The 63767-nt window shown below is 62.9% G+C and overlaps 7 protein-coding genes across 11 annotated transcripts in view; 3 read left to right on the top strand and 4 right to left on the bottom strand.

Annotated features, from left to right (window-relative positions):
* LIX1L (limb and CNS expressed 1 like) overlaps positions 1 to 8674 on the top strand; it is a 12227-nt gene extending 3553 nt beyond the window's left edge. For all 3 annotated transcript variants that reach the window (XM_086478480.1, XM_086478481.1, XM_086478478.1), the window contains 5 exons: positions 3085 to 3248; positions 4252 to 4392; positions 5087 to 5182; positions 6829 to 6906; positions 8417 to 8674. In XM_086478480.1, the coding sequence (XP_086334606.1) occupies positions 3085 to 3248; positions 4252 to 4392; positions 5087 to 5182; positions 6829 to 6906; positions 8417 to 8659 (722 nt within the window). In that variant the 3' untranslated portion in view covers positions 8660 to 8674. The remainder of the gene's footprint in view (positions 1 to 3084; positions 3249 to 4251; positions 4393 to 5086; positions 5183 to 6828; positions 6907 to 8416) is intronic.
* A 3890-nt stretch (positions 8675 to 12564) lies between these two features.
* Positions 12565 to 17182, top strand: RBM8A (RNA binding motif protein 8A). Of its 2 annotated transcripts, XM_086478460.1 has the most exons (7): positions 12565 to 12648; positions 13526 to 13585; positions 13827 to 13904; positions 14811 to 14947; positions 15858 to 15994; positions 16624 to 16688; positions 16869 to 17182. In XM_086478460.1, exons 1-6 carry the CDS (start codon positions 12582 to 12584, stop codon positions 16667 to 16669), a joined length of 525 nt encoding a protein of 174 aa, XP_086334586.1. In that variant the 5' UTR covers positions 12565 to 12581; the 3' UTR covers positions 16670 to 16688; positions 16869 to 17182. The 2 variants fall into 2 exon arrangements, with proteins under 2 accessions (XP_086334586.1, XP_086334587.1); XM_086478461.1 differs by lacking the exon at positions 13827 to 13904.
* Positions 17183 to 17752: 570 nt separating this feature from the next.
* LOC147413588 (gonadotropin-releasing hormone II receptor-like) lies at positions 17753 to 19236 on the bottom strand. Its single transcript, XM_086478234.1, has 3 exons — positions 18754 to 19236; positions 18403 to 18607; positions 17753 to 18249 (listed from the first exon to the last, which is right to left on the bottom strand). The coding sequence occupies exons 1-3, from the start codon at positions 19234 to 19236 to the stop codon at positions 17753 to 17755; spliced, it is 1185 nt and encodes a 394-aa protein (XP_086334360.1).
* Positions 19237 to 22171: 2935 nt separating this feature from the next.
* Positions 22172 to 23527, bottom strand: ANKRD34A (ankyrin repeat domain 34A). The gene has a single exon (XM_086478498.1). The coding sequence runs from the start codon at positions 23525 to 23527 to the stop codon at positions 22172 to 22174; it is 1356 nt and encodes a 451-aa protein (XP_086334624.1).
* Positions 23528 to 25560: 2033 nt separating this feature from the next.
* Positions 25561 to 27753, top strand: POLR3GL (RNA polymerase III subunit GL). 2 transcript variants are annotated; one of them, XM_086478483.1, is made up of 7 exons: positions 25561 to 25680; positions 25870 to 25999; positions 26790 to 26858; positions 26977 to 27033; positions 27127 to 27200; positions 27323 to 27436; positions 27534 to 27753. In XM_086478483.1, the coding sequence occupies exons 1-7, from the start codon at positions 25561 to 25563 to the stop codon at positions 27618 to 27620; spliced, it is 651 nt and encodes a 216-aa protein (XP_086334609.1). In that variant the 3' UTR covers positions 27621 to 27753. The 2 variants fall into 2 exon arrangements, with proteins under 2 accessions (XP_086334609.1, XP_086334610.1); XM_086478484.1 differs by lacking the exon at positions 26790 to 26858.
* Positions 27754 to 32078: 4325 nt separating this feature from the next.
* Positions 32079 to 35346, bottom strand: TXNIP (thioredoxin interacting protein). Its single transcript, XM_086478269.1, has 8 exons — positions 34922 to 35346; positions 33863 to 33935; positions 33615 to 33762; positions 33159 to 33261; positions 32771 to 33027; positions 32518 to 32674; positions 32269 to 32417; positions 32079 to 32151 (listed from the first exon to the last, which is right to left on the bottom strand). Exons 1-8 carry the CDS (start codon positions 35169 to 35171, stop codon positions 32116 to 32118), a joined length of 1173 nt encoding a protein of 390 aa, XP_086334395.1. The 5' UTR covers positions 35172 to 35346; the 3' UTR covers positions 32079 to 32115.
* A 9619-nt stretch (positions 35347 to 44965) lies between these two features.
* HJV (hemojuvelin BMP co-receptor) lies at positions 44966 to 50215 on the bottom strand. The gene is made up of 4 exons (XM_009949181.2): positions 49847 to 50215; positions 47705 to 47866; positions 46132 to 46634; positions 44966 to 45592 (listed from the first exon to the last, which is right to left on the bottom strand). The coding sequence occupies exons 2-4, from the start codon at positions 47796 to 47798 to the stop codon at positions 44966 to 44968; spliced, it is 1224 nt and encodes a 407-aa protein (XP_009947483.2). The 5' UTR covers positions 47799 to 47866; positions 49847 to 50215.
* Positions 50216 to 63767: the final 13552 nt, after the last annotated feature.

The raw sequence follows: 63767 nt of genomic DNA, 5'->3' as shown, positions 1-63767 counted from the left end.
GTTTCTTGTGTGGTCACTGCTGCGAAGTCTGTGGTTGCCCCGGGCCAAACGGTCCCTGAAGCCGCGGCTGAACCGGGCGTTGTCTCCCCAAATCCGTCGGGGATTCCGTGCGTGGCTTACGCTGGCCCCGGGAAGGGAATCTGCCTGGATGGGTGGGAACTCTGGGTGTTGGTGCGCTGGAGAGCTGGCAGGGAGCTGTGGATTGTTTGGACGCCTTTTTGTTAAGGCGTCAGTGGAAAATTGCCCCCGTCTTGCATGTTTCATGGAAAAAAACCCCCAAACCTCAACCCGAACCCTGAATTAAACCTGAAAACGATCCAAAGCGCCGGCTTTCTGAACAAATGCCCCGAAAAAGCCTGTGGGGGGGAAGAGGAGGGAAATGCTCAGCGAGGGGCTACTGTGCTGGTGACTCCTGGCCTGGCTTCGTCTTGCAGGAAAGCACTAAAACAAAGCAAAAGGCTCGAGCTCGCCGGGCTGAAGACCTAAAAAGGGGCGACCGAGAAGCCGAGCCAGGGTGGCTCGCCGGGGCCTCGGCACCTCCCGTTCGCGCGGGGCCTCAGCTTCACCCCCTTTTCTCTCTTTCCCCGGGAGACTTTGAGAACAGCAGCCTCGGTGCTCTGCCTCGTTGCACGCCCAGGAGCGCTGGCGTGGGGATTCTGGGGGTTCTTTGGGGGTCTTTTCTCGTTTTAACGAGCGAGCGAACTCGGGGGTCGGGTCCTTTTGACGGCCTCGCGTTAGGGAGGAGTCGCTGCGATCTGTTTTGCAGGTCGCCTCGCTTCGGAGGTGGAAAAGCCGGAGAGGAGGAGCGCTGAGGAAGAGCCGAGGGCAGGCTTTTCCTACGGCTGCCTGTCAGACTCTTCAGCCCCGGGCAAATTCGATGGGACTTCGAGCGTTAGACGCTACAAGGGTCATTTTTCTTGCCCAAAAGTCAAGGCAGGAACGCTTAGAACAGCTCGAAGGAGGTCCTCGCCGCGCTGGGGGTTCGACAGTTGTGAGAAGGGCGGGACGGCTGGCTCGGCGGGACGGCAAACACCTCTGGTTCTTGTGGGCGTCTTCAAAGGAGGAGCGTTGAGTCGGCCTGTTGGGGCTCCAGGCCGATTGCTGCGAGGGCTGCGCGCTTCGGGGCGCGGGCTCAACCCCCCTGTAGCAAATTTGGCGCTCCGGGGCCTGCTTCAGAAGCCACTCCTGAAAAGGTGAGGGTTCCCGGAGTCGACACGGGCTGACGCTGAAGGCTCTGGTTTCCCCCCCTTGGGTGCTGGACCGGAACAAAGCGAATCCTGGTTTTATCCTGGGGTTCGCCGTTTGGTTCCCCGCCTTTGCGTGCCGAAGGGCACAAAGGAGGCTCTGCGGTGAGCCGGCCCCGTTCTCCTCGGTGCCGCCCCGCGCTCTCGGCGCGGCCGTTAAACGCTCCCGCCCAAATCGCGGGGAGCTCTGGGGAGCCCTCGGGTCGCCCCTCGCGTCTCCGCCGCGTTGGCTGAGGCAGGGACGTGATGGGCGGCGTCAAGGCGGGTGTCTCGGCGGGGCCGGCGGCTTTGTTTTTGTCTTGGGTGCGAGGAGGTCAGTGGTTTGGGGCGGGCGAGCCGACCTGCCGAGCCCCGTGCCTGCCCTCCCACGGGGGAAGGACGCCTCGCTGCCCCGCAGCCTTTCCCCAGGCCCCTGCGGGAAGCTTGTCCCTGCGTTCCTGGGAAGGAGAAGAGCTTTGCTGTTCCGCGACGCGGGGGTTCTCCTCGCTGGGAGAGGAGGGTGGGTGTTGGCCTCGCGCACCCGCAGCTTCCCCTGGAGCTGACGGTTTAATGTGAGACGTAACTGTGATGGGTTGACCCTGGCCAAAATGCCAGGTGCCCACCAAAGCCGCTCTATCGCTCCCCCTCCTTAACTGGACAGGGGAGAGGAAAATAAAATACCAACGGGCTTGTGGGGCTGGGATCAGGACAGGGAGATCACTCGGCATTTACAGTCATGAGCAAAACAGACTCAACTAAAGGAAAATGTAATTTATTGCCAATTAACTCAGAGAGGAGTAATGAGAAATAAACCCAAATCTTAAAACACCTTCCCCCCACCCCTCCCTTCTTTCCCGGGGTTAACTATGATCCCGGTTTCTCTCCCTCCTCCCCCGCCAGTGGCACAAGGGGGGAAACAGGGAATGGGGGTTGGGGTCAGTCCATCACACTGTCGTTTTCTGCCGCTCCTTCCTCCTCAGGGGGAGGCTCCTCACACGTTTCCCCTGCTCCAATGTGGGGTCCCCCTCATGGGAGAAAGTCCTCCATGACTTCTCCAGTGTGAGTCCTTCCCACGGGTTCAGTTCTCCATGAACTGCCCCAACGTGGGTCTCCTCCGTGGGGTGCCGTCCTTTGGGAACCGACTGCTCCAGCGTGAGCCCCCTCCCGGGGTCCCCAGCAGCAAACCTGCTCCAGCGGGGGCTGCTCTCTCTCCCCACGGGCCACAGGTCCTGCCAGGAGCCTGCTCCGGTGCAGGCTTCCCACGGCGTCACAGCCTCCTTCAGGCACCCACCTCCTCCGGCGTGGGGTCCTCCCCGGGGTGCAGGCAGTCCTCTGCTCCCCCGCCCACGGGCTGCAGGGGCACAGCCTGCCTCACCGGGGTCTTCACCACAGGCCGCAGGGGAATCGCTGCTCCGGCGCCTGCAGCACCTCCTGCCCCTCCTTCTGCCCTGCCCGGAGTGCCTGCAGGGTGTTTCTCTCCCACATTCTCCCTCCTCTCACTCGCTGCAATTCCTGCTGCCCCACAACTGTTTCACTCTCTTACATACGTTATCCCAGAGGCGAAAAACGCTGTCGCTGATGGGCTCGGCCTTGGCCGGCGGCGGGTCCGTCTCAAAGCCGGCCGGCATGGGCTGTATCGGACGTGGGGGAAACTTCGTACAGGAGCCACCCCTGTAACCCCCCCTGCTGCCAAACCCTTGCCCCGCAGCCCCGTTACAGTAACCGCGCTCCCCGGGCAGGGCCCCGCTGGCGGCGGTGGGAACACCCCAACGTTGACGCCGTGCGGGCGAGGCCCGAGGAGAGCGGCTTCCCGGGCTCTTGCGGTCGGGGTCTGAACTCGATTCTCTTTCTGTCCCCTCAGTGAACGTCGTGGAGGCCCTTCAGGAGTTCTGGCAGATGAAGCAGTCGCGGGGAGCCGATCTGAAGAACGGAGCCCTGGTGGTGTACGAGATGGTCCCTTCCAACAGCCCCCCTTACGTCTGCTACGTCACCTTGCCGGGCGGGAGCTGCTTTGGCAGCTTCCAGGTACGGGCGCGCGGGCGGGGGAGGCTGTCCCTGCGCTCCGGAGCAGCCTTGCTTGGGAGCCCTGAGGAGCTTTCCCCACCAGAACTAGGGCTCAGGTACCTTTCTGCGCTGGGCCCAGCGTTAACGCTTTCCTGCTGATCCGAAGCGTGAGGATGACGTCGGTCTGGCTGTAACACACCCCCCCCCGGCCCCTGTAATTTGGCTGTAAAACCCACCCGACTTCAGGCCGGGAAGGTTTGGCTGGAAATTTGACTTTGCTGTATGTACTGTGCTCCCTGTCCTTAGCAGAGCTGAGGTAAGAGAGGGTTCTGTGATACCTGCTTTCAGAGACAACTCCTGGGTTGGCCCGTCTTGGCGCTTCGTTCTCCTTCCCAGCATTAAGCCGTGGGATGTATTTACAAACCAGCAGAGTAATATTTCCTTGCGAGGGCTCTGGATTCGACCCAGAACCTCTTCTCAAGGTGCCCAAAGACTCTAGAAATCAAACCCTGACGTTGGATCAATAGTTTCTCCCCTCTTTCTCTTCAAAACGTCCCACCCAAATACCTCACCCGAAAGATTAAGGTCCAAAAATCGCAACGGGTCCTGGCTGCGTTTCGGCTTCCTGTGCCGCGGTGGCTTTGGGCGGTTCAGGCTCTGGTTTTGGTTTGATGAACGTGTCCGAAAGCAGCAGCTCCAGCAGGGACGCGGCCTGAAGAGCGGTCCTTGGGCTCGAGAGTCGTCGGGTTACGCTCTGCTTCCGAGCTAATGAATTTTGTGGACGCTCTGACGGGCGGCGCTGCCTGACGGGCTGAGTTCAGCCGCCTGCCTGCGTGCCTTCGGCGGGGCTGGGATCGCTGTGGTTTCCAACGAGCTCCTAATGATTCCAGGGTGTCTGCGAGCACAGCTTCCCGGAGCTGCCCAACACCCGTTTGGTGGGGCGGGAGCTGGGAGCGTGGGGCCGGAGGGAGCTGGGGGTCACCGCGCCGTCTTGCGGTCCTGACGGGTGTCCGTCTCTCCTCAGTTCTGTCCCACCAAGGCCGAAGCCCGCAGGAGCGCCGCGAAGATCGCGCTGATGAACTCGGTCTTTAACGAGCACCCCTCGCGGAGGATCACGGACGAGTTCATTGAGAAGAGCGTTTCGGAGGCGCTGGCATCTTTCAACGTAAGGCTTCGCCTTGGTGGGGACGGATTGACGGGGGGGGAAAAACCCCTCAAATCGTGGGAAGAGCAGGGTGGGGGTATTTTTTTTCCATCTGGAACTCTTTACGGCAGGTCTCTGTCAGTGACTTCTGAGTATTAAAACTTTAATTGTGGCTCTAATTTTCATTCTGCTTCCCCTCCCACACATTCTCACACTCCTCTCGTGCCTCGGATCAGGCAGGGTAGGGTACGAAGACTGAGACGTTGATTCGCGTGGCCCTTCTGTGCCCAGACCGTCACGGGGGCTGGCTTGCTCTAAACCAAATGTTCTCCAGAAACTTCTGCTTCTAGCGGGAGAGCTTTGCATTCTTCTTTTACTGCTCTAATTGTACCTTACCCCGGAGGGAGCCCGTGCTGCGCCGTCACGCGGCGCCCGACATTACCCAGAGCGTTGTAAGAACTTTGAAATCGCCGTAACGGGCTGCAGAGAAAAACCCCCTGTCGAGTGGCGTTGCCAAAGGCGGCTCCGCTGCTCCGCGAGGGCTGTGGAGAACGCGACGAGCCTTGGAGGCTGGATGAGACCCGTGAGGTGCGTCTGTCCTGGCCGTCCTCCTGCAGCTGACCCGGCATCGCCGCAGCGGGGAGGATGGGGCAGGAACCGGGCGAGCCGCGGCGGCGTGGGGATCGCAGCTCTGGTGTGACGTGTCTCTTTGCAGGGCAATCGGGAGGAGGCCGATAACCCCAACACCGGGATCGGTGCGTTTCGCTTCATGCTGGAATCCAACAAGGGAAAATCGATGCTGGAGTTCCAGGTACCGCTCGTCACCGCGTGGCACGGGGCGGGGGGGTTGGTTGGGTCTGTGGCTGTGTCTGTGGTGCTTTACGTTCGGAAGAGAAGCGGGGCTTTCCTCTTGGGGCACAGCGCGGGGTTTGTGGCGCTTCCAGGGGCTGGTGCAGCAGCAGAGCCCTTGGAATTTGGCTTCTCTCTGTAAATGCTCCTTGGGGTTCGCGAGGCTCCGTGTGGAGCGTTCTTCTGATCCAGCGTTTTCGGGGAGCTGGTGCTGGAGGGCCCCGGTGGTGCCTCCAGGTACCTCGACCCGTGGCGTTCAGCCGGCCGCTTCGTTGGTGGGTTTTATCCTCTCCCTGTAAAACGGGGGAGGTCTCGCTCCGCGTTGGAAAGCCGGCGAAGGTCTTTTCATCCAAAGACATGGTGACTGTGGAATTGGGAGTCTTGATGGTCCGTGCCCTCACGCCAGAGCACTGTCTGAGCAGTCTGCGTGCCCTCCTGCCGCGGGCTCGGCCTGTCTCTCGTGAGGACAAAGCAGCCGTGAAATGAAAAAGTCCAAAGTGCCGAGGGAAACTGCTGTAACGCTTATCAGCTCTGGTGAACGGAGCAGGGGGAGTCCGTGCCGAACAGAGGACTGAGAGCCGAGATTCTTCGGGGCCTTATTCCAGCCTTTCCGAGGGAACTGCTCCTGCAGAGCAGAGCAGAGCCGAGCAGCCAGGTGAATTAAGAGAGTTTAGAGCACCCTGAAGTCGTGACTCGATAGCCTTTGGGCGCCCTCCTTGTCAGGCAGGACGCCTGGCCCCGCACGTACGCGTCGTTACGACAGCGCTCGGAGATTTGTGAATCCTTTCAAGTTAAACTCGGGCTTCCGCAGTAACTCCAAACAATTCTGGTGCAGCCTGTAAGTGCACCCACTGGAATGGGAGGAGAAATTAGACCGTAGCTCTGCTGCAGAGGCAGCGAAGCAGGGCTTGGATGCCTCTCAGGGTAGGCGCCTCAAGTCTGCGGTGCCGCTGTATTTGGGGGTCCTTTGCTGCAGGCCGCCAGCTTTTCCCGAAGCTGACTTCTTGCCTGGCTCGTTTCCCTTGAATGGAAATACTCCGGAGGCGGCAGACAGAAGTGTTTATAGTACTGGGCCTGTGTACATGGGGTGGCTCCGTTGTGTGTATTCCTTAGGCTGGGTTTGTGTTTGGGAAGCTGAGCTAAGTCCCTGCCAGTTTCTGAAGGGAAATTTGTGTGGCCTGGAGAGAGAAATGTTTCCTTGGGAAACGTTGTCACGGTTCAGCCTGGGGGGCTGCGAGACGACGGGGTCTGGCGTGCGGAGTCCTGGGATCCCTGGGGCAGAGCGAAGCGCCAGCGGCTTGGTCTCCTCGGTGATCCCCTCATGGGGTCGGGTGGGGTGAGCCGGGCTCTGCCCTTTGCCATGCTGGCTCCCAGGACGCTGGGGGTGCCTTCCACCTCCCCTCCTTCTTGTCTTTTTGATAAATCTTAGCTCCACAACTCTGGAAGCCCTTTGCTTATGGACTCGGGAGTTGCGAACATTCCCTGTGATCCTCGCGGTGGCGAAGGACGGGGCAAAGCTCCGTGGTCCTGCGGCCAGAAACTGGCTCGGCTGCTGGTAAGGCCGGTCCCCACCTCGGCGCTCGGCCTGAGCCCCTCTTGCCCTTGCAGGAGCTGATGACCGTCTTCCAGCTGCTGCACTGGAACGGCAGCCTCAAGGCCATGCGGGAGAGGCAGTGCTCGCGGCAGGTGAGTCCGGGCGCCTCGAGCCGGCGCTCTCTGGGTGCGGTGGGGTGCGACACCCTGCCCTCGAGCTCCCTTGGGCTGCCCTCGAGCTCCCTTGGGCTACCCTCGAGCTCCCTTGGGCTGCCCTCGAGCTCCCTTGGGCTCCCCTCGAGCTCCCTTGGGCTACCCTCGAGCTCCTTTGGGCTGCCCTCCAGCTCCCTTGGGCTGCCCTCGAGCTCCCTTGGGCTACCCTCGAGCTCCCTTGGGCTACCCTCCAGCTCCCTTGGGCTACCCTCGAGCTCCCTTGGGCTACCCTCGAGCTCCCTTGGGCTACCCTCCAGCTCCCTTGGGCTGCCCTCCAGCTCCCTTGGGCTGCCCTCCAGCTCCCTTGGGCTGCCCTCCAGCTCCCTTGGGCTACCCTCGAGCTCCTTTGGGCTGCCCTCGAGCTCCCTTGGGCTCCCCTTGAGCCCCCTTGGGCTGCCCTCCAGCTCCCTTGGGCTGCCCTCGAGCTCCCTTGGGCTGCCCTCGAGCTCCCTTGGGCTACCCTCGAGCTCCCTTGGGCTACCCTCGAGCTCTCTTGGGCTGCCCTCCAGCTCCCTTGGGCTACCCTCGAGCTCCCTTGGGCTACCCTCGAGCTCCCTTGGGCTACCCTCGAGCTCTCTTGGGCTGCCCTCCAGCTCCCTTGGGCTACCCTCGAGCTCCCTTGGGCTACCCTCGAGCTCCCTTGGGCTACCCTCCAGCTCCCTTGGGCTACCCTCAAGCTCCCTTGGGCTACCCTCGAGCTCCCTTGGGCTGCCCTCGAGCCCCCTTGGGCTCCCCTTGAGCCCCCTTTGGGCTGCCCTCGAGCTCCCTTGGGCTGCCCTCGAGCTCCCTTGGGCTACCCTCGAGCTCCCTTGGGCTGCCCTCGAGCTCCTTTGGGCTACCCTCGAGCCCCCTTGGGCTGCCCTCGAGCTCCCTTGGGCTCCCCTCGAGCTCCTTTGGGCTCCCCTCGAGCTCCCTTGGGCTCCCCTCGAGCTCCTTTGGGCTACCTTCGAGCTCCCTTGGGCTACCCTCGAGCCCCCTTGGGCTACCCTCGAGCTCCCTTGGGCTGCCCTCCAGCTCCTTTGGGCTGCCCTCGAGCCCCCTTGGGCTGCCCTCCAGCTCCTTTGGGCTCCCCTCGAGCTCCCTTGGGCTGCCCTCCAGCTCCCTTGGGCTCCCCTCGAGCTCCTTTGGGCTACCTTCGAGCTCCCTTGGGCTACCCTCGAGCCCCCTTGGGCTACCCTCGAGCTCCCTTGGGCTGCCCTCCAGCTCCTTTGGGCTGCCCTCGAGCCCCCTTGGGCTGCCCTCCAGCTCCTTTGGGCTCCCCTCGAGCTCCCTTGGGCTGCCCTCGAGCTCCCTTGGGCTGCCCTCGAGCTCCCTTGGGCTACCCTCCAGCCCCCTTGGGCTACCCTCGAGCCCCCTTAGCTGCCGAGGAAGCCCGAGGCCGCGAAGCGCCGCGCAGCCCCCGTCGGGCCTTGCCTTTCCGAAGCTCCCCTGCCTGTCTCCGTTCCCCCAGGAGGTCCTGGCTCACTACTCCCACCGCGCTCTGGACGACGACATAAGGAACCAGATGGCCATGGACTGGGTGAACAGGGAGCAGAACAGCCCGGGGGCCCTTTCCAGAGAGCTGGCTTCCACGGAGAGAGAGCTGGACGAGGCCCGCCTGGCTGGGAAGGAGCTGCGTTTCCACAAGGAGAAGAAAGACATCCTGATGCTGGCGGCGGGCCAGCTGGGGAGCATGCACTCCTCCAACTGCTAGACTCTGGCGGGCAAGTCCTTCCACACCCCCCCACCCACCCCCCCCAGCCCTACTCACCCCGCCACGCTGACGGGACCCCGTCCCCCGTCCCGTAAAGCATGCAGCGCCTCTGCCAGAATAGTGGCCCATTTGCACATTTTTAAAGAGGTTTTTTTTTAAAAAAACAAAACCACAAAAAAACAACAAAAAAAGCGCTCCTGTACAGATTTTTAAACCTTTTAATACTTGCTAGACCTGATCCTCAGCCTCCTAGCCACTAGAGGATTCCTTCGGGCACTTATTTTTTTTTTTTTAAAGACGGGATTAAAACCGCAGCTTTTCAGGATTAGCGCTGGAGACCCCCGCTGCACGTCGGTGCTATAGACCTGGCGGTCTTCCACTCAACGCAGCGCTTCTGCCAGAAAGCGTCTGTGCTTTGGAGCTGGTGCATGTCATGCACGACCTGCTGCTTTGGTTTTGTTCCTTTTTTTTCTTCGATAGTAGAGGGGGGAGGGGGGGGGGGGGGGTGTCTATAAAACTAGCACACTAATTAAAACCCAACCCACCAAACCAAACCAACCAGCTCGTTCTCCTTTACGACACCAGCTGCGTGGGGGAATGCTCCCAAGCACCTTAAAAGGGATTTAAAACTGGGATTTTTGTTTTGGCCAGGCTTTAGTCCGGGGGTCAGTCTTAGCTTTCCAGTTCCAAGCTCAGGCCGGACTCGCAGTCACCCCCACAACTCTCAGGTGGCTCCGTCTGTTCCGCCCCCCCCGCGGCGTTTCACCCGTGGGGTCAGACTTTGGGCTCTAAATGCGGCACCTCACGACGGAGCGCAAGGCCCGGCGGTGCTTAAGGGATTGGCCTGGGCGGTTTGATTAGTCTGCAGCAGGCCGAGCCTCCTGCTGCGCTCCCTCCCGAGCCCCTTTGGGTCCTTGGAGTGTTCAGCCCCGCTTGGCGGGGGGGAGACGCCCAAGTCCTGTCCCAGGCACCGGCAGCCGGTGGGGGAGTGAAGCACCCGCTTAATTCTGCTGGAAGTGGAGCGTTGGGGGTTGTTTTGGCTTCCCCAGACAAGCTGGAGAGATGCAGCTTTTTTTTGAAAATCTTGCAAGAAACGAGAGATGGACGTTGTGTTCTCTCCGGAGCAGCTTCCAAACCAAATGTCAGACTTGGCCTTCCCGAGGAAGGTTTAAAAAGCCTTGCCAGAGTTTGGGAACTTGCTAGCAAGGAGGGGGGAAACTGCTCGGCTTCTCTCCCTGACGAGCCTCCCGAACACAAGGCTTTGTTAGCCAGAACGGTGCTCAGTCCTTCCTTAACTAGCACTGTGCTTAATCCTTCCTTAACCAGCACTGTGCTCAATCCTTCCTTAACTAGCACTGTGCTTAATCCTTCCTTAACTAGCACTGTGCTCAGTCCTTCCTTAACTAGCACTGTGCTCAATCCTTCCTTAACCAGAACGGTGCTCAATCCTTCCTTAACCAGCACTGTGCTCAGTCCTTCCTTAACCAGCACTGTGCTTAATCCTTCCTTAACTAGCACTGTGCTCAATCCTTCCTTAACCAGCACTGTGCTTAATCCTTCCTTAACCAGCACTATGCTCAGTCCTTCCTTAACTAGCACTGTGCTTAATCCTTCCTTAACTAGCACTGTGCTCAATCCTTCCTTAACCAGCACTGCGGTTAATCCTTCCTTAACCAGCACTGCGGTTAATCCTTGGTTAACCAGCACTGTGCTCAGTCCTTCCTTAACCAGCACTGCGGTTAATCCTTCCTTAACCAGCACTGCGGTTAATCCTTCCTTAACCAGCACTGCGGTTAATCCTTGGTTAACCAGAGCGCAGATCCAGCCCCGCGCAGGGAAGGCTCCGGCCCGCGTTTCGCCCGCTGTCAGCCCGCGGAGGCTCTGACCCTTCCCAGTGCCCAGCTCGCACCCCCAGCTCCCTCCGCAGGTGCCCCCCCCCCCCCCCCCCAGACCGTTCTTGGGGACAATTCTTGGGATTTCTGGCAGAGCAGAGGCCCGAGTCGCTCTCGGGGCCGGCGGAGCTCGCCGCTGCCCGGTGAGAGCGTGGCGCGGGGCGGGGGGGGAAGGGCCCCCACCCCGGCAGCGAGGGGCGGGAGGGTGATGGAAGCCGGGCTGCTGGTGGAACTGGGAGCGCCTGCCTCGGAGCTGGTTCCCCAGTTTGTACAACGAACCTCTCTGTAGGCGCTGGGGGTTTTTTTAAATGGATCGTTCCCTGCTCTTGGATACACTCGGTGCTAAATCTGTGACGTTTAGGGTTTAAAAATCGCCCTTTCCTGCCGTTGGAGCGTCCCTGCAGCTCAAGTGCAGCCAAGGACGCAGCGACTCGTTCCAGGTCGTTCCCGTTTCCCTTCCTGCTTCCCCACTACGTAGCCCAGAAGAGCCACCAGCCTCTCAGCGGGAACCGAAACTGCGGACAACCCTCCTCCTCGGAGCTCTCCCCGGCTCGTTGCCCCCGGGGCAGAGGCAGGAAGGCGGCGGGACCCGGCTGCCCCCCACAGCCGCCCCCTGCCCTCGCCTTTCCCCGCAGCGGCCCCTCGCCCGGGACGTTGGACCGCGGAGGCAGGCGGACGCTCGAGCAACAGCCTCTGTTTTGAGATGGAGATTTTAAAAAAAAAAAAAATCGCATTATCTGTCGCTATTCTAGTTTTGTATTCTTGTCCTAACAAGCCTATTTTGTTTGTTTTTTTTTTTTTTATATCTATTTTTTTATATGCAGCCTCTTTACACAACAGTATTAATGTTTAACACGTGTATAAATGTGATTGTAAATGGTGTGGAGCTGTATTTTCTTTTTTACAGGCTGGCAATCTCTCTCCAACTTGTATTTGGATTTAATCCCTTGCTCCAGACGTAGCGGTGTCCAGCGTCTCTCTACCAGCACTTCCACACCCGCCTGTAGCGTTCCGCCGCGCCAAACGGCGATTTATCCCCCAAATACGGGAACTCCGGAGCAACCTCGTAGCCATCGGAGTCTTGTGCCCTGCCCGGGCGGGATTCCTCGGTGCTTTTGTGCTTTTTGAGGCGCTTCCGAGCGTTTTGCGCGTCGGGATTTTAACGCTTTTAAGCCAAACTCTCTGTCGGGTCGGGCACGAGCTGTTTCGGACGCCTCGTGGCCGCTCTCAGGCGCGTCGGGAGGATGGTGGTGTGTCCGTTCGTCCTGGCGGGAGGGGAAAGGAAAACTTGATGTTCTGTGCCTTGTGGTTTTGGCAGTTCGGGCACAGGTTTGGGGCCTTCGCAGCCGCTTGGGAGGTGGTAAAAGAAACGAATCCAGGTTTTCTCAGCATCCAGAATGAGCTGTTCTCCTTGTTCAGGCTACGGAATTAAATGCAAAGCTGGAAGGATAAATCGCCGTGTGTCGCCGCGGGTTGTATGTATGATTTTATGCAATAAAACCATAGATTTTGGGGTAGCGCTGGTGGCTCCTCTCTTCTTCTGGGGCAGGTTGTGCGCCCCCGACCTCTCCTTTGAATCATCCCTGCGCAGCGGCTCGTTAGCCCGGGAGCAGCCAGGCTGGTGTTACCCCCGGGGGCGACTGGGCCCCAGTATGGCCCCAGTTGGGGGAGGCGGGGGGGAAGGGGCGCCCCCCGCCCTTCCCAGCATGGCGGCGCGGGCGGGACGAGGGGCATTGACCTCCCCAAGATGGCGGCGGGGGTCGCTCCCTCCACGCACCCTCCCCAAGATGGCGGCGGGGGGTCGCTCCCGCCACGCACCCTCCCCAAGATGGCGGCGGGGGTCCCTCCCGCCACGCACCCTCCCCAAGATGGCGGCGGGGGTCCCTCCCGCCACGCACCCTCCCCAAGATGGCGGCGGGGTCCCTCCCGCCACGCACCCTCCCCAAGATGGCGGCGCGAAGCGCGGCGCTGCTTCCGGCGCTCTTCCCGGCGCCCACCGCGACGGCGGCGGCGGCGGCGAGAGCGGCAAGATGGCGGACGTGCTGGATCTGCATGAGGCGGGAGGCGAGGACTTCGCCATGGACGAAGATGGCGACGGTGAGGGCGGTGCTGGCGCTGTCCCCTAACGGCCCGGTCCCACCGACCGGCCTGGCCCGGTGCCGGCCCGGGGCTGCCGCCTCCTCCACACCGGGACCTGCCAACCCCGGTCCTGTGTCGTTCCCCGCCTCGCGGTCCCGGTTCGGGGCCGGTTCAGCTCGGGCCTCTGGTCCCGTATCGGTTACCCCCCGGTGCGGGCCCGTCCTCCCCTCCCCTCGGGCGGGTCCCGTTCCCCGTCCCTTTGGGGTCCCCCGACCAGTCCCGCTCCGGTTCCCTCCTCCCCACAAGCCTCGGTGCCAAACCCGGCCCCGGGGGCGGGGGGGGGGGGGGGGTCCTACCGGGCCTGACAGGGGTCCTGCCCGATCCCAGGGGGTCCTACCGGGGCCCGACGGGGGTCCTGCCCGATCCCAGGGGGTCCTGCCCGGGCCAGACGGGGGTCCTGCCCGATCCCAGGGGGTCCTACCCGGTCCCAGAGGGTCCTGCCCAGCCCCGGGGGGGTTCTGCCGGTCCCGACGGGGGTCCTGCCTGGTCCCAGAGGGTCCTACCCGATCCTAGAGGGTCCTACCCGGTCCCAACGGGGGTTCTACCGGTCCTGACGGGGGTCCTGCCCAGTCCCAGAGGATCCTGCCCAGTCCCAGAGGGTCCTACCCGGTCCCAACGGGGGTCCTACCGGTCCCGACGGGGGTCCTGCCCGGTCCCAGAGGGTCCTACCCGATCCTAGAGGGTCCTACCCGGTCCCAAGGGGGGTCCTACCGGTCCTGATGGGGGTCCTGCCTGGTCCCAGAGGGTCCTACCCAGCCCCAGGGGGGTCCTGCCACACCGGGGTCCGTGCTCTGAGCCCCCTCCCCGGTTCCGACCCGCTCCCCTCTGCCCGCAGAGAGCATCCACAAGCTGAAGGAGAAAGCCAAGAAGCGGAAGGGCCGAGGCTTCGGCTCAGGTGAGCAGCACCCGCCCCCCTGCACCCGCCGGGGTGTCCCCGCGCCCCTCGGGGGGTTAAACCCTTCCCCCCTCCCCACCCGGGAGTCCCTCGGAGAGGGGTCTGGGGCGAACCCCCCCGCTTGTCCTCGCGCTTTTGGGGAGTTTTAAAGGGGTTGGTGGTTCCCCGGGCCCTGTTGTTCCTCCCGGGGGGATGGCACCAAGTCGCCCCTTTCTCTCTCCCCTCCCCTCGCCGTGCCCAGAGGAGGGCTCGCGGGCCCGCGTGCGCGAGGACTACGACAGCGTGGAGCAGGACGGGGACGAGCCGGGCCCGCAGAGGTGTGAGTATCGCCGGGGGGAACGCGGGGTCTTGGGCTCCGTGTCGGGGCTCAGACCTTGCCGGGGTTGACCTCGCGCTCAGCCAAGAGCGGTGGGTTCCAGGGCGCCATCTCCCCTCTGTTTAACCGCGGCTTTCGGGTGTTAGCGTCAGGTTTGGGTTGTGAATGGATAATTACCTTTCATTGATCACTAATTACTTTTAATGAACAACTTGATTGCTTTAAGGAATAACTCACGCTGTGTATTGATGATATTAGTTTCCATCGTGGTAAGAAACACCCAAACCCTCCCTGATGCTCAGAGACAGCAGCTGCCTCACGAAGAAGGTCAAAGCTAAAGCTGCTGCGGGGTGTGAAATGGCCCAGAACGGAACAGGGAGGCAGGAGACAGGGACGGGGGGTGAAAGTTTCATCTTCTCTGATGGGGTGAAACCAGAGAAACTAAGGAATGTTGAGGTGAAGACCCTCACCTCCTCCCCTTCCTGATTTGTACATCAGAGACCTTGATCAGTAAGATAACCCCTGATTACATTAGTATGGGAATACTAATGAAGTTAGTTAATAGGGTGGAGCAATCAGTGTAAATGTCAACATTCATAGCGGGCATAACACGCACGCTGATGTTAAAACGTGTTAAAGAGCACGACTTTGCAGAAAAAGGATACAAAATGCTGAATTTTTTGGTGTAACTCGGAAGCCCGTCAGGAGGAGCCACCCCCCGTGCTCCCCAGCGCTGCCGTGACGAAGCGCCGGCTTCTCTGCCGCGGGGGAGAGAAGTCGGTCGTGACGGCGACCCCCCATCGTGGGGGGGGGGGGGGTGGGGGGGGGCATCCCCTCCCCCGCCGCTGACGTGGGAGCGCGCCCCGCGCTCGGCCTAAACCCCTTATTCCCCCTTTCCGCCCCCCGCAGCGGTGGAGGGCTGGATCCTCTTCGTCACGGGGATCCACGAGGAGGCGACGGAAGAAGACATCCACGACAAATTCGCCGAGTACGGCGAGATCAAGAACATCCACCTCAACCTCGACCGGCGGACGGGCTACCTGAAGGTCGGGGCCGCGCGGCGCTCGGCGCGGGGCCGGCGCTTGCCCCCTCGGGGGCTTCGCCGCCTCCGCTTTGGCTGAGGGGGGTGTTCGGACCCGTCTGCGCGGCGGCGGCGGCGGCGGGACACGGCGTGCCTTTGGGCTTCCCTTTGTGCCGCGGAGACCGGGATCGGGCAGGGATTGTTCCTGCGCCCGGGATCCGGCATCGAGCAGGGATTGTTCCTGTGCCTGGGATCGAGCTGGGATTGTTCCCGTGCCTGGGATCCGGGATCGAGCAGGGATTGTTCCTGCACCCAGGATCCGGGATCGAGCGGGGGTTGTTCCCGTGCCCGGGATCCGGGATCGAGCAGGAATTGTTCCCGGGATCTGGGATCGAGCGGGAATTGTTCCCGGGATCTGGGATCGAGCAGGGATTGTTCCCGTGCCTGGGATCTGGGATCGAGCGGGGATTGTTCCCGCGCCCGGGATTCGGCATCGAGCGGGGGTTGTTCCCGCGCCTGGGATCCGGCATCGAGTGGGGATTGTTCCTGCTTCTGGGATCGGGCGGGGATTGTTCCCGTGCCTGGGATCTGGGATTGAGCGGGGCTTATTCCTGTGCCCGGGATCTGGGATCGAGTGAGGATTGTTTCCATGCCTGGGATCCGGGATCGAGCGGGGGTTGTTCCCGCGCCCGGGATCCGGGATCGGGCGGGGATCATTCCCACGCCCAGGATCTGGGATTGAGCGGAGATTGTTCCCGCGCCGGGGATCTGGGATCGAGCAGGGGTTGTTCCTGCGCCGGGGATCTGGGATCGAGCGGGGATTGTTCCCGCGCCCGGGATCGAGCGGGGATTGTTCCCGCGCCCGGGATCGAGCGGGGATTGTTCCCGCCCCCGGGATCCGCCGCGGCTCAGGCCCCTTCCCTCCCGCTCCGTAGGGATACACCCTGGTCGAGTACGAGACCTACAAGGAGGCGCAGGCGGCCATGGAGGGGCTGAACGGGCAGGAGCTGGTGGGGCAGCCCATCAGCGTGGACTGGTGCTTCGTGAGGGGCCCCCCCAAGGGCAAGAGGAGGTAAGGGCCGAGCGAGCCCCCCCGCCGCGCCGGGAACCCCCTCGTCCTCCGGGCCCGGGCAGCTCCGGAGCTTGTGCTGCTGTCGGGGTGGGTCCTGGAAGGGTTTGGGGGGGCGGGGGGCCTCGGGAGGCCGGCAGGAGGGGGGGGGGGGGGTCAGGGGGGCGGGGGGGGGGGTCAGGTCGCTCGAAGCCCCCTCCAGCCGGAGCGTGAGCGACGATGGGGGCGTCCGCGGCTTCTCTGGGCGACCTGGGCCGGCGTCTCGCCGCAATAAAAAAAAAGTCGGTTTAAACCCTCTCGCGGTTAAAAACCGCCCCCCCTCGTCCTGTCACCGCCGGCCCCCGCCATCTCCCAGACCCCTTCTTACGTCATAAGGCCCCCCCGGAGCCTCCAGCCCCCCCAGCTCCCAGCCCGCCCTCCCAGCAGAGCTGTTCCACCACCCCCCGGATCACCCCCGTGGCCTCCTCTGGGCCCGCTCCCGCAGGGCCGCGTCCCTCCTGTCCCCCAGAGCTGGTGACGGGGCCCAGCGTGGGAAGCCACGAGATCCGTGACATCACCCCGTGGGCTCCAGATCCCCACCAAACCCCCCCCCACACCCCCACCCCCCAACCACGCTCTGGCCTCTCTTCCAGGGGCGGACGCCGGCGGAGCAGGAGCCCGGACAGGAGACGCCGATGATGGATCCTCCTTTGTACCCGTGTGTTCCGAGTTCAAACTGGGGGAACTGGGGAGGGGGGTGGCAGCGGGGGGGGGGTTTGTACGTTGGGGACGGGGCGTTTGAGGAGAAAACCGGTTCGTTGCTTCGGCAAATTTGCTTCTTAACGAGATTTTTTTTTTTTTTTTTTCCTTGTTTTCAAACGAACCGTGCGGGAAGCAGCAGCACCTGAGGCTGCCGGGGCTGGTTTCTCTGGTGGGGGTGGTGGAGGCCGCCCCGGAGCCCGGTTCTGTACCAAACCACGACGTTTTTAAGCATTTTGCGGCGCCTGTGAGTGATCCGTTCTTTCTGACCGCGCTCTTCTGGAGGGAGGTGGATTTTCTCTACCCCGGGCAAACGCCCCTTCCGTCTCCTGAGGGTTTGTTCCGTTGCCGTTAACGTTTGCGAGGGAGCTCGGCTTTTCCGATAACCTCTGGTTTGGCCTGGAATCGTCCTCTCGTTAATTGTCCTTAATTAAACATTCTGAGAAGCCATAACCGAGCCCCGGGTCCCTTTTGTGCCGATTTGCCGGTTTTAGATTCGCCCGAAGTCGGTCGCTGCCGCGGCTGTTGATCCCGGGGCTGGCAGTAGAACGACCTTTTAGTTTAAAAAAGCCCTTTTTTAACTTAAAATAGCGTTTGGAAACGACAGCTTTATTTCACGGGGCGCTGTTCTCCGTCCGCTCAGCGGCCTTGCGGCGCGGCTCGGCGCTCTGGTGGCGCCGAAACCTCCCCGTGCCCCTCGGCGCGGGCGAAAGGGGCGCATTTTAAATTGGCTATTTTTGGTCTGGTTTTCCCTGAGGGGCCCCCGCGGCATCTTTTAAGGGAATTTCTACCCCAAATATTGCTCCCTGCCGGGCACGGGGCGCGTTGCTCCGGGCTCCCCGCTCCTCGGGCTGCGGGGTTACACCCAGTGCCGGTGGCAGCGCGGCGCCGGTTAAACCATCCCTTGGCCCAAGGGCGGGTTCCTGCTGCGGAAATCATCGGCGTTTATTGGGGAGCGGCGTTGTGTCTCCCCCCAGCCCCCTCCCGGGGGGGGGGTTCCCCTTGCTCAGCCTGGCGTCCCCGTCACATGAAGCTCTCCACCATCCTCCCCCGGCACAGCTCGCACCTCCGTCCCGGCGCGGCTGCTCCCGCCATCACCTCCAGCTCGTGCTTTCCGGATCCCCCCAAGCTGTCGCCGGCTCTCCTGGCCGGCACGGCCGCGGTGGAGACGCGGAAAGAACCGGTGAGAGCGGAGGCGACGTCCTCCTCGTGCCGGCGGCGGCCGCAGCGGCAAACGCGCCACAGCTCCCGGCGGAAGCGCACCGTGAAGAGCCCGTAGACGAGCGGGTCCAGGCACGTGTTGAAGAGGCCGAAGAGGAAGAGGATGTGGCTGAGAGCCGGCGGCACCTTCTCCCGGGTCAGCATCTCGGGGGAGAACCAGTACCAGAGGCCCAGGAGGTAGTAGGGCGTCCAGCAGACGATGAAGGTCAGGACGATGACGATGGACATGCGGAGCATCCGCATCCTGGCCCGGGGGATGTTGTTGTAGGAGCGGCGGAGCTGGATCTCCTGGGAGGGGGCTGGGGGGGGGGGAACGTGTTAATTAAGAAGGCCGCGCTAACGAGCTGGGGAGAGGGGCTGCGGGGACCCCCTCGGGAGGGGGGAAAAGGAAGAGGAGAACCGAGCGGTGGCGGAGGATGGAGGAGCGGCGCGGCCCCGGCCTGGTCCCTCACCGCGGGCCTCCTTCATCCTGCCGGAGATGGCGGCGAGGATGCGGCCGTAGCAGAGCACCATGACGAGGAGGGGCAGGAGGAAGAGGCAGGCGAAGGTGAACATGTTGTAGAGCGTCTCCTGCCAGCGCGCCCCGAAGCTGCCCACCGTCGCGCACTGCACGAAGCGGCGCGGCCGCGACCGCCGCACCGTGCGGAAGACGAACGCCTGCAAGGAGCCGCGGGGCCGTCACCGTCCTTCCTTCCCCCTCCCTCCCTCCATCCTCCTCCTCCTCCTCCTCCTCCTCCTCCTCCCGCGCCGCCCGAGGTGGCGGCGTCTCCTCCGAGGCCTTCCCGCCCTCCCCCTCCCCGCACCTGGGGCAGAGCCAGCACGGCGCTGAGCGCCCACGCCGCCCGCAGCATCGCCTTGTTCCTCCTCTCGGCGCGGCCCACCGCCAAGGGGTTGACGATGGCGGCGTGGCGGTCCAGCGCGATGACGACGGTGACGAAGGCCGAGGCGTACATGGCGGCCAACTTGAGGAACATCAGCGCCCGGCACGCCGCGTCCCCGCCGTACCACTGCACCGTGACGTTCCAGGCGGCGTCCAGCGGCATCACCACCACCGTCACCAGCAGGTCGGCCGCCGCCAGGTTGGCCATGAGGACGCGGACGCGCGGCGGACGCCGGCGCGGCGCCCGGGCGGCCGACCAGAGCACGGCGCCGTTGCAGCAAGCCGAGGAGAGGAAGAGGAGGCAGGTGACGGCCACCCGCACCTTGGCCGCGGTGGAGAAGGTGGGCAGCGGGACGGGCTCCTCGCCGGCGCAGCTCCGGTTCCCCACCGTCCCGGTGACGTTCATGCCGGCGGCGGGGCCGGGAGCCCGGGGACCTGCTGGGGCTCGTCCCCGCAGCCCGACGCGGTGACGCTGAGCATCGTTTCGGGTTCGCCCCGGTTCTCCCGGCGGGGTCCTGCTCCTCTGCCCTGAGTTTGGTCAGGTCTCAGCCGGGGCTGGTGGGGGACACACGCACACCCCCCCCCCCCCCAAGAGTGACGGCGCCCACCCGGGTCCCCTTTCGTTGCCGGCACCGGCGTGCGGTGCATAAGGGACCCCGGCCTGGGGACGGTGGCCTTGTGTCCCCTCCCTCCTCCCTGAGGAACCCCCCGCCAGCGCTGGGAGCACCCCGGGGGGCAGCTCACCCCCTCAGCACCCAGCGGGACGTGGCTGGTCACCCGTGTCCCCCCGGCATCACCCCCCTCTCGGTGTCCTCTGGCCAGCCTGGGGTCTCCTTCCTCCTCCTCCTTCCTCCTCCTCCTTCCTCCTCCTCCTTCCTCCTCCTCCTTCCTCCTCCTCCCTCCTCCTCTCCCTGCAGGGGTTAGAAAACCCCTCTTGTCACCGAGGCCGCAGAGGAGGGGACAGCAGGGGGGTCACGTGGCTGACCCTGCTCCCCCTCCTCGCATCCTTGTACCCCGTCCCCCCCCCGGGGACCCCCCAGCTGCCCCCTCCCCCCCCCAGGGGGGGTTTAGCTGGTGAGGAAGAGCCGGGTGGGGGGATGTGGGGAGGGCCCAGCTGTCCCCTGGGTGCTGTCCCCGTCCCCAGCCGTGCCCCGTGCCAACCCCCCTCCACCCCAGGGCCCCCATCCCCAGCAGTGTCCCCCAGTCCCGGCAGTGTCCCCAAGCAATGTTGGTGCCCCACAGCGGTGTCCTGAGGCCTGGCAATGTCCCCGGCCCCAGTAGTGCCCCACAGCAGCAGCCCCAGCCCCACCAGTGTCCCCTGCCAGTGTCCCCAGGCCTGGCACTGCCCCATGCCACTGTCCCCAGCCCCACCAGTGCCCGGAGCAGTGTTCCTCAGCCCCTGCAGTGTCCCCAAGCAGCATCAGTGCCCCATGGCAGTGTGGCAGCGCCCCATGGCAGCGTCCCCAGCCCCGTGGCAATGTCCCCCAGCCCCAGCATTGCCCAATAGTGGTGTCCCCCGGCCACGTAGCAGTGTCCCCAGCCCCAGCAGTGCCCCATAGTGATGTCCCCCAGCCCCACAGCAGTGTCCCCAGCCCCAGCAGTGCCCCATGGCGGTGTCCCCCTGCCCCACAGCAGTGTCCCCAGCCCTAGCAATGCCCCATAGCGGTGTCCCCCTGCCCCACAGCAGTGTCCCCAGCCCTAGCAATGCCCCATAGCGGTGTCCCCCAGCCCTACAGTGGTGTCCCCAGCCCTAGCAATGGCCCATAGTGGTGTCCCCCAGCCCCACAGCGGTGTCCCCCAGCCCCACAGCCGTGTCCCCCAGCCCCACAGCAGTGTCCCCCAGCCCCACAGCGGGGTCCCCAGCCCCAGCGATGCCCCATAGCGGTGTCCCCCAGCCCCACAGCGGTGTCCCCAGCCCTAGCAATGCCCCACAGCAGTGTCCCCCAGCCCCACAGCGGGGTCCCCCAGCCCCACAGCCGTGTCCCCAGCCCCAGCAGCGCCCCACGGCAGAGCCCCAGCCCCACAGCCCCGGTGCGGTACCGCTCTGCAGCGCTGCCCAGCCCCGGTTGCCGCAGCCGGTGCCGCCAGCGCCCGGCGCAGCCCAACCTCCGCTGCGGCACCGGCCGCCCCGGCCCCGCACCCCGCACCGCGCTGCGGGGCTGCCCTGACCCCCCCCTGTCCCCCCCCCCCCCGCTCCCCCCCGGGGTGAGGCCGCCGCTGTGTCCCCATGGGGGGACGGCACGGTGCCCTGGGGGGGCTCGGGACCCCCCCATCTGCAGCCTCCCCCCCTACACACACACACACACTCTGCCGGCAAAACCAGCAGGGACCCCTGGCCCAGATGTGCCGGCACCCAGATGTGCCAGTCCTTGTGCACCCGGGTGCCCAGATGTGCCACATGGCATGCACACCAGTACCCAGATGTGCCGGCACCCAGATGTCCCAGTTCTCATGTGCCCTGGTGCCCAGATGTGCCGGCGCCCAGATGTTCTGGCACCCAGATGTGCCAGTCCTTGTGCACTCTGGCGCCCAGATGTGCCACCGCCCGGCGGTGACAATCTCCGTGCACCCTGGCGTCCGGATGTGACATTCCTTGTGCATCCTGGTGCCCAGATGGGCTGTCACCCAGATGTGCCAGTGCTTGTGCGTCCTGGTGCCCAGATGTGCCAGACCACACGCACTGACATCCAGATGTGCCGGCCCTCGTACACTCTGGCACCCCGATGTGCCGGCCCCCACCCTGTCTGTGCCCAGGGCGAGTGTGTCCCCCCCCCCCCGACCCCCCAGCACTCGGAGACGGGCTGAGCTGTGCTGGGGCCTTTATTCACCAGGACGCCGACAGCGAGTGCCCCCCTCTGCCCGCTCCCACCCTGGCACCCTCTCGCTGGGACCCTGCACCCCAAAACAGGGGAAGAACCCCCCCCCTGGGGAGGGATCAGCCGGGGACATGGAGGGGGGGGGGGCGGCAGCTGTTATTGCTCACAGCACCCAGCCCCGAGCAGCGCCTGGCACCGGCGGGGACATGGGGACCCCCAAATGTGGGGCAGGTCAGGCAGTCGGCAGCTGCTGCTGAGGTCTGTAGGGAAAAGCGCTGCTGGGAGGATGAGGAGGGAGCGGGAGGAAGATGCAGGAGAGCCAGGAGCAGGGTGGGGGGACACACACGCCGGTTCCTGAAAGAATCTGGGGTCGTGCAAAGTTTCTGCCAATGGCAGCAATGGAAGAATTGCCATGTGCCCACAGTCATCAGTAGGGTTCAGAGTGAACGCTGCCACCACCCGCATGAGGAGGCCCTGCGCTGGCACCTGGGTACCACTCTGGGGGTGACACACGGGGGTGGCTCCCTAACTGCCCGGCTCCGGGGCCAAGCTGCTCTGGAAGTTGGCCAACTGCCGCATCTCCTCCGTCTGCATCGAGTGCCGGCGCAGCAGCTTGCGGCGTCCCTTGGGCGAGCCGGGGGCTGGGAGGCCGCGGGGGCCGGGGGGGTGTGGGCCGGGGTGCAGGGGGGGCAAGAAGCCGGCCCTCCCCGGGGCCAAGGGCTCCAGCAAGAGGGTGCCGGAGCCGCGACGCTCCAGCAAACCCGGTGGGCGCCGGCGGGTGCCCGGGGGGGACTCGGGAGCCGGCAGCGGCATGGCCGACGCTGCACAGCGCCGGCTTCGCCCCGGCGACGGAGGCGGCGAGCCGGCCCAGGGGTGCCCTTCCATTTCGGGGGGTTCCCAGCGAGGCGGTTTGACCCGCGCCGTCTCGGGGGCCGTGTTCCGGCGCGCCAGCGGGCACACGGGGGGCACCCGCTCGGCCCAGGCAGCCCCCAGCAGCCCCGCCGCCTCCCGGCCCTCCACGCTGTGCCGCCGCGGGCGCCCGCCCAGGCTCAGCCCCTCCATCCCCGCCACCAAACGCTCGGGGGGTCCCCGCGTCCCCTCCGGCCCCGGGGCCACCAACCCCCAGGGCTCCGAATTGAGGCGCTTCAACGGCCGCCCCCGGGCGCGCGACGGCTCCGGTACGGCGGTGACCGGCGGCGGCGGCGGCGGGGGGAAGCAGAAGACGTCCCGCTCCTCTTCTTTCTCGCTGCCGGCCGGCGAAGCCGCCGTCCGCACCTCGATGTCGGAGGGCGACATGCAAAGCGCCGGCGAGCGTTTCTCCTCCAGCCCCGGCGAAGGCGGCGAGTTTAGGTATTGCCGAGTGGTTTTGGTACCGGAGGGCGAGGTGTCGGTGGTGATGATGATCACCTCCTTCCCTCGGGCTTTGCAGGCGTCCAGCAGCACCTGCAGCGTCTCCCGGTCGCCCCGGTTGATGGCGTAAACCAAAGCGGAGGCTCCGGCGTAATCGCGGGCGCTGGGATCGGCGCCGTGAGCCAACAGAATGGCGGCCACCGCCGGGCCGGCGCGTTCGGCGCAGGCGTGCATCAACGCCGTCTTCCCCGTCTTATCGGGGATGTTGGGGTCGGCGCCGTTTTCCAGAAGGTACCGCACCATCCGGGGCTGCTCCGGCGGGTCGGCGTAGCCGGCCCGGCACGCGGCCATCAGCGGCGTTTGCCCGGCGGCGTTGCCCTCGTTGATGTAGGCTCCCCCTTCCAACAAGAGCCGGGTGAGGCGAAATTTGCCCTGCGCCACGGCCCGCAGCAAGGCCGAACCGTCCGCCGGTAACATGGTTAAACCGGGCGGCCCCGCGGCACCGGGAGGGCGACGGACGGGGCTGGGCATGGCGGCGCTTACGGCAGCGGGGGTGGCGGGTGGCTGTGCCGCTCCGGGACCGTCGCCCGCTCACTGCAAGGGGACACGGTGCGCGTTGAAGACCCCCACCCCGGTTTGGGGCAGCCCCAGGGTTCTCTGCCTCAGTTTCCCCAGTTGGGTCCCTCGAGGGGATGGAACCCGCGGGGGCCACTGGCCTGCAGTGCCCTGGGCCGCCCCCCCGGGGACTCTCTGCCGTGTCCCCCTGCCCGCGCTGTCCCCCACTTGTGGCCCCCTCCCGTACCCCCACACTCCAGCTGCCCCCCCATCTCAATCCCCTCCCATACACCCCAAATCTCCTCTTGTACTCCTCATCCGCCTGCCTGCACCCCCTGCCTGTGCCCCCTACTCCTTCCTGCACCCCCTGCCCATACCCCTAATCCCCTCCTGCACCCCCATCCCCTTCCTGCATCCCCTGCCCGTCCCCCCCATCCCTTCCTGCATCCCCCGCCGCATCCCTTCCCGTACCCCCATCCCCTCCTGCATCCCTGCCTGCGCCGTTCCCATGGTGACCGCAGCTCATCTTGCTCCTCAGCTCTCTGACCAGCCAAGAAAACGGGGGCGAAACCCCCCAACCCTCCCGTTCCCCCCGCCCCAGTTCACCAGCCCAGTTGGTGGCTGCCCCCCCAGCCCCCCCCGCCCCCCAGCAAGACACCGGCTGCCACCAAGCCCGGGCCTGGCGCTCGGGGCTGCACTGTCCCCTCCCTGGGTAGGGGGGGACACCCCATGAAGGGAGCCCCCCACCCCAGCCCCTCTCTCCCGCCCCCCATCCCTCCATCCCTTCCCCTGTTACCATGGCAACCGGAGCTTGGCATCCCCAGAGACGAGCCCAGGTCCCAGAGGCCCCACGGACGGAGGTGTCGGGGACATCGTTTGGTGGCCGCCATCCCGGCCCGCTGCCGGCGTCGAGGGGAGGGGGGGGGGGGACGGCGGCAGGGGAGGTTATTCGGAGGGGTTTATCCCCCCCCCCTGCATCGCTATTTTCGGCAGCCGCTGGCGCGGGGGGGGGGGGGGGGGGGGGGGCGCTGGAGCGGGATGAATCACCCGGCGGCGCAGCCGGCAACGAAGCCGCTGCTGTGCCGAGCTGCCAGCGCGGGGGTGCGAGGGAGAGGCCGCCGTGGGGCCTGGGGGGGGCACAGCGCGGTGGGGCTGGGGGCCGTGGGGCAGCGGGGCTGGGGGGCCACGGGGCGGCGGGGCTGGGGGTCAGAGCAGAGGGGTGCGGGGGGCTGGGGGGGCAGTGAGGCTGAGGGTCCCAACTCAGTGGGGCAGCGGGGGGTCGCACCAGAGGGGTGTCGGGGGCCGTGGGGCTGGGGGTCCCAGCGCAGGAGGGCTGGGGGGGGGGTGTGTGTCCCCAACGCAGCAGGACTGGGGACCACGGGGGCATCAGCACTGGGGGTTTGTAACAAGGTGGGGCTGGGGGTCATGGGGCAGCGGGGCTGGGGGTCACACCAATGGGGCTGGGGGTCACACCAGAGGCATGGGGGGGGGGGCCCGTGGGGCAGTGGGTCACAACTCAATGGGGCTGGGGGGGCCCAGCAGAGGGTGGCGGGGGGCCGGGGGGGCTATGGGGCAGCCAGGCCGCAGTGCGGGGCGGGGGTGGGGGCTGAGGTGCCCCAGGCCAGTGGGGCAGGGCCGGGGGGCCGCTGCACACACCCCCCCCCCCCCCCGGTTTCCCGCCCCCCGCCCCGTTCATTCATTCATTCCCTCCTGCCTTCCCTCCGCCCCGCCCCCCGCCCCACCCTCCCTCTGACTGGCTCCACCGCCCGCAAATCAGCGCGGAGCTGGCGCGCAAGCCACGCCCCCCCCCTTTCCCACCATTCCCGACGCCGCCAGCGGCTCCGGACACACGTGGAGCGGCTGCGCATGCGCGGCGTGAGTACGGGGAGCGGGGCGGCAGCGGGGGGCGCACCGGGAAGGACCCGGAGGGGCGGGGGGGGGGGGGGGGGGCAGCGCTGTGACACCCCCACCCCCCTCTGCCCCCAGCGCCCCCCCGGCCCCCCCCAGCCATGGCGGGCCGAGGCCGGGGCCGGGGCCGCGGGCAGATGACGTTTAACGTGGAGGCGGTGGGGATCGGGAAGGGGGAGGCGCTGCCCCCCCCCACCCTCCAGCCCTCCCCGCTCTTCCCGGTAAGTCCTTGATGGGGAAGGGGGGAGGGGTCGGGGGGGGGGGTGTGTGTGTGTGTGTCCCCATCCGTGTCCCCCCATCCCTGCTCTGTGTGTGTCGCCCGGCGCAGGGGGGGGGCAGCGGAGCGGGGCTGAGCACGGACGCACTCAGTGCATGTGTGTGGGTCCGTCCGTGTCCCCCCCCCCCCGCAGCCGCTGGAGCACCGGGCGGCCCCGCTGCCGGGGGGGGAGGAGGGCGAGTACATGCTGGCGCTGAAGCAGGAGCTGCGGGGGGCCATGAAGAGTCTCCCCTACTTCGTCAAGCCCGGGGCGCCCCGCAGAGGTGCTGGAAAGGGGGGTGCGGGGGGGAGGATGTCCCCGTCCTGTCCTGGTGTCACACCCCCCCCCCCCGGATCCTCCTGCTTTGTGCGGGGGCGGGGAAGGAATTGGGGGGCGGGGGGGAGGGGGGCTGCTGTGCTGGGGCATCAAGACCCCCCCAGCCCCCACTGTGCTGTGATCTCCCCCCCCCCCCCCAAGCCCTATTGCGCTGGGACCCCCCCAGCCCCACTGAATTGGGACCCCCCCAGCCCTGCTGCATCATGACACACCCCCCCCCCCCCCCCGCCCTGGGCTCCCAGACCCACTGCTTTGGGACCCCCCAGCCCCATCACCCCCTCAGCCCTTGAGACCACCCCTCCTGCAGCCCCATGGTCCCCCCAGCCCTACTGCATTGGGACACACCCCCCCCCCCCCCCCCCAGGCTCCCAGACCCACTACCTTGGGCTCCCCTCCCCCACTGTTATGCCCCCCCCCCCCCCCAGCCCCACTGTGTTGTGACACCCCCCCCCCCCAGACCCCCTGCTTTGGGAGCCCCCAGCCCCACTGTTATGCCCCCCCCCCAGCTCCACTGTTATGACCCCCCAGCCCCATGGGTTGCCCCCCCCCCAGGTCCCCAGCCCCACTGTGTTGTGACCCCCCCCCCAGGTCCCCAGCCCCACTGCTTTGGGACCCCCCCCCCCCCCAACTCCACTATTGTGACACCCCCTCCCCCCAGCCCCACTGCCCTGCCCCACATAGTGGGTGTTTCCAGCTGGGCTGCCTTGGGTGCCCCCCCCTTACTCCCCCCCCCCCAGATATCGAGCGCTACTCGGACAAGTACCAGATCTCCAGCCCCGTCGACAGCGCCATCGACTGGAACCCAGGTTGGGGGGGGGACAACAGGGGACCTGGGGGGGACACACACACCCAGGGGACCTGCGGAGGGGCGGGGGGGGTGTCCTGATCCAGCCCCCCCCCCCCCCCCCCCGTTCTGCCCCCCAGACTGGAGGCGGCTGCCGCGGGAGCTGAAGATCCGGGTGCGGCGGCTGCGGAAAGGCAGTGAGTGTGTCCCCCCCCTTGTCCCCCCCAGTGGGGCTGGGTTCTGCCCCCCCTCCCTGGAGGGGTAACCCACCCCCCCCCCACCCCCTGCAGGGACCACCATCCTCATCCCCAAGTGCAAGCAGCGGGTCGCGCTCGACAAGGAGGAGACCATTAAGAAGCTGGAGGTGACGAGGCCGAAGGCTCAGCCGCCATCCCCTCGCTGGGGTGGCCTGGCTGGATTTTGGGGGGGTGTCCTTCCCCCCCTCCCCCCGGGTTAACGCTGTAGGGGCTTCCCTGAAACCCCCAGAGCCTGGAGAAGAAGGAGGAGGAGGTGACGTCGGAGGAGGAAGAGGAGAAGGAGGAGGAAGAAGAAGGGAAGGAAGAGGAAGAAGAGGAGTACGACGAGGAGGAGCACGAAGAGGTGAGATGGGGCTGGTGCAGGGGGGGACACGCGTCCCAGTGGCACCCCAGTTGGGGTGACAAACCCCCCCTGCTGTGTGTGTCCCGTCCCCCCCCAGGAGACCGACTACATCATGTCCTACTTCGACAACGGCGAGGACTTTGGCGGTGACAGCGATGACAACATGGACGAGGCGGTCTACTGACCCCCGCCCTGGGACACCGGGGTCCCCTGTCACCCCCGCCTTGGACACCAGGGTCCCCTGTCACCCCTCCTCAAATGTCAGGGCCCCCCTGTCACCAGCTCCCCCCATCCTCCTTGGGATGCCTGGGTACCGTGTCACCCCTCCCCAGCTGTCAGGGTCTTTTGTCACCAGCCCCCCCCCCCCCCATTTGGGACACCTGGGTCCCCTGTCACCCCTCCCCAGATGTCAGAGCCCCCCTGTCACCAGCCCCCCCTCCCCCCCATTTGGGACGCCTGGGTACCCTGTCACCCCTCCCCAGCTGTCAGGGTCTTTTGTCACCAGCCCCCCACCCCCTTGGGACACCAGGGTCCCCTGTCACACCCCCTTGGGACACTGGTGTCTCCAGTCACGCCCCCCCCTCCTCACCCTCGGACACTGGGGACCCCCTGTCGCCCCTCCCCCCGGGTCTCTGGGGACCCCCTGTCACCCCTGCCCCGGGACACCTCGGTCCCCTGTCACCCCCTCTCCATCCTGCAGGTGGCGCTTGTGCTCCGGGGATGGGGAACGGGGGGGGGGATGGACACCCCCCCCAGGGCTGGGGCACCCCTGGGTGCTGGCAGCTGCGGGGGGGACACACCCCACTGCCCCCCAACTTGGGGTTGTCCTGGGGGAGCCCCCAAACCCCTGCAGGGGGGGGGGACACCCCCACAGCCCCCTCCCCAAGCCAGTGGCGGGTGGGTTCGTCCCTTTTAGAGTCAGTTTTAGGGGTGACATGGGGGCCCCCCCCAACTCCCCCTCCCCCTTTTGTGGCAGCTTTTTAACCTTTGGCACTTTTTTTAACCAATTTTGGGTGGATTAAAGTCGTTTTCTGTATTTCCAGTTCGTCTCATCCCGTGGCTTCAAATTCCCCCCCCCGCGAGGGATTTTGGGGGGTGGAAAATGGGGTTCCCAGACTTCCCCCCCCCCCCGGCACGGGGTGCACGAGGTTTGTTATTGCCGGGGGGGGGGGGGGGGGGGGCGGGGAGCACCCGTGGGTGCAGGGAGCAGCTGGTTGGGGGTGCCCCCCCCCCCCCCCCCCGACACGTGCAGGGGAATCGCCCGGGTGGGGCGGGTGCCCGGCGGCACCCGGTTTTCCGCCCCGGCACCCCCATGGGCTCACCCCCGGCCCCCCCGGCCACGTGCGGGGTGGGCACGTGGCACCCGCTGGGTGGCAGCGACGGGGCGGGGGGGTTGCAAATCCCCAGCTCCTGGAGTCAGGGGGTGCGGTGGCGCTGTGTCCCCGTCCCCCTGTTGTCCCCAGGGCTGTGGGAGCAGGTTGGGGGGACACCCCAATACTCCTCCTCCCCCCCCGGGGGGGTTTCCCCAACCTGCGTTAACCCCCCCCCCCCCCCCGGTGCCATTGGGTGCGGGGTCAGGCCCCTGCCTGGTGGGGGGAGGTTTGTGCCTCCCCAGGGAGCGGAGCAGGGGGGTGGCAGCGGGGTTTGAAACACACCCCCCCCCCCCAAACCCTTGGACATCTCGTGGGTTCCCCAGGACCCCCCACCCCCAAAGCTGGGGCTGATTCAGGGCGCTGGGCTGAGCCCTGCCCCGCTCGTGACAGGTACCAGCAGTGGGAAGAGCTGCTGGGAGGGGGGAAAAGGTCAATTTTTGGTTGGGGGGAAGGTTGTTTTTTGGTGGAAAGGTGGGGTTTTTTTTTTGGGGGGGGGGGTGGAGAAAGGTGGTTGTTTTGGGGGGGGAAAGGTGGTTTTTGGGGGGAAGAAGGTGTTTTGTGTTGACGGAGGGGACGAGGAAGGGACAAGGCAGAGCCGGGGTAGGGGCCACTCACGTGAACCTCATGTGACGGGGAAGCGCCGCCCCCCCCCGCCCGGGGCAGGGTTCCTGTTTATGGCTCATTTTTAATCCCTGGGTGATAAACCAAACCAAACCCAACAGGCAGCTCAGTGAACCCAACGTTCCTTCGCTTTCCGCCCCCCCCGCTCCCCGCCCCCACCTTCCCCTCCCCAACCAAAAGCAGAAGCGTCCCCAACAGTGGCCAGGCCGTCACAGGACTCCAGGAGGTGGTGATTTCCCAGCTGCAGGGACCCCCCCCCCCAGGGCAAAGAAATAATCCTGCAGGGTGTGAGAGGGTGGGCAACAGCAGGACACCCCCCCCCCAGCCCAGGGATTTCAGCGTGGAAGGGGGGGGGGTTCTGCTTTACCCCGTGCCTCGGTTTCCCCGGCAGCCGCTCCCTCCCGGCGCGGTGCACGCGGGCGGCGCGTGGGCCTCCCCCTGCTCACCGCCCCGCGCCAGCCGCTGCCGTCACCGCGGGTTATTTTTAGCCCCCGTGCCGGGAGGGGGGCACAGAGGCCCCTGGGGTGGGGGGGGTGTGTTGGTTTAGGGGGTCCCACGGCGTTGGGGGTCCCCGTGGTTCGGTCCTGGGGGGGGTTGGGGTGTTTAGGGGGGATTTGGTGTTGTGTGTGTGTCCTGGCTGGGTTGTGTCCCCCCCACCCTGGGGCACCCCAGCACCCCCCACCCCAAGGGAGGGCACATTTTCCAGCGAAGTGGCTGGTGGATGGAGGGACACGGGAGGGACCCGGTGTCCGTCTGTCCATCCGTCCCCCCCCCTTCCAGGTTCCATCGAGTCACCGGGGTGTGGGCAGGGGCGCGGGCGGGGGGGGGGCAGGGGCAGGCAGGGCGCGGCGCTGCCTTCGTGGCGATGGGGGGGATGGAGCGGTACCGAAAGCTGCGGGATGCTCCGATCCCAGCGGCTCCGCATCCTTTTGGGGACGGTCCCTGTCCCCATCCCCCATTCCATTCCCAATCCCATCCCAATCACATTCCACCCCAATCCCCCATTCCATTCCCAATCCCCCATTCCATTCCGAATCCCCCATTCCATTCCCAATCCTCCATTCCATTCCCAATCCCATCCCATCCACATTCCACCCCAATCCCACATTCCAATCCCCCATCCCATTCCCAATCCCATCCCCGTTCCACCCCAGTCCCCCCTTCCCAGTCCCCCAATCCCATCCCCATTCCACCTCACTCCCCCATCCCATTCCCAATCCCATCCCCATTCCAGCCCAATCCCATTCCCACCCTATCCCATTCCCAATCCCACCCCTGGTTCACTCTCCATTCCCCATCCTGCCCGCCCCCCCCCAAGTGTCCCAGATGCTGCGGTCGATCCCAGGACCTTTGCCCCAGTTGGGACCAGTTGGGCAGCGCGGCCGGAGCCAGCGCAGGCCCTGCGCCAGCAGCCGGGGCGAGTGGCCAGCTCGCTGCACCGCAGGGCACCTGGTGTCCAACCACGGGGGTCCCCACGGTGTCACCCATCACCCCGGCCTCCCGCCGCCTCCGTCCCCTTCCCACCGGAGGGATCCCAGTGCCTGTTGGGGGGATGGAGCAGCCCCCGCCCCGCTCGGCTCTTTCTGCCCATACTTGGCCTGGAGCAGGGCTGACCCTTGTCCTCCTTGGCACGCAGCCAGCGCGGCACAGCCTCGCCGACACCGAGGGGACACTGAGGCACGGAGCAGCACGGCTGGAGGGTGTCACTGGAGTTGGGGACACACACACGCAGCTGGACAAACCGCGCTGGCCCGGCATGGCCGGAGCCGCCGGCTTCCCGGCGATAAGGCCTCTGCGTGCCGAGCCAGTGCCGCACCGCAGAGATAAGGGCTGGCGGGGAGGGAGGGGTGGAAAGGGGTCCCAGTGGGACGGCTCTGGCAGGACGGGGAAACTGAGGCACAGGGAGGGGTTGCGGCTGCCAAGGTCAGGGCTGTTTTCCTCTCCATGCCAGTGGCGTCAGCGCCGCGGCCCTTTGCCATCCCCTCTCCCCTACATCCCCAAACTGGGGAGGGGGACAGTGCTCTAAGAGCCGAGGGGCCATGTCCCACCCCAGTGCCCCCTCCCCCACCCCGCAGGGTGCCGGCCCTGCTCCCAAACGCCGCTTTTCTGCCAAACTGTGTTTGGCAAGGGGCGTCCCGCCTGCACCCGCCCCCCAGCCACGAGACCCCACAACCAGCTGGTTTTTAATCTTTATTACAAACCATCCCCAGCAGTACAAAAATCCCCCTTTTTCCTTCTTTTCCCCCCTCCCCAAAAAACCCCAAATACAAAACAGTAGAAAAAAACCTCAAGTTTCCCATGACCTTGGTTTGCAGCTGGTGGGACCGACCAGCCCTTCTCCCTCCCGGTGAACCCAACGTGGGTTTAAGGAAGACACCGCGGTGCGGTTACAGCTACCGGCACGCGCCACGGAGCCGAGCTCCCACCGCGACTCCAGCGAGCGACCGCGGCCCCAAGGTTCTCCTGCCCGTCCCCCCCCGAAGCACCGCGGCGGGTTATTGCGGAAGAACTCCGGCGGTGGGCGAGGGCCGAACCCAGCCCCGAGGCCCGGCGGGGGTCCTGGGTGAGGGTCCGCCGAGGTTCACGCTCTCATCGGCAGCCGCGGCGGCGCCCGCTCCTCCTGCCGAGCTCCGTGCCGGAGTGAGGAGTCCAGAAACAAGCGGGAGAGTCGCTTCGGCGCGGCGCTCACTGCCCGTTGTTGTTGGCGACGCAGGGGTCCACCTGAGGGGAAGATGAGGGGGTTCAAGCCCCAACGCAAGCCCTGGCCGCCGCCGCCGGTGGCTCTGCCGGGGCCACCCCGTCTCTCCCCCCTCCCCGGGTTTGGCAGCGGTTCCTCACCTCCGTGTAGGTGGGCGGGGGCATGAACTTGAACTCGGGCGCGTACATGAAGATGGGGCTGTCGAAGCTGTCGGGGTCGTCCAGCAGCGGGGTGGTGGGGCTCTCCAGGCGGTGGTCCTCAGGAACGATGTCCAGGTAGCACGGCGGGGCTGCAGGGGGACATGGGGGACACCGGTGAGCTTCTGCGCTCCCCCCCCACTTAGCCTCATCCCCAGCAAGGCCCCCTTGCCGTCACTGCGCTCCACTCACCTTCTGGAGCATCGGGGAGGTTCAAATCCACCCAGCTCATCTCGGAACTGGTCTGACTGGCCATGCTGGAGCTGCGGCTACCGATGCCCGAGCGGCTGCCGATGACAAGGGGCAGCTCCAAGATGATCTTCTTGGAGCCCGGGACGCTGACGTAGATCTGGGGAGGGGGGAAGAAGCGGTGAGTTTTGAGGGGTGTGGGGAAGCAGGAGGGGACAAGGCTGCCCCCCCACCAGGGTCGCCCCCCGCCCCTCACCTGCAGGAAATACTCCACGCGCAGGATGTTGCAGCCCAAGATGGACGGTTTGAGCTTCTTGACGCGGATGGTTTTGCCCCGCCAGGAGTCGGACATGCCGGAGATGATGTGGTTGCCTCGGACGCAGGAGAGTTTTTGGGTGAAGACCTTGGTCTGCCCATTGGCCAGGTAGGTGTGCTTGGCGATGATGGCGGCTTTGGGCACCACGATGCGGGAGCAAGTGTTCTCGAAGTCGGCGTTGATGCAGATCTCGTCGCCTGCGGAGGGGAAGAGCGTCCGGCATTAGGAAGGTCAGAGCTTGGGCCTCGGGGGGAAGCCCCTTTCAGGTGGTACCGCCTGTCCCACCGCCCCCCTTCCCCTCCTCGCGGGGCAGAGGACACGCTCTCACCTTCGCAAAACCCCTTCCGGTCGATCTGCGCGCTGACCGACACGCGCCCGTCGGGGATGAACATGCAGGACACCTTCTTCTCCTTCTTGGCAGCAACGGGGGACTGTGGAGAGACGCTGTTGTTACTTGGGTGAAGGAGCCTGACGCCCCCCACCCCGCTCCCCCTTCTCCTTCCTCTGGTTTCGCAACCACCGCCCCAAGCCTTCCCCCCCCCCGCGGTGCCGGCGCCTCGCAGCTCGGCAGAGGCAGAACAAGCGCCCAGGGGTAGGTTTCTAGAAGCGACTGGGACTTCTTAATCACCAAGGACTTAATCTGCGCTCAGCGCTAAAGCCTATTAGAGGGGTCTTAACCACAGAGGTCGGAGTGACCCTGCCCAAGGGCTCCTCTCCCTCGCGATGCCAGGCGACACCCAAACCTCTCCGACACCCAAACCTCTTGCGGTAAGGCTGCACCTACCATCAGCTCCGGCGTGTTCACGTCCACGGGATCCATCACCTCGAAGCGCTTCTTGATCTCCTGCGTGGGGAAGGATGGGCGCTCCAGGAAGGCCTTCACCCAATAATCCACGCAGCCGTACTTCCCCTTGAAGCTGGTGCCCAGAGGCCTGTGGGAAGAGACACTGGTCAGACCCACCTGAGGCGACAGCAGAGCTCTCCGTAGCCAGCCAGCCTCATCCGAGGACGTAGCGTTCGTCCCATACTCACCCCTGGGGAAGCTCGAACCCGAACTTGTACTCGTACTTGTTCCCGGGTCTCAGGATCACGGAGCCGTCCCCATCTGGGAAAAGGGGAAGAGGGGAAGCGTTAGCTGGAGCGTCACTGGCTCGTTCTTAAGCATTATCCTCCGTTCTGCTTACGCAGGCAGCGATGAAGCCCGGCTTTGGCAAGAGCCGCCTACACCCGTCCCCCAAGAACAGCCCGGGAACCCGGTGTCTCCTCAAAGCTCGTTTAATCTCACTTCTCCTTTCGACATCCCCATCCGAAGCCGGAACGCCGTGTTCCGATTCGGGCCCCGCTACCTCCCCACACCCCACTTTGTGGGAGCGCCACACCCCCACCCCTTTCCCCAGCTGTCTCCACCCCTGAGGACTTCACGTCACCCCAGTTATCTCCCGGGGACGCTTTGCCAAGTTCCTTATCTCTCCCCTTCCCCAACAGGGAGGCTGCTGCTGGGAGTTGCCTGTGCCCAGGAGAAGAGGATCCTCGTCTTGGGCGAGATCGGCGCTCGCCACTCCCTGACCACCCCCCGTCCCGGCAACACCTGGCCGAAGCCAACCCCGAGTCCTCGCTCCCTGCGGGAGGCTGCTGCTGGGAGTTGCCTGTGCCCAGGAGAAGAGGATCCTCGTCTTGGGCGAGATCGGCGCTCGCCACTCCCTGACCACCCCCCGTCCCGGCAACACCTGGCCGAAGCCAACCCCGAGTCCTCGCTCCCTGCGGGCACGCGCCACGGCCGCCTGGCTCTGCCAGCTGCGCCCGCACCCAACGGCTGCTCTCCGCTCCGCCGGGCTGCTGCTTCACCCCTTCGCCTTTCCAACTTTGCGCTGTGCCAAGCCCTGCCTTGGTTCAGCCAACACCCGCTCCTGCTTTCAACTCAGCGCCGAGCCCCGACGCCGGCAGAGCACCCCAACTCCTCGCCGCACCACTCGACGCGTGCCCCAACCCGGAGACTCGCCCCAGCCCCCCCCAAGAGACCACTCTGCTGACCCCTTTCAAGCCCTTGTCTCCCCTCCCCTTGCCCCCAAACTCCCAGCCCCACATCCTCACCAGTGGGCTGCTCCTCCAGGGTGAGGACGTCTTCGAAGCGCAGGTACTCCATCTCCTGCCTGCACTGCTGGGGGCCCTTCACCCAGTTGACTCTGGCCACCCCGCAGGCCAGCACCTTGACAGCGCTGACTCGAGTCACCTCGGCCACCTCCACCAACACTCGCCCGGCCACTTTCTCCCCGCTGCAATAGACCTTCTCTGGCTCGCTGAAGGCCATCAAGAAGGTCTTCACTTTCTTGAACATCACCATGGCTGAGGCGAGCGGGGGGGGGCGGAAGGCGCTTGAGAAAACAGCGAGCGAGCTGAAAAGGGGGAAAAAAAACCACCCCGAAACCGACAAGTTTTAGTCAAAAAGGAGCAGTTCGAGCCCTTTGCTGCCGCGGGGAACACTCAGCACCGCTCTCCGCCCTCAGCGCTCTGAGCGAGAGCCCCCGCCGACCGCCGCCTTTTATAGCCTCCGCCCCCCCGCGAGCGCCTGTTGATGCCAGAGGCTCCACGCCGAGGGCGCGTGGCCAGGCGTGCTACTCGCGTGATCAGCTCCCCCATTGGCCGCCGCCGCCTTGTTTACAGCCCCGCCGACCAATCAGCGCGCCGGGTGAGGAGCGTGGACAGCGTGTGAAGGAGAGGCGAGCGTGCTCAAGGCAGGCGGGAGGGGGGAACGGGGACGGTGAGGGGGACGGAGTGACAGCGCGGCGGGCCAATGGCGAGCGAGGGCGGGCAGCGGCGGCGGCCAATGGCGAGAGGGGAACGGGAGGTATAGTCCCAGCCGTGAGGGAGGGGGAGAGCCCCCCACCCTTGCCCAGTTTGGGACTGACCTGTACTGGGCGAGCTGGGAGCGGCTCGTCAGGGCCCCTGGTGCTCCCCTCACCCCTCAGGGGGCTGCCTTGCCCCTTCCTCAGGGCGTTTCCACAGCCCCCCGCCTCCCCTCACCTGAGCACACACACCCCCCCCCCCCCCCCCCCCATTATTTGAGATAAATAAGGACGAATTTGGGGTAGAGCGTCGAAGCCTGACCTTGGGGGGGCCCTCTCTTCGTCCTCCTGGGGTGTATTTCCCCCACCTCTGCCCACTTTCCGCAGCCCCCCCCCCCCCATGACCCCCTTGTTGGGTGGACCTGCACCCCCTCGATGGGGACCCCCCCACCCCCCCGCCGTTTTTTGGGGACCCTTCCCAGAAATGCCCCTCTCGCCGCGCCGTCACACCGCTGAAAGGGGAGCGTGACCCCCCCCCCCACACACACCCCCCCGCGCTTCGGGATCCTTCGAGCCAGCGCCTCGAAGGGGGGACGGGGGGGGGGGACGGACATGACACAGAAAGTAGCTGAGGCAAGTGTTTATTTTTAAGATGGCCAAGTCTAGATCTTTCTCACCGTTCGACGCAGAAAACGGGGGATTTTTTTTCGTCAACAAGTCCACCTTGATCGACGGGGCGGGGGGGGGGAGTAAACAACCACATCCCTCCCTCCACAGGGGCAGGCCCCTCGCCCCTGTTTTCCAGCCGAGATTTGGGGAGCGGGGACAGCTGTTGTCCCCCGTAGGAGGCTTTTGACACAGAGAAACCCTCGAAATTTCCTTCCTAGGTCATTTTTGCTGAGCAGACATTCCTCCCTGGCAGGCGGGGGCTGTTTTGCCCTTGGTTTTAGGCGCTGTTAATGCTTTTACAGCTCAGGAAAACACAGGGAGTGGTGGAGGAAACGGGAGAACAATATTTCTGGAGCCACCCAACAAAGCGGGAATGGAAAACGGGGGGCTCCCAAGACCTCCGACGAGGAAAAGGGATGTGGTTTTGTTAGGAGTTGTCTCCATTGTCCTTTGGAGCTTGTTTGTCCGAGTGTTTTTGGCACGCGCCCTGCTTTTCTTTCTCCGCCGTCCTCCCCTTCCCCCCCCGGAGTTAATTCACACCTGCTAGTATAAACCGATAAACCCGCCAAATAAACCATAGGGCATAAACTATTCTCCTGCCAAACTGCGGGACAAATTTCCTTGCTGGGAGAGAATTATTTCACAAGGAGGTGCGTAATGGAGGAGCTGCACCTTTTTCCTGCCGCCTCTGGTCCCGGCAAGCTCGCCCCATTGTCTCCCGCCGCGCGCGAGGGAAAAAGGTGCCGGATGAAGGAAGAATTGTGGATTTGTTCTAATTTGGCAAAACGGGGAGAGCTCTCTTCCCAGCCTTGCCAGCTGTAGAGTATTTGATCCCAAAGGCCCCAGCCTGGACCCGTGCCCGGCATTCCCTTAGGAGCCGTGTTTACGCTCTCCCTCTCCGGTTTCCTTCGGTGTCCATCTTTCCAAGAAAGACGCACCCAGCCCGTGGCTGCTCGCTCTCGGACAGTAAAACACATTCCAGCGATGTCAAAGGACCATGGAGCCCTGAGCCGAAGAGCTTGCCAAAGATACCGTCCCAGGCACGTTCCACGGCCCAAATCCTCTCCAAATTTCTCTTTATCTGTCAATCAGCTCTTGCCCTTTGCTCCCCTGACCCCTATCTGGCTGGAAATGCCTCCTCCGTCCTTCTGCAGAAGAAGGAGCAGCTGTAACTTCCGCAGGGCTGGGACTCGGTTCACGCGAGCAGCACCCTGGATTAAGCCAGGGCTTTGGAAATGCGTAGGAATTTTAGCTTGCAAAAAACCCCCAAACTTCAAAATGTCGTGTCTCCTTCAAAAAACAAGGGGTTCGGAAAAGAGAAGCCGGTTGGATTTCTGGGCAGAGACCAGCTCTTGGGGGCTTCCTTGCTCCCACGGAGCAATTATTTTGAGGCATTCACCCCCTTCTCAGCTCATTTCCCACAGGGAGCAGGGTGCTCGGAGGATCCCCCCGTCCTTAAGAGCGAAGCCACCGCGGAGGGTGGATGGGGAGAGTGGCCGGAGCCTTGTCCTCTCCCGGCGGGCCTGGCCGGGGGCGCGGGCTGGCGAGGAGAGCTGCGTGTCTAACGCCATACCCTGGGGGTAACGCGCTTCGAAAGGTGCAGGGCTGGGCTGAGCGAGAAACCAGGCCCTGGGGTGACTCACTGAAAGCCGGGGCTGCTGCGTGGGTCGTGGAGAAGGAACTGGGGATGGCACACACCGGGCGGTGCCACGGCTTTCGGCACCGCCCGCGTCCTGCCTTGCTGGAAACTGCCCTTATTCCCACAACCCACCTGAATCCCACTTGTAATAAACCCCTAACGCTGAGAAAAGCCTTTTTTTCCCCCTTATTCCCACCATCCACCTGAATCCCACTTGTAATAAACCCCTAATGCTGAGAAAAGCCTTTTTCCCCCCTTATTCCCACCACCCACCTGAATTCCACTTCTAATAAACCCCTAACGCTGAGAAAAGCCTTTTTTCCCCCCCTTATTCCCACCACCCACCTGAATTCCGCTTCTAATAAACCCCTGATGCTGAGAAAAGCCTTTTTCCCCCCTTATTCCCACCATCCACCTGAATCCCGCTTCTAATAAACCCCCAATGCTGAGAAAAGCCTTTTTCCCCCCCCCGGCTGAGGTTATCGGGAGCTGCCCGGAGAAGCCGTGGCAGGCTGCCCTTCACCCCCCCGGCGGCCACCCCGAGCTGCTGGTGGGTGCCCGCTGGAGGCTGCAGCCCTGGAGCTTCTCTGTGCTGTTTTCTCTGTTTTGTTGGTTGTTTTTTTTTTTTTTTTTCACCGTATATGGTGGCTTCCAGCAAATTCGAGGCAGGGAGGGAGCAGGGGGAGGGGAAGAGAGGGACGCGAAGGGATCCACAGCGTCCCGAGCGAAGGGACAGAGTGTTCCTGGTGTGCGGTCGAGAGCGGGAGCCGGGGCGGAAAAGGCATTTCCTTTGGTGAGGTTGTTTGTGCCCGGGGAACAGAACAAGTAAATCCCACGCCGGTTGCACCGGGGGCGTTGCCGCCGCAGCTGGGAAGCCAGGGACTGCGGGACTCGGGTGGCTCCTGGAAAGCCACCGCTTGTCCCACGCTCGGCTTCTCGCTGCTCGCCTTGGGTGGTGGCCACGGCCGCGATTCAACAGCGAAAGAGCGAGAGATTTCGAGGTTGGAAAGCGGGCGGCGCGGCAAGCGCCTCCGTTTCAGTTCCTAAATAAAACCAGCAGGTTTGGGGAGGAGGTGAGGGTGCGTGGTGCCTGCCGTGGGGCGCAGCGCCACTGGCACACAGGGGTGTTTCCAGGGATCTACCAGAAACGGGTTGGAAAGCTCTCAGGGCGCATCCCCCTTGGGGGGTTTCCAAAAATCACCTTTTTTTGCCTTTTGTCCCCAGCAGTGCTTGGTGCGTGGGCGCAGGCTGCGCACCGTTGGTGGCACAAATATCATGGATTGGGATCCCTTTTTCCCCGTCCCTGCTGAACAGGCAGGAGCCCTCTCAGGGCTTGGGCGTGAGGAGTTGTCCCCCAGAGCCCCAAGTTTCCAGCTCCTGCCGAGGAGCGCGGTGCAAACGCTCTCCCCGATTCCTTTGCCGCCGTGGGATTTCTTCACTGCTTTTCTGGCCAGATTGTGCTTTTGCAACAGGGGAAGGGGGAAAAGCCAGAGCTCAGTGTCACCAGCCTGTGACCAGGGACTGAACTCATCCATAAACAAAGAGGAATTTGATTCAGAGTTGGGAAGTCCCGTGTCTATCATCTGGTCTGGGCAGGAAGACTCAGCCGCATCGGCTCTTTCCTCCGGTTGGGAGAGCGTGACCTCTCCTGGGCTCCCGGTGCGCGGCAGGGCCGGCTGAACCCATCGCTCCGCGCTCCGTTGGCCAAGCCTCCCTCTTCTAAAAGAACAAATCCCGCTCGTCTCTTTGCCAAACCAGTCCACGCGGTCCTCTTGGCCACTGGTGCCAGCTGGGGTTTATATATGTGGTAATAAAGGGAGGAAAAGGTATCATAAAGCAAAGATTTCCTGAGCTTCCGTCCCTGCTTCATCCGTTTGTCCCTTGAAAGGCCCCAGCAGGTTCTGCAGCTGCTGGAGAGAGCGAAGAAATAGGGAATTTTTCTTACTTTTCTTCAGCCGAAGCTACCCCGCGCCTGCCAGCGTGTGCGGTGTGCCTGGGAGCGAGGGGATCCTCGCTGGAGATGCTCACCCCAAACTTCAAGCTCCCTGATTTAGGTTGGGTGGCTAAAACTGAGCATGCAACCCCCCCCCCCCCCCCCCCCCCCAGCCCTCCTTCGCCCTCGCTGGTCTCACGCAGGCAACAACCAAAGGATGGAACCTCTGCGGGAGCATTTCGGGGGGTTTGGGGGCGAGGAGGGACTCGCTGTGGAGCTGCTGCTTCCCCCAAGGTCCTTCTCATGCTCTGGGTTCTGTGGACATCTAGAGGCCTGGCCAGGAATGGCACAGGAGGGATTTTCCTCCACCCACCCGTGCGGGCTGGGCGGTTGGGTTACAGGCGACGGTGTTGGTGTCCTCGGCCTGCTGCGAGCCAATTCCTCGTGTTTCGAGCGTGCTGCTTGCGTGTTTGTGGAAGCCAGGAGGAGCGTGAATCTCTGCTTTGTGTGTTTAGAGGGAAGGGACGGCTGTAAGAGGCTGGCGACCGCGGCGTTTGCCGCCTCGTGAGGGCAAGGGGAGGTTGGCCCTGCAGAGATCTGGCTTCGGTGCCACAGCTGCCCAAACGCCCTGGGCAGCTTCTTTCTTCTTTTCCTTTTTTTTTCCCCCCCCTGTGATTTGAGGTTATTTTTCACGCCAGATGAGGAGGAACGTGAGGAAGCGTTCCACACCGAGACGTGCCCGTTTCAGCCGCTTTCCCCGTTCCCCAGCGGTGACGCTGCCCGACGCGTTGGCCGTTGCGAACACGAGGAAGCTGAACCCAGCCCTGACCTTCGCGGTGGAACTTCTCCCCTTGGCCTTAACGCCTGGGCCAACGAAACCTGCCGGAGTTCGGCAGGGAACACGCCGAGGAGAGCCGCACGTCCGGGTGGCTCTTCAACCAGTGCTGCTGTCTTGAAGACCTTCTCCTGAACTGGAGAGCTCTGGTGCGGAGGTCGGAGGCTTGGCAGCTCCAAGTTACGCAGCGGTGTGCCCTCGCTGCCGCCCCGGGAGCCAGACCTCGCCTCTGGTGATCTGCCTGGTGTGTCACCCGTAGAGCAGCTGCTGAGGAAGATTCAGGTTTGGCTGCTGCATCCCGAGGCCCTTCGCTAACTGCCAGAAACCAGAGCGAGGCGGGATGTCAGGGGACCAGGTTGTTCCAGGCTTCTTCCTGCGAGACCCCGGCACCGGCTGCTGTTGGCAGCCGCCTGCCAGGGCGGGTGAACCCCAGGTCTGATCCAGACTGGGAATTCTCTTGCTCCAACCGCCCAGGTTGGGCATCTGGATGCAGAGTGGCCCAAACTGGGCTCGCTTTTGAAAACGCTGGCTGCTGTTGCTGGTGTCTTTTTTAGCAGGTGACATATGCTGGGAAATTTAAGGGCTCGATCCAAAGTCGGCTGACGTCAATGGAAATACTCTTGTTGACATCAGCGGGGCTTGGATCCACGCCTACGTTCCGCTGCTTTATTTCAGACTGCAATCTGTCAGGGGTGGAAAGGTCTTTTTTTCCTACTTACAGCCTTCAGCACGTCTTTGTAAGGTCTTGCTTCCTCTGCAGTCGTTAAGTTGAGGATGCGGAGTACGGAACGATCGGGGGAACAGGCGCAAACCCGTTCGACGCTCCGCGCGTTCCCTCCGCCTTGCTGGGCCTCAGCCAGGCTGCAGCTCAGGTTTAAGCATCTGCGTCGTGCGTCAGGGAGGTGGTGGCCTTGGCTGGGGTGTGCTGTGACTCCCCAAGACCTGCTCCAACCAGAATTAGGGCTTCAGGCCTCCTTGAGCGGCTCAGGATGGTCCCGCTCACCTTTTCCAGAGAGCGTTGGCCAACGTCCTCTCTTTGAGGAGCGTCTGGATGATGCCCTGAGTTGTACGGTTTGGTTTGAGGTAGTCCTGCAAGGAGCAGGGAGTTGGACTTGATGGTCCTTATGGGTGCCTTCCAACTTGGGATATTCTGGGATTCTCACGGGCTTTGGGGTTTGGCAGAGGATGATCCGTGAGGGCTCTTGCACCCACTCTTCGCAGGTAGACCCAGGAAACTCTGCTTTTCTGTTCAAGGGGAGCAAAGCCCCTCGGAGCCCAATTCATTGCCCCCTTCCCGGTTGGGAAGTTCATGAGCGGGTTGGGGGGAGTGAGCCTGAATAACAGCCCTCCTGCAGAGCCCGGGGTTAGCCCTCGGTTGGGACAGAGCCAGCGTGGTGCTGCGGGACGCGTGGTGGGCCAGGCTCTGCTGCGCCACTTCCCTGCCATGCCCACAAGCCCAGGACTCGTGCAGGATCTCCTCCACCACCTTCACGTTGCCGGTGGGTCCTGGGGACTCTTCTGTCCCAGTTTTATGACTGGGGAGGTACTGGGTCCGGGGGGCGAGTGTGGCCCCGCTCACCTACAAGGGTCATCAACCAGCGAGAGCCTCGTGTCTCCATTAGGAAAGCGTAAGAATCTGGACCTTTGAATTTTATGTTTGTCTCAAACTTTGTACCTTGGTGGTTTTTGAAGAGGAAGTAGAGAGTCGAGTCGCCATAACAACGGCACACGGCCTCGAGCCGGACGTGGCTTGTGACTTTGGGCTCGATAACGTGGTTTCTGGGAAGAACACCTGCTTTGCAGTTATTTCCTTGTCGCCGCGTTGTGACAGCTAAAGGCCTGATTTTTTCCTGGCTGCTGGAGCCCCCCATGAAGGTCGCGTAGGCTGTTCGCTCGCCATCGGCGCGGAAGCGGCGTGCTGCCACCGCCGGGTTGGATCTCACCGCGGCACGTCGCCATCGCATTGGCCTGAGACTGTGGCATAAAAGGGACTCTTTGCAGCCTCCGCTTGGCCTTCCCGGGACGGGACCACCACCCAACAGAGGAGAACACCCGACTGGAACAAAGAGGGATCGACAGGACGCCGCGGATTCCCGGTGGTGACTATTGCTGCTGCCCCCGCGCCCTCTTTCTCTCTCCCTTTCCCTTTCTCTAAATAAACATTTGAAGCGGTAGTGACAATATTTGGCCTCATTTGTGCCTTCATCTCGGCAGGTATCCGAATCAGCAGTCCCAGTAAGTCGTTACATCTTCCAGACTCTAACAGACAGCCCTCCTGGCCCCGTGGCAGTCTTGCTGATGGGCTCCGTTGGCCAAAACCTGAAGGATAATTACATTCCACATCGTAACACCTGACCGTGACGCTGCCGCGTGGCGTCGCTAGGTGCTGTTTTGCACCTTGGAGGTGGCTACTGTTTGTTACTGGCCCAAGTCAAGCTCCTTGCAGTAAAGAGCTCCAGCACTATCGACCCTGCAGCCCCGCCAGGGCTCCTGAGGGTTTTATCCCCGGGGGGAGCGTTGCTCCCGTGGGGACCTGCAGCCTCCTGCGAAGCGGTGGAGCGCGGCGGCGAGGCAGGCTGCCTTCCTCCCCTCGCTCAGTGCGTGTATATATAGACCACAAAGTGCTCCAGACTAAAAGGAGCAGTGGGTGGAAGGCGAGATATTATTATCTTCACCTGCTGCTGCCGACCAAAGAAATAAAGAGACAGATGACAGGAAATGAGGACGTCAAAAATAGACACCTTTAATGTCAAAACCTTCAGGGATTAGCGAGAGCACCGTGCAAGAAACGGAGAAACTCTCACGCCAGTCAGTGTGTGCTTTGAGTGTGTGTCAGAGGAGGAAGTATGCTGAGATATCTGTGAAACGTTTCCGTGTTTACTCTTTGTGCCCTCGGCAGAAGAACCAGAGTTAAAAAACAAACCTGACCAACGAAACGGCAGACACACCGAAACATGAAATTGCCGAACTCTACGGCTCGGCAGAGCCTCCAGGTACGGAGGATCTGCAGTTCTCTTTCCCCGAGCTGCATGCCCAAATCCCACCCGTGGCTGCCAGCTCACTTCTCTGCCTCCACGCGGGCTCTCCTTACGGGACAGGAACAGCAAAGTTTTTACTGAGAGCCCTCTTTATTAAAAACAAACAAAAAAACGTCCTTGCATATGCAAAATATTTCTTATCATATAGAACTCTATCTGCTTTACTTAAAACCTCTTAAATATATTAAACATCTAATCTGGCCTCACCTCTACCTTTATGTACATCTGCCAGAGTTCCCCTGCCCATCGATGCGGTCATACGGCGTTTTGCCAGCTCGGCGGCTTCATTATTCATTGTCTTTTGCAAGCGGAACCCGCAGCCTGGCTTGGATTGAAGGGGGTTGTGACGGTGACAGAGCGAGTTGGGCCCAAGGGGGAGGAATACCAAGGGGTGTTTTTCCCTCGCTGAAACTCCACGCTGGTCCAAAGTCCAGCACCGGCTCTGCGGAGTCTGAGGCAGGTGCCAAGACAACAAAGAAAAACAGCAACGGTCGCCTGAAACGTCAGCGACCTGACGCTCCGCAGCTCCCGACGCTGGGAATGAGCAGGGTCGGAATCCAGAGGGCGGAGAACGCGGTGCCAAACGGCTGATTTCTGGCTCCAAAATCTCAACCCTTGGTCACAACACTGCGATAACCAACGTACCGCCTTGCTTCACTCTCGCGTTGCTTTGGTTGCACCCGGGGCGAGGGGGTCGCGAATCCACCAAACACGGGTTTTTTGACTTCTAAAAAGCGGGATCTGGGCTCTGAGCCCGTTCTTTCTGAATCCGTAAGGTTCCCGAGTAAAAGTCTGCTGTAGTAACACTGGAAGGAAGGTGTAAAGCGAGTTTATGGAAAGGCTTTGAGGGGCAGAGAGGTTTTCTAAACGTGCCTTCACCCCGTCTGTTTGTTTCTCTTTGCTACTGCTGCGGTGTCCTCACCTTTAGAAACACGAAATGTGTCAGAAGCCGACAGGAAAAACTTGTGGTCTGCCTTCGGGAGAGGAAACAAGCTCAGTCGGTGCCGCATGTGCGAGAGCAGCGGGTGCAAACCAGCGTCTCACCATCTTTCGGCCCCCGGCGCTCCCCTCGCCAAGGGTCTGGGTCTCTGGTTCCTCCTTGCCGAAGAGACACCCGACCCGAGGTAAGGCATCCCTCTCGCCCTGCACGGCACGGGTCTCGGGGCAGCAGCTCTCTCGGGTTACCCCTGAGGACTGGCTGGACGTGTCCCCTGTGCCGTACGCGACGCCAGCGGGAGTTAAAAGTGCCGCAAAACAACCCAAAGCCCAGAGGGGAGGAGGAGGAGGAGGAGAAGGAAGGAAGAAGAGGCGCGCGGGCAGCCTGCCCCGGCCTGGAAGATGTGCAGTTTCTCAGCGTTGGGAAGGAAGACCCTGGCGTCCTCCAGGGCCCCGTGAGCCGCCATGGTGAAGTTGGCGTCGCCCGAGGTCGCCACGTCGAAGACGCACGACTGGAAGTAGACGTCCTCCACGGGCAGCATCTCCTTGCAGAGAGCCCGGGCCCTCTCGGTCGCCCCGCGGCCGCGGCAGCACTCGCTGCGGGAGATGCGCTGGCTGCGGGGGCAGCCGCCCACGCAGAGCTGCAGGTCTTGCTCCTCCGTGAAGGCCCGCGCCACCTCCTCGGCTGCCCGGATGGAGAAGGAGAGCTGGCGGCCGGCCTGCCGGACGGCGATGGTGGTGCCGATGTACTCGGCGCGGATCTCCACGTGCCGCCCGGGGCTGCGCTCCCGGATCGCCAAGCTGCTCCCGCCGGGCCTCTCGCCCCCGTTCACCGAGCCGTCCTCGAAGGCTGCCGGGAGGTTGTCTATCTCCGCCTGGTAGACCTTCTGGTCGATGCATTCCTTCATGTTCTTGAAGATGATGGTGAGCTGCAGGGAGCAGATCAGAGCGGGGGCTTGACCTGACTCGCCGGGTGTGAGAGGGGCGGCCGTGTCCCCACCCCAGGTCCCAGCTCTCCCCGGGAGGGCGCAGCAGATCGCGCACGGCTGCCTCACGGCGTCACCCCTCTCTGCCCCAAACCCTCTCTCCCACCTTGCTGCAGTCCTCTGGGGAAAGCAGCAAGGTTTCCTCCTTTCCTTCCTCTCCTCCCTCCTTTCTTTAACACCATTTAAGTGACTGAAAACCGAGAGGGAGCCAAGCCTGGCCAGGCTGCGCGCAGGTAACCCCTGGACCACGCACTAACCCACCCCCAGGCAGCAACGGGAGCGTTTGCAGGTCCCTCTGGTCCCCTCAAGGCCCTTCACCCCACTTGTTCCTGCAAATATTCATTCCTGACCCCACGTGGGTTTAGCTGAAGCTGTCGCTGCCCTCCCCAGCCATTTCAGGGAGCGCGGGGAAGGGCCCCAAGCCGTCGCTGCCTCCCCGGAGGTGCGTGGCTTCGTTGCCAAGCCCTACGCACGCGCGTTACCTTGCTGGTGACCGTAGCGTTGGACCCCTTCGCCACCGGAGAGCTGGTGGCTTGCACGAACAAGTAGTCATTGTCCAGGAGAGGCCAGGAGCCCTCCACTCGGCAAGTGTGGAAGTCATCGTGGAAAGTGCGGATGTGGGGGTCCCCGAAAGCCGCGCAGTGCTGGTAGCTGGGGGGCTGGCCGTGCTTGTAGAGGAAACTCTTCTCGTAGTTGCAGATATCGAGAGACTCGAAGCCCTGGTGGTTGGGGGCCGGGGGCCGGGGTCGGGGCGGCGACGTGGGACCCTCCTTGGAGCAGTTGTTCTGGATCATGAGGTCCTCGATGCCGTGGACGGCGGAGTGGTAGGCCAGGTCGCCCCGGCACGTGCGAGCCGTCTTGCGGGTGCAGTGGGAGTAGGAGCGGAGGGCGTTGCAATACGCCGCGTTCCTGCTGGAGCCGCGCAGGTTGAGGGTGGCGGCCACGTACTCGGAGTTGCAGCGCAGGATCTTGCACTGGGAAGAAACTGGGAGAGACGGGACGGCGCGGGGCATCCCAGGAGAGCTGTAGGGGTGGGGAAGGGGCATCCCCTTCTCCTCCCGCCACCTCCCACCACCTGGCCCTCTCTGGATCTCACGGAGACGGCGTCTGGAAGCGCTTGTGTCCCTGGTTCAACCCACTCAGTGGCCACTTTAAATGACCCGCTGCTTACGCGCCCGAGGGGACCGAACCCAGGGCTGCCGAAACAGGCTGGAGCCCGGCGCAGGGGGCAGCCAACGGGCCAAAGGGCTGTCCCTGAAACATCTTGGACGTGGGATCGTACCTGGGGCACAAGCACGGCCGAGAGCCAGGGGCACCAGTTGTGGCTGTGGCCCTGGGACACGGCTCAGACGGAGATTCTTTGCCCCGCGGCTTGCCAGGGGACAAACAGGAATTTCTGGGAAACCCCGTTTCAACCCTGGCCGGGGCCGTGCCATCGCTCTTTCTGCACCAAGGACGTCCTGCCCCTCAAACGCGATTTCTCTGAGCTGCAGAAGGCAGCGCCGTGTGCCACAGCTCCAGGAGAGCCGAGGAACCCGCCCCAGCAGGGGTCGTTTAGCTCGTTAAGCAGAGGGGCTGTAAGGCAGAGCTGGAGGTGAATGGGAGCTGGGCTGGGTGAGGCGCTGGGAAATCAGGGTGGGGGTCTGAGCCCTCCTGGGGGAGTGCCTGGGCTGCAGGGAGGAAAGCGAGGGGCTGAGTGATGGTGCCTTTCGGTGGAAAACCTTGGACTTGGGTGGTTCCCTGCTGTCCCTGTCTTATCTTGGGAGATAACAGAGCTTTTAAGGGCTCTCCCGGGGAAAGTGCCCGCTGCTGCAGGGGAGCAGGGGGATGCTCTCGTGGCAGAGGCCGTGCTGGTGGGAACGCTGTCCTGCCCTTCCCGCTGGCTGCACTGGGCCAAGGGCGCTCTGAGTCTTACGGCTGCGACGAGAGGGTCTTCTGCTCGCTCCGGTCACCTCCCGGGAGCTCTGCCATGGTTGTACCCTCCCTGCCCCCCGGGGCTGCAGCTCCCACGGGTGTCCTTGCCGGGGATGGGGCTCTGCCCACGCGGTTTCTTACCATGCCTGCAGAAGAGGAGGAGGAAGAGAGCTCGGAGGAAGAAGCCGGGCTTTTCCAGCTGCCCTGGGCTCTTACTGCGGGCAGGTTTCCCCATTCCAATCCATGCAGAGCCTGGGGGGTTGCTCACCCGCGGGCTGGTCTCGGCTTCATTCAGCAGGTCCCCTAGAAGCCAAGCGGAGGTGGGACCTGAGAGGTGCCGGCGACACGGAGCTGCTGCAGGTACGGAGCGGCCAGACGTGGCCCTGCAGGGCCTGGCTGCGCTGCTGCAAGCTTTTGAGGAAAATCCCGGAGGGTTTGGGTTTTTTAACCGCTTTCAACCGCCGCAGCTCTCGTCTCCCACCAGCTGCGCTGCGTTGTTCAAGTGTGTCAGAAAGTTAAAGCTTCCAGCTGCCCTTGGAGAGGATCGGGGAGCGCCAGGGGCTGGGATGCGAGCAGGGAGAGGACCCAAACTGTCCCACGTGTTGGGTGCAGCGTGGGCTGCCTCTGGCCTGCTGCCATCCCCCCCAAAACGAGGGTCTGGAGCACAGCATCCGAGGGGGTAGGAGTTGAAAAGCCAAATTATAAGCGTGACTGCCACCACATCTGCAGCCAGCACCACGGGGTGACACCAGCACCTCCTGCTCCGCCAAAAAACCAGCACCCAGGTTCCCTCAGAGCTGGGAAATGGGCTCTCAGCCACGCTCTGCCTTTCCCCGCCGGCTCTGGGTGCTGGGGGGCTCGGGTGGGCTGGAGGGCGACTGCAAGAAGCTGCTGGCATCCAGGCAGCGGGCTGTGAGGGGAAGGAGGAGGTGCAGCCACAGAAAAGATTTACCTTCCCTTGTGCTCCCTCAGGGCTGGGGATTGGAGTCCTTGGGGGTTTATTTTACCAGCCGGTTGTTAGTCACTTGTTAGTTAAGTGGCCTTTGAAACTGCTGTGTGTGAAACGGGGATTGTTGGGGGTTTTTTTTCCCTCCCTTTTAGGCTGTGTGAGGTGCTGGTTGCCAGAGGCTGATGCTCCCGGTGATGTGTCCGTGCCTGGTACCCTGGGCAGCCCAAGGGCTCACTGTTACCGACGCTGCGATCACTAGTGAGTGTAAGCTGCAACCCGGGGGGAGGAGAAGAGGTGGAATTCTCATCTTTTTCTCAAAAAAAAAGGGAGAAATCACAGCCCTACCAGCTCCGTCTAGCACCTTTCAGCTCCCTTTGCCGCGGCTGTCAAACAACCGCCGTTGGTCGCGCTGGCTGGCGCGGCGGCGGCGCAGAGCGCGGGCGGCCCCCCGCGCTCCTCTGCCAGCTGGGTGGCTGGCTGCTGGGGCAGATGTCTGGAGCAAAACCGCGCTGCAGACCTGCTGGCGGTGCTCCGGCTGCCGGCTGCCCTTGGCAGCGAGGACGAGCTGAGCCGACCGTGCTGGAAGGGGGAAGGTGGCTTCTGCAGCCCTGGGGCACGGGGACACGAGCCCCGGTGCTGGGAACTGGGAGCTAGGCTTGCATTGGGTGTGTACTGGTGAGAGGGGCACAGACTGGCCGTGTGTTCCAATCCTCCTCTGATGCCCGACGCTTGCTCTGTCACGGAATCATTTTGGTTGGAAAAGACCCTTAAGATCATCAAGTCCAACCGTTATCCTAACGCTACCAGGCCCACCGCTAAACCATGTCCCTAAATCATGTCCCTCCCTACCTTGTTCGACCTTGTTTGACCAGCCTGAGCATCTTGGAGCTCACAGGAGCTGGCGACCCCTCAGCGCTACCCCTCAAAGTCCCCTGGAGGTGGTGGCACGGAGGGGACCTGTCCCTGTCGCAACGCTCAGCTGCTGGTTAATGTGTAGTAGAGCAGCGTGGCTCTGGCCAGGGCGAGGAGAGGCTCTGCCGTGGGTCCTGCGGGCAGCGGGACTGTCTCTGGGCTGTCCCAACCCCAACGGCGTCAGGAGAAAGGCAGTAGCAGTTAGAGATGCTCCACAAGTCCAAGGTGATGCCACCTGCGAGGGGACATGGATGGTTTCTGGCTGGGCAGGGCAGCGAGGGGTGCTTGGGCACCCCAGTCCTGCCTCTCTTTGGGGCCACCTGTCCATGGGAGCGGAGCCTGGAGCACCCCTGGGTGCCAGTGCCGATGTCCTGCGCCTCGCACCCTCGTCCCTGCCCTTGCTTGGCTGCAGCCCCACTCACCTGCATCAGCCTCCTCTGGCGATGAGCTGGCTCCCAGAGCAGGGAGCTCCTTCCCTGGTGGACACACGGGCTGCCTTGTCCTTGTCACCCGGCTCTACCCCAAGTGACAGCCAGAAATCCACGGGATGACAGCCAGGACAACGCCAACCTCAGCCCTGGGCACCTCCACGGCCTCGCAGCCGGATAAAATCCAGGGTGCTGGTGGGGAAAGTCCGGCCGGGGGTGCGGGGAGCAGACCCCACCGCAGGGCACCGCGGTCCCTGCTCTTCCTCCCTGGCTACCTTTGCTCCCTCCTCTTCCCCCCGCAGGGCAGAGGATGGGTGTTGAAATAGATCCGCCTAAATTTAGACAGGCTAAAACCCAGCCAAGAACAACAAGTGGAAGGGGCAGAGGGAGACGGTGTGCGGCAAGGGGGGGTGGGGGGGGAGAGGAGCCCGAGGAGGAGGTGGGAGCCCCCCGATTCCCCTGACGGGGTGATGCTACTCGATGGTGCTCGTGGGAGCAGCACGGGCTGCGGGAGCTGGCTTCCCTGGAGCTTTCCTTCCTCGGGTGATATTCCAACCCCCGTGGGGCGAGTCTCCGTGGAAGAGCACTGTGCTTTCTCCCTGTGGGGGATACACCCCACAGGGAATACTTTTTCAGCCGTATCTCTCATAGTTTCCCCTCCTGGGGTGCAGCTGAGTCCTGAACACAAACATGACATGGGCCAAAGGTGGCCGGTGTCCCCAGGGGTCGATGAACGCTGGGCCGTGCCGGCTGCGTTCCCGAAAGCCCACCTGCAAGGGCTTGGGTGGAGAGAGCGGCTGCACAAACCCCTGTCCCTGCAGGGGGACAAATGGTGGGGAAATGTCCGGGTCAGGCTTTTCCAGGGGTGGCCCGTCGGTTTAGGATCCCTGGCGGCGATGGCTGGAGGGCAAAGATGGGGAGCGGGTCCCTCAGCGCTCCCAGCACCCACGAACCCCTTTGGGAACCCGTTCAGAAAAGCCTCCTAAACCCAATTCCTGCTCTTTTCCAGGTCTTGCCCTTCACGGCAGGGAGCGAAGCCTCGCAGACCCCTCGACGCCTTCGCACGCGGAGCCTCGTGGCAGCCTGAGCCCAGGAGAGCAGGCGGGTTTAACCGACCCCCTCACCAGGTACCACCATGGGCCTCCTGGGGGAATCGCTCCCCATTTCTGCAGTGCACCTCGAGAGCGGTTTGGGTTGTTTAGGGGTGAGGGGGGAAGGGGTTTCCCCCTCCAACCTTCCCCTCTCCTGCTCTGACCCCAGCACAAGCTCTCCTGCTGCGTGAACCGAGCAGCCAGGGCTGGAGGGGGGTCACGGCCGTGCTGGAGTGCTCTTCACCCGGGGAACTGGGGAGAAATGGAGGGGTCACGGCTGCTTATTGCAGAACAGGCTTAAATCTACAGCCAGGCCCTTGTTTTAAGCGTAGCAGTACATCTTCCTTGGGGGCAACGGGGAGAAGAAAGGCAAACAAAGAATAAATACCAGCTTGGGTTCAAATCCCAGCTGGGATTTACATCAGCAGCCACCGGAGGAGGAAGGGTTTAGATGCCTGTTGGCTTTTTTTTTTTTTCCCCTCGCTCCCCGGGGCGCACGGAGGCTTTGCAGCTCTTTTCCCTGCCCGGTATTTATGCTGTGGGTCTCTGTTACCTGGTAACAAGGGATAACCAGGGAGTGGAAAAAATCTTGTTTAGAAAATAAGACCCATATCCCAGCGCAGCCTCCCAGCGTCCGCCCTGGCCGTGCCTCGGGTGCCTGGTATCCTCCCCATCTGCCGCCGCCGGCTGCCCCGCAGCGAGCCCCCGGCGTGGGGAGGTGCAAACACCCACCGAGGGAATCAGTTACACGCGGGGAGGGCAGGTGGGAATTCTTCTGGGGCAGCAGACGGTACCATCTGGGCTCGGCGAGAGCGGAGGCCTCCCGGCATCCCATCGTTTGGGCAGGGAAAGGGAAAACCGGAGTGGAGAAACCGAAGCGGGACATCCAGGTCGCTGCAGCGCAGAGGCCGGGTTGGGGGGAGCCCCCTGGCAGCCCCGAGACTCGGTGTTTATGGGTGCCGCGCCGCTGGCGGCGTGCCGGATCCCGGTGAAACGGAGCCATCGGTGGCTTCGACGCCGCCAGCGCGCGGCAGCTCTCCGAGCTGGGGGCTGCGGGCGTGCGTCGGGTGGAGGAGGCTGGGAATTTCTCCCGAGCTGGCAGAGAGTCACGGTAGCAAGACAAAAGCATCTGTGATCCAACCGCTCCTGAAAGCCAGCTCTCTCCCCAAAATCAGCTGGCGGTTGAGGAGGCACAAAGCCCTGGATCCCGCCAGCTGGGCCACCGAATCCTGCCGCCGAGGGGGCTGCAGAGCAGCTGGCCTCACCCAGACCCTCCTGCCCGAAAAGACGAGGCTTTCCCAAGCCCTGCCAAGCCTCGGGAGCCGGGGAGAGACCCTGAGCGCGGCAGCTGCGCGGTTTTGGGTGCAAAGCGGGCAACGCGGGGCTCTGCCTGCGAGCGTCACCCGCGTGGGTTGTCACCTGGAGCAGCGTCACCCCGCCAAAGGTCGGGACAGCGCGGTCACCGCTCGGCTCCAGCCCCCACCCAGCCCGATCGCTAACACAACGAGTTTAGCAAGAGCTTTGTTTAACCGGAGTGCTTTGGAGATTTAATTTGCTCAGGGAGACCAGGCCCAGCTTGGCTCTGAGCTGGCACCAGCCCTGCCTGCAAACCCGCTGCTACCGGGAGCCCCGGTCCGAACCCTCATGGGTTTGTGCCCAAAATGGCCTGTGGGGATGGGGAAACTCGGCAAAACATCCCTAAGGGGGCGGCGGGGCTCTAAGGAGCTCACCTGCCTCCGTCAGAGCTGTGGACACGAGCAAACCCTCCTGCCACCCAGCAGCATCGCTCCTGAACGCGGCTCGGTGGAGTCGAGGAGAGCTCCGCCAGCCTTTCCCGGGCACCCCTGGGCGAGCGGGATGAGCCGAGCTCTTGAGGTTGGAGCTGGGGGGGATGAGCCGAGCCACGAGTGTCACCCCTGCGCTCCCCGGACCGCGGTACGGCAGGCAGCATCCCCCGGGAGCTGCGGAGCTGAGCCCTAGGGCTGGGGTCGGAGTCGGGAGAGGGGCCTGGGGAAGGCAGGATTTGCCAGGGAGCTGGAAAAGAGGATCTTGCTCCTCTCCAGGTAGGGGCACAGCAGCGGACGGGCCGTTTGCACAGCTCAAACCCCGAGCATCCACCCTCCTTTCCGCGCCGTGCCTGGCGTGAAGTCCCCATCCCTCCCTCCCCAAACCTTTGCCGAGGATCCCGGCGCTCCACTTACCCCAGCAAATACCACTCCGACCAGCCACAGGACGGGCCACCAAATGCCACCAGACCCTCCGGACGTGAGTCCTGATACCCGGCGTGGGTTTGGCTCCGGGCAGGAGGGAATCACGGCTGTTAACGCCCTGGGCTCGGTGCGGAGGGAGCAGAAAACAGCTGAACTTTACGACAGCCCGATCCGTCACCGAGCTGGAGGAGAGGGGGCTAAGTCGACACTTTAAAAATAGCCAGTCGTATTTTTGATCCCGAAAGCTGGATTCCAGTGGGGAGGGGAAGGGAAAAAGGAGGGAGAGCCGAAGGCTTCCCAACCGCGCGCTTCGAATCTACGGGCAGAGCAAACCGTGTGCGAGATGGACGCGGGGTCCTGGCTGGATCGCTCCAAGCTGCTGATCTCGGGGGTTTCTCCAAGCCCTGAGGGGGGGAAAAAAATGGAGCAGGTTGGGAAGGCAAAGCGCTGCTGGAAATTCAAGGCGGGCTCCTCTGGCAGCAGCACCTGCCTCCTCGAGCACCGCAGCGCCCGGCTGGGGTGCCTTCCCCCGCCGCGGCAGGGCTGGGAGCGAAGGGCCTGCGCCTGCAGGCAGCTGCTCTTCTCCCAGCTCTGCAAGGAGGGAGACGGAGGAACCGATGACGATGCAAGTCTGGAGTCGAGTTCAACTCTTCCTCCAGGTTTCTGCAGCCGGGAGCTTTCCCTCTCCGCTGCTCGGGATGCTCAGGAGGTCCCGGAGAAGGGCAGGTGCATGGGAGGACCAGAAGTCTCGGTGCTACATATGGAGAGGGAAGATCTGGAGAAGGTTGGGGGAAGAATCGGGGAGCCACGGCCTTCAACTGCCCTACTCGAAGGTGTGACCAAGCCCCACGGCCCTCTCCAGCCGTGGGGTGGCACATCCCCGCGGGGCTGGCATCGCTCGGCTGCCTCTGGAGGAAAAAACCATCCATCCCGCTCCCCTGCCCTTGCCTGGGGGCTGCTCGGAGACCCTCCTGAGATGCCGACACGCTGATAAATCACCGGCCCCGAGCACCTGCTCCAGGGCCGGGCAGCTGCAGGGCCGGGAAGCGCCGGGGCTAAAAAAAGACGGGAGCAGATGGAGCTGGAAGCAGCCACCGCTTTGCCGAAGGACCCGGAGGTGCCCCCTGCCCCGTTGGGTCTCCGCCAAACGCCGACCCGGTGCGTGATGGTGGCGGTACCCAAGCGCGCGCCGTTGGGATGCTGGGGACCACCAGGGAGCTCAGGCAGCCGCCCCGTGCCTCAGTTTCCCCATCAGTTAAAATGCAGTACCCTGATGTCCACGTAGAAGGTGGGAGAGGAAGGTCTGGGCTCTGCGCGGCTTCGGTGCGAGGATGTCACCGGGTGCGTACGGACCCTCCGGACACCGGTGGGAGCCCACCCCCCGCCCCAGCCCCACCGGGTGCCACGAGCTGACTTTGGGGACTTTGGGGACAGCAGGCGAGCGGGGACACGGTACCACGAGGTGGCAGCAGCACTTTGCGAGTCTCCAGGCCTCCAAAAACGCTCCGGCGAGGGATTTCGAGTGACTTTTTGGTTGCCTTTAGCAGCGGTCTGGGGAGAGGAGAAGATGGGCTGGAGGGGGGGGGACCTTCGGGGGGTGGTTTTTCCTCCCTCCCGAGCAGCAGAAGGAAATAAATTCCCAGCTGAGCTCCTGCTGGTGCCCGAGAAGACCTGGAAATGGTTGGGTTCGAGAAGTGATAAAAAAAAACCAAACCCAGTCTTCAATTTATGGGATGATTCAGGCAGGGAAATAAAGAAATACCCCCCCCCCCCAGCACGTGGGGGGTCGGAAACAGCAGGAAACCAGTCAGAGAATTCTCAAATTTGGTGTAATCGTGTGACACAGGATTCGGGGGGGGGGGGGGGGGGGGGGGTTTGGCTGGGAAGGGAGGAAGAAATCGAGGGGTTCCCCCTGCCCCCCCTGACCTGTTGAACTTCACTTTGCGAACCAGGTTCCTACCGAGGCGACCTGAAAACGCTGGCGGGGGTGAGCGTGGGCACGGCGGGGGTGAGCACGGGCTTAGCGTGTGTTAGCGTGGGCTTAGCATGTTCGTGTGGGCTCGTGCCGACGGAGGAGCGGGAGGGCACGCGGGGGCTTTGCAGGCGCCGGCGGCGCTGGCCTCGCTCCTGCCAAACCCTCGGCACCCGGGTCGAACCGCAGCCCTGGAGGTTTCTGTGCCGGGGTCTCTCTTGCCGACACGGCTAAAGGGAAAACCCCGCTGGGGGCTGAGCCCCCTTCGCCCCCGCAGGGGGTTGCAGTTCGCCCTCAAATCACGCCGGGCGCCTTCCTTCGCTCGCCAGCGGCAACCGGGGCTCCAGATCCGGCCCGCAGCACCGAAAGGCGTCAATCCCCGGAGCTCAGAGGGTTGGGGTTTGGTGGTTGGTTGGTTGGTTCGTTGGTGGGTTTTTTTTTTTTCCCTTCCACAATGCCATTCAGGGCCTGGAAAGGCTGTCCCCGTCCCCTCGACCCCGTCCGGCTCTCCAGCAGGGCTATGCAAATCGGTCAGTCGGCGTTAGGACTCGGACGAGCGGGAGCATCGCGGGGGTAAGACGCTGCTGGGGGCTTGGGGGGCTGTTTGAAGCGAAATAAAACGAGGGAGGGATGGTTAATTGATTCCTGTGATTAACTACAAGTTTGTCGGCGCAGTAAGTCAGCGCGATAGTCTCGGGTTTACTCTCCTTGGGCTTTGCAGTGGGGAATTATTTGGTTTTAAATTGTGGTTGCAGGGGGGATGGACACGTTTCTTCTATCCCTCAATATTTCCAAGGAGAAAGTCATTAATCTCCTGCTGGTGTTTAGCCTGGGGAGGGGAATGAGCGTGTCCAGCCGCGCGGGAATGGAAAGCTTCGGAGGCTGGGAGCTGGCAGGCGAACCCGTGCGGCCCCGGCGTGAGAGGCAGCGCACGGCTGCTTTGCTTTCACGGGAGAAATCCCACCAGGATCCTACGGGGATCTCCCCACTTCCGATCCGTGAGGTGCCAGCGGCAAATCGCTGTCCCAGCCGGCAGCGGGAAGGGACCGCAGCATCTTTGTGCTCGCCACGACTTCCCAGCCGCCTGGGAAACTTTTCATCCCTCCGTTCGGTGCAAATCCTGACCTGCAATTTTCCACTTTCTCTTTTTTTTTCCATTAAAAACAATCAAGAGGAGGGAAATTGTGGCAATCTATCATTTCGGTGAAAGCCCCCTTGCTGGGTTTTCTGGGTGCAGGGGGAGCGTCCCCGCGGGAGGACGCGTTCCCTTTGTACTTCCCCGAGGCAGGGAGGGATTAAGATGGAAAAGACCGAATGGATGCGGTCGGGATCCACCCCGATGGACCTTGGGCTGGTTGGTTATTTTTAATGTGATTGACTTGTCCGTCAGCGCCCGCTCGCTGCCCTGCCAGCCCACCGCTCGCGCGTGGGGCAAGGCTGGAGGGGCAGCTGGCAGGCAGCAAAAATCCACCTCGGCCCAGAAATTCCTAATAATAATAATAATAATAATAATAATAATAATGAAGATAATATGATCTCTGGCAGGGAAAAGTAGAAGGGGGGAAGAGGTGGGGGGAGCACAACCAGCCCTCGGTTGGCATCCGTTGGTCGTCTCTCCCTGTGCCTCGTGTTTTGTGTGGCTTTGCCTACCCAGAAGGAAGAAAGAAGAGGTGGTTTAAGGGGTGTTTGAGCCACTCCGGAGAGGCTGGAGGGGGCTGTGTTGATCGCAGGAAAACAAGTGAAAGAGAGGGGAAAAAAAAAACCCAAACCTCGTGTGGCTCTTTGTGAAAGGAACCAAAATGGGTCCCGGCGGCTGCTGGGAGGGAGGGGAGCCCTGGGGAAAGAGGGGGGGGGGCTCGCCAAAAAAAAAGAGACCTGCAGCCACAAAAGCCCCAGGCTGGGGCAGGGCGATGCGTGGGCCGCTGCCAGCCGGAGCGGGGTGAGGGCAGGGATGGGGTGGCAACAGCAGCCGGGGTCACCCCCGTCGCCGCCGCCGAGGGGACGGGGGTGCGGAGGATGCCGGGACGCGTGGGGGGCAGCCCCGTGGCGCCTCCCCCGCGCCTGGCACCCGCCTGCCCTTCCTCTGCGGGTCTTCACCGGGGCCTTTGGTTTGGAAGAGGAATTAAAAACACCGCAGGAGCGGTGACGGCGGGGAAGGCCCGGGCGCTGCCTTTGGGTGACTTTAATTTTTCGCCTCCGAGATGCTCTGGGCAAATCCCAAAGGTGATCCTGGAGCGATGAGGGGGGGAAACGGGACCCTCTGCACCCCTAGGGGGGGGGGGGTTCATCCTCTGCCGGGAGCGCGGCCTCGCTACGTCCCCGGCTGCGCCGAAGCCGGGGCGACCGCGCTGGTGTGGAAGGAGCCGCCCCAGGTTTACGCCGTTTCGGCTGGCGTTGGCCCTCGGCCACGTCCAAAGGAGAGGGGACGGGGGAAAAGCAAAGAGAAGGGACCACCCCGCGCCCGCCAGTGCGGGGCTTCGCCGCCGCGAGCTGGGAAACCCGTTTGGAAAGGATCGTCCCCCCCTTTCATCGCCGCTTATCGTCCCCTGCCCTGCTACCGCCACCCTCGAGCCTAGACCCTGTTGGCTTTTCATTTCGACCGAAGGAGGGGGAAATAAATTAATTAAATAAAATAGGTTTTATAGAGCTGGGCAGCGTCCTTAGCCACGCTGAAGGCCTTCCGAAGCGCTGGCTTCGGGTGAATCATCGGCTGGGTTTTGTCTTTGCGAGGGATGTTTTAACACAATCAGGTCTTCCAGCGAATGGACGATAAGGAAGCGCGGTAAATATATTGCCCGGTGACCACAAAACAAATGCTGTCAGGAAAATGGAATGAAGGCTTGAAAAATGGGATTTTGGGAGGAAATCGCGAGCTGGCATCACAACCGGCGTGGTTTTCGCAGGGCGAGGGAGGCGAGCCTCGCTTAGGGCTGCTTGGGGGTAGAGGAGAAGTTCCCCAGACCCTCGGAAAGTTTGGGTTTGGGCTGATTTCGCTGGCTGGAGTCTTTGCTGCTGAAAATATTTGGGAAGTCCCCTTCTAAATTGGTGCAAATAGAGTCCCGGATCACTGTGAAGAGACCCAGGGGGGTTTTATTGTGGGGTGAACATGAATATATCTTCGTTCCCCCTCAAAACGTGATGCAAAATACGTTCACTCTCTGTTGTGTGTTGTTAATTCCTCGGATTTCGGTCTCTTGGCTGTTTTTCCCAGTCAAGGACCCATCTTCCCTGGGGAATCCTGCTCCCTCCCTTCCCTCTGTCTCCCCCTCCGCTGGTCCTCGCTCTCTCCGTGGACGACGACTTTGTCCCCATAGCGTCCCTCGCTTCCCGTTCCCAGGAGCTATTTTACACCCCACAAAGACCCTCCCTCAGCTTCGAATTATTTCTTTTTTTTTTTCTTTTTTTTTTTTTTTTGGGAAAAAAGCCCTTTTTGTGTCGCCTTCTCAGGGCCCCGAATCAAGCCCCGTGTTTAGCAAACGGGGCGGTGGGGTTGTACGTTTAACGGCTCCAGCGTTGCTCGTAGGGGTGATGCTGTGGCCGTAGAAGATCCTTATTCCAGAGACACCGTAGCAAACAATACCAACTCAAAACGTCCTTTACACTGAAGCTTTCTGGTTTTTTAACTAAATTTATTGGTAGAAATACCGGTCCGTTGCTTGCGTAGGGTCTGGGGAAGTTTGAGCAGCAATTGAGAAAGCCTCAGGTTTTATAACAAATTTATATCAAAGCTTCTCTAACAAATCATCAAAGCTTCTCTAACAAATCATCAAAGCCTCGGCTATTTACTGGGGGGAAAAGAAACGCATTTTTAAAGATACTTGGACCTTTAGCCAGCATGTTCCTGTTAGGAAAATCACCTCGTCTGCCTGGGGAGCGTGTTGGACCCGCTCAATCGGCCTCCTGCCCCCCCCGGCCCCCCACCCCGCAGGCAGAGGGGACCCGGCAGCAGGTCGTGGCGGGCGAATTGATGCCGGGTTTGAGAGAGGCGAGCGCGGCGAAGGAGCTCACCCGCACCCCCCGCCCGCCCGGCGCTGGCCGAAGGCTCTTTTCCGAGGGTTTCAGCCTCTTTTCCGAGGGTTTCAGCCTCTTTTCCAAGGATTTCAGCCTCTTTTTCGAGGGTTTCAGCCACTTTTCCGAGGGTTTTAGCCTCTTTTCCGAGGGTTTCAGCCTCCTTTCCGAGGGTTTTAGCCTGTTTTCTGAGGGTTTCAGCCTCTTTTCTGAGGGTTTCAGCCTCTTTTCCAAGGGTTTCGGCCTCTTTTCCAAGGGTTTTAGCCGTTTGCACCCTGTGTGGCCGTCCCCATCACCGGCAAAGCCAATGGCCGTGGGTTTTACGCCGCTGGTTGTTCCTCAGGTGGCCGGGAGCGCACAAGCCCGGCCGGTCCTCGAGCGCTGTTTCAATGCAAAGCTTTCAGCTTCGTTAAAGAGATGCTAAACACCCCTGGGCACACAAGGACCTGCCAGGCGCTGGAGAATAGAGCTGGTTTGTTCGGGAGGGCATTATCCAACCTCAATTGCTTTTATTTTTTTTAAATCCTACTTAATAGTATTAATCTGCAAGTGTCTTTTCTGCTCCTTTCCGAGCACGCCGGGCTGGAGAACTCGCTGCTTTTTTTTTTTTTTTTCCCCTCTTCGAGGCACAGGCAAAGTTCCCTCAATATTTGCAGCAAACGCCGTCTGGCCGCGTACGGGGAGAAGTTCAAGGCTGGGAGCGGCGGCGGGAGCCGGGGGACGCGCGGGCGGCAAAGCGTGGGCTGCCGCTAGCCCCGGCGAGCGGCAAAGCCCTAAATCCAGCTCTGTTGCCCCTACCCCTGTGTTTGGGGGAAAAACCTAACAAAAAAAGCCCAAGCCGACCCTCTGTGGTTTTTTTTTTTTAGAAATAAGTTTGGAAGTTGAAAGTGATGATGGTTGATTTAATGTATTTTATGGTTTGGGTTTTTTTTTTTAAAGGTATCCCCACGTTTGCTTCGTCAGCGTTTGCTGCTGGCTGGGGCTGGAGCACGAGGGAAAATAAACCCCCGGGGAGAAAAACAGCTCGCGGCCACGGGGCGAGAGGCACAAAGGTGTCGGTGAGGTGGGTTTAACGCTCCTCGGAGCCTTTGTAACCGCAAATTAACGACCTCGAGGCCGACGCGATGCTGACGGTGACTTTCCCTCTGCAACCTGCTGACTTGCTCCTTCGTTCCCCTGCCCAGGGCTTGCTGGGTCGGACCAGGGCTCCTCGCTCCGCGCCGCCTCGGAGGGGAAGGTTACGGGCCGGCAAGGTGGGTTTGAAAGAATTTCTTGCCGGCACAAAAACACGCCGGCGGGCTCTCCCGGGGGAGCGGAGAAGGGAGCGGGGGAAAAAAAAAACCAGCAAAGAAGGGACTCGTTGCCATTGCTGGGGAGGATTATGGGGTGTGATTCCTTTTTCCCCTTCTCCCTGCTTTTGTGCTTAGAAAAATAAGGGTGAAGCAGCAGCTCGGCGGCTGTTCAGGGTGATGGGCGAGCTCCAGATAAATATCTATATATTTTTTTTCATCTGTTGTTATCTCGAAGTACCTGGTAAAAGCCACGGCGTAAAGCTGGCGGCGTCCTCTAACAGCTCCAAGCCGCCGCTCCTCGTTGTGAATTCAGACTCCGTCCCTCCAAGCCCCAAGAAGTGATGTATTCCTGTCCTTATTTTATAGAAATTTTATAGATTTCCTATAATCAGCTTCTCTGGCTTTCGCTAAAGGTTACTTTTTGATTTTTAAACAGAAGAAAGAAATGGATTTCGCCCTCCTGGATTTAAATAAAAGGTGTCAGGGCTTTCAGGGCACCAACCAGGAGAACGCGAAGGCGGGTTTGCAGCCGCAATTATCCGAATTATCTGAATTATCCCTATGGCTCCCACAGGATGAGAGACCTGGCTGGAAAGGCTGGGCTGAGACCCCCAAAATAGCACAGGGAGGGGAGAGAAAACCCAAGCGATGGGAGGAACAGGGTAAGGATTCAGTGATGGAAAACAGGGATGTTCTCCATCGCTGTCTTAACGCCGCTCCGGGGCTGCGGTGCCCGGCGGGCGCTCAGGGATGGAGTTATCTCTCCGGGCCCAACCTCTCCCTGCCGACAGGCCTGCACTGGGGGACAGAATTCCCAAAAAGCCTCTTAAAAATCCCCATTTCTCCCCGTCCGTATTGAGTTTGACCACCCGCGGCCTCGTCCGTCAGATGGTAGTGCTGTTCGTTATCCCCCATACGAAAACTTTTTAGGACCATCCTCATGGGGAGATTTGCGGTTTCCTTCGCGCAGGCAGGGCTGGAGCCTTCGCTGGCAAAGCCAAATGGGGAATTTCTTGCTTTATGATCAAAATCCCTCCTTTTTAGTATAAGTAAGTGGCCGCCGCGGAGAGCTGAGAGGTTGGAGAACAGCCGCTGCCGTAACTTCGCCTGATGCAAGTGGGAAAGGTCGGTGTCAGCCCCGGCGCCGGCAGCAGGGGGGATGCCCCCATCCCCGTGTCCGCTGGGGGGGATGAAGCTTCCCCCTCTCTTTTTTTTTTGGGGGTGCTGGGGCTTGGAGGAGGTGGGATTTCTCCCCAGGGTGCTCCTGGGAAGCGAGTTAGAAGCTGGCAAACAGGCAGGGGAATTTCTGGCTGGAGAAGGGATTGCTTAAAAAAAATCAGCCCCTGTATCCATCCTGCTCTAACAGGTTCCCCCCCCAAAAAATTAAATTAAATGAAAAAAATTAAAATTAAATTACCCCCCCCCCCGCTCTGAATCATGGGGAAGCTGGAGGCCCAGCCGGGATCCCGGCTCCTGGGGCCGCGCACGGTCGCCCGCAGGATCTTTAGGGGCTTACGGGGAATTTTACCCACGCACGGAGCTGGGGGGGGAAACTGAGTCACGGAGCGACGCGGCGACATCCTCGGCGCCTGGTGCAAAGCCCCTCTGCCGAAGCTGCCCACCTCCAGGTGGGGACACCCCAGGGCCCTGGGGGACACCCAAGGCCCCTGGGGACACCCCAGGCCCCTGGGGGACACCCCAGGTCATGGCTTCGATGCCTTCAGAGCGCCCCAAACCAGCCCCATCACCCCAGGGTGGTCTCCACCCACCCCAGGGCCCCACCGAGAGCGGCCCCATGGTTGGGACGAGCCGGTGGCAGCACCCCGGGAGGTGGAGGGGAGCCCCCACGCAGCCGCCGCGGGGCCGCGCCGTGTGAATTAACCAACTTTGTTTTCCACCAAGGCTTTTCCCTTAATAGCCGTCCCCCTCCCCCTCGCTTTTGCCGGCGTTTGAGGAGAAGTGAGGCGTGAGAGATCCTTTGGAATAATGAGGTGTAATTAGCCCTGGCAGCGCTTATCTTCCACCACCCCCCCCCTCCCCGCTCCCTTCAATTAGATTGAAATAAATAATAATAAAAAAAAATTTAAAAAAGCAAGAAAAGGCGGGGGGGGGGGGGGGGCGGGGAGAAAAAGGGAAGAAAAGGGAAAGTGGGGAGGGAGGGAGGTGAGAAAAAGTTGGGCGCCTTGTCCAGCTCCATCCTTCTGGGTCCTGGTCCCCGTGGAGGGGGGGGGGGGGGAGGCGCTGGCTCTGTCCCGCTTTGTGCGGCTGCTGCCGGGCTGGGGAGGGTTTTCCCTTCGTGCCTCGGTTTCCCTCGGCTCTGCCGGCGCGGTGAAACCGGCCCCAAAACCAAACCCGACCCCTGCAGCAGGGCAAGAGGCAGCGTTAGGGGCGTTGGGGGTGCAACCAGACCCTCTTACCCCTGAGCATCCCTCGAGCCCCCAACACCCCTCTTCTCCCCGAGCATCCTGCGGTCCAGGCAGCGCCGGGATGGGCAGAATCTCTCGTTTTCCCACCCAGACGCCAGTTTCCAACCCCAGCTTTGGTTCCCACGTGCCACGCCGTGTTGCCGACAAACAAGGGAGGCGGGAAAAGCCACCGCGAGCCAGACCTGGGTGCAAAAAGGCTGGTTTTGGGCCATTCCACCCCTCCTGGCTCATCCCTGCGTCCCCCCCGTCCCCGACACCTCCCGGCCTCCACCGCTGCCCCGTCCATCCCGCTCCTGCCCCGCTGCCATTCCCGCTCGGCCCTTGATCTTTCGTACCCGTGACCCTGATCTTCAGGCTGACAGGCTGATGGATGGGCAGCGCCCCGGTGATTTACGACGTCCTTTAATATTTGGCAAAAGCGACCGAAAGCCCCCGGCAGCCGACGGAGCTGGGGGGGGGGGGGGAAGACGGCCGGGAGATTTGTCAACCTTTGAGCCGGGGAGGTGGGGAGGGAGGAAAGTGCCCTGTCTGTCCGCAGTGATTTATACACAATCGCCGTGATTAAATTGGCCTTAGCTAATGATAACTAACTAGTCAGGGGCTGACCTTTCCCTGACAATGGAAGGGGGCCGGGAGCCACGCTGCTGCGGGGTGTCTAATGGGGATGTTTCTTCAGCCAAGACACCACTTTTATTTATTTTTTTTTTCAAATATCACTCTTTTTTCCCCCCCCCCCTTAGAAACGGTTTCCCAGCCGGCCCCGCGTGGAGAAGACGCAGGACGCCGCCTCGCCCCGTACCCCGGGGTCTCGCCCCCGCCGCACGTCGCCTCTCCGGGCTGCATCGGCGACGGCCGGGTACCACGGCCCTGGAGGGACCCGGTGCTGAGACTGGGAGGGCTGAAGCAAGTGGGTCCG

This window comes from Leptosomus discolor, chromosome 26 (assembly GCF_034619465.1).
Source record: "Leptosomus discolor isolate bLepDis1 chromosome 26, bLepDis1.hap2, whole genome shotgun sequence".
NCBI lineage: Eukaryota > Metazoa > Chordata > Aves > Leptosomiformes > Leptosomidae > Leptosomus > Leptosomus discolor.
The sequence above is the reverse complement of the archived record's forward strand: the minus strand, read 5'-3'. Positions and strand labels throughout refer to the sequence as shown.

Coding starts and splice junctions, on each gene's coding strand:
- RBM8A (XM_086478460.1), top strand. CDS start 12,582: ATGGCGGACGTGCTGGATCTGCATGAGGCGGGAGGCGAGGACTTCGCC. Junction 12,649..13,525: donor CATGGACGAAGATGGCGACG/GTGAGGGCGGTG, acceptor CTCTGCCCGCAG/AGAGCATCCACAAGCTGAAG. Junction 14,948..15,857: donor GGCGGACGGGCTACCTGAAG/GTCGGGGCCGCG, acceptor CCCGCTCCGTAG/GGATACACCCTGGTCGAGTA.
- LOC147413588 (XM_086478234.1), bottom strand. CDS start 19,236: ATGAACGTCACCGGGACGGTGGGGAACCGGAGCTGCGCCGGCGAGGAG. Junction 18,608..18,753: donor CCGTGCTGGCTCTGCCCCAG/GTGCGGGGAGGG, acceptor GGCTCCTTGCAG/GCGTTCGTCTTCCGCACGGT. Junction 18,250..18,402: donor CAGGATGAAGGAGGCCCGCG/GTGAGGGACCAG, acceptor CCCCCCCCCCAG/CCCCCTCCCAGGAGATCCAG.
- ANKRD34A (XM_086478498.1), bottom strand. CDS start 23,527: ATGCCCAGCCCCGTCCGTCGCCCTCCCGGTGCCGCGGGGCCGCCCGGT.
- POLR3GL (XM_086478483.1), top strand. CDS start 25,561: ATGGCGGGCCGAGGCCGGGGCCGGGGCCGCGGGCAGATGACGTTTAAC. Junction 26,859..26,976: donor CGCCATCGACTGGAACCCAG/GTTGGGGGGGGG, acceptor TCTGCCCCCCAG/ACTGGAGGCGGCTGCCGCGG. Junction 27,437..27,533: donor ACGAGGAGGAGCACGAAGAG/GTGAGATGGGGC, acceptor GTCCCCCCCCAG/GAGACCGACTACATCATGTC.
- TXNIP (XM_086478269.1), bottom strand. CDS start 35,171: ATGGTGATGTTCAAGAAAGTGAAGACCTTCTTGATGGCCTTCAGCGAG. Junction 33,763..33,862: donor GGGTTCGAGCTTCCCCAGGG/GTGAGTATGGGA, acceptor CTCTTCCCACAG/GCCTCTGGGCACCAGCTTCA. Junction 32,675..32,770: donor GCGTGGAGTATTTCCTGCAG/GTGAGGGGCGGG, acceptor CCCCCTCCCCAG/ATCTACGTCAGCGTCCCGGG.
- HJV (XM_009949181.2), bottom strand. CDS start 47,798: ATGGGGAAACCTGCCCGCAGTAAGAGCCCAGGGCAGCTGGAAAAGCCC. Junction 46,635..47,704: donor CCTCCTCTTCTGCAGGCATG/GTAAGAAACCGC, acceptor CGTCTCTCCCAG/TTTCTTCCCAGTGCAAGATC. Junction 45,593..46,131: donor ACGCTACGGTCACCAGCAAG/GTAACGCGCGTG, acceptor TGCTCCCTGCAG/CTCACCATCATCTTCAAGAA.